Source organism: Schistocerca gregaria, chromosome 3 (genome assembly GCF_023897955.1).
Source record: "Schistocerca gregaria isolate iqSchGreg1 chromosome 3, iqSchGreg1.2, whole genome shotgun sequence".
Lineage (NCBI taxonomy): Eukaryota > Metazoa > Arthropoda > Insecta > Orthoptera > Acrididae > Schistocerca > Schistocerca gregaria.
This window is the reverse complement of record NC_064922.1, coordinates 530,691,950-530,749,698: the sequence shown is the minus strand read 5'-3', so window position 1 is coordinate 530,749,698 and position 57,749 is coordinate 530,691,950. Positions and strand designations below refer to the sequence as shown.

Below are 57,749 nucleotides of genomic sequence, written 5' to 3'. Positions count from 1 at the left end.
GACACAAATATCACACTAGACTGTGAAATAATGCTACCAAAAATTTATCACACAGTGTACTATCAATTAAATGCTGCTCTAATAATGAGCTTTTTCCCTTCCTAGATAATCTTGTTCTATTGCAAACAAGCATACAACACTGCCCCCCCTCCCCCCCCCCCCAAAAAAAACAAATCTTGTTACAAAAGCGCAAAAACAATGTTGACATCTTAAGCTGTATAATGTAATGAACATATTCTAAAGACCAAAGAGGCAATGTGATGGACTATTTTTCTGAAGATATAACAATGTAAAAAATTTGATTACTCTATCACACCAGCAGTCTTTGCAGCAACTGAAAATGTAATTTTGGCAGCAGAAATAAAAATCTGTCAGTATCTACATCTACATCCATACTCCGCAAGCCACCTGACGGTGTGTGGCGGAGGGTACCCTGAGTACCTCTATCGGTTCTCCCTTCTATTCCAGTCTCGTATTGTACGGTATGCTTCTGTGTGGGCTCTAATCTCTCTGATTTTATCCTCATGTTCTCTTCGCGAGATATACGTAGGAGGGAGCAATATACTGCTTGACTCTTCGGTGAAGGTATGTTCTCGAAACTTTAACAAAAGCCCGTACCAAGCTACTGAGCGCCTCTCCTGCAGAGTCTTCCACTGGAGTTTATCATCTCCGTAACGCTTTCGCGATTACTAAATGATCCTGTAATGAAGCGCGCTGCTCTCCGTTGGATCTTCTCTATCTCTTCTATCAACCCTATCTGGTGCGGATCCCACACTGCTGAGCAGTATTCAAGCAGTGGGCGAACAAGCGTACTGTAACCTAGTTCCTTTGTTGTCGGATTGCATTTCCTTAGGATTCTTCCACTGAATCTCAGTCTAGCATCTGCTTTACTGACGATAAACTTTATATGATAATTCCATTTTAAATCACTCCTGATGCGTACTCCCAGATAATTTATGGAATTAACTGCTTCCAGTTGCTGACCTGCTATTTTGTAGCTAAATGATAAGGGACCTATCTTTCTATGTATTCGCATCACATTACACTTGTCTACATTGAGATTCAATTGCCATTCCGTGCACCATGCGTCAATTCGCTTCAGATCCTCCTGCATTTCAGTACAATTTTCCATTGTTGCAACCTCTCGATACACCACAGCATCATCTGCAAAATGCCTCAGTGAACTTCCGATGTCATCCACCAGGTCATTTATGTATATTGTGAATATCAACGGTCCTATGACACTCCCCTGCGGCACACCTGAAATCACTCTTACTTCGGAAGACTTCTCTCCATTGAGAATGACATGCTGCATTCTGTTATCTAGGAACTCCTCAATCCAATCACACAATTGATCTGATAGTCCGTACGCTCTTACTTTGTTCGTTAAACGACTGTGGGGAACTGTGTCAAACGCCTTGCGGAAGTCAAGAAACACGGCATCTACCTGTGAACCCGTGTCTAAGGCCCTCTGAGTCTCGTGGACGAATAGCGCGAGCTGGGTTTCACACGATCGTCTTTTTTGTTACCCATGCTGACTCTACGACAGCAGGGACAGTGGGTGAAGCATGTAACGCCCGGGGTGTACCTTGCGACGCACCAGACTCCCCACTGCCGCTACACTCCGAGGCAGCAGCCTGAAGACGGCTGACCGCGGCCATCAACACGCTCAGCTGTTCGCGAAGAGTGGCCAGCTCCTCCTGCGTCTGTACACAGCAGTCACACATCCTATCCATCCTAAGGAATCAATTTACTGAAGAGACTTAATCAACTTTTAACTAGACTGCTAATTCACTAAAGGCGGCTGATTATTGACTAAACTGTGATTGCTAACCACTTCGTGTAGAAGACAATGAAAATAGCACTACCTGTCCCTGGACTGTATTCAAAACAAACACTAGCACTACTGGCACTATGGCTGACTAAAGGGACTCTCTCTGACTGTATTCAAAACAAACACGAAATCTATGGAATACTATTAATAGCACTCGACAATTAAAGCTTCCTAAAAGCAAAAGCACACGGAAGAAGAAGTGACAAGTAAGAAAAATAAAATTAATACTTAAATTAAGGTAGCTCGCTGCACAGCAGACGTGAAGCAGTCGGCGGTTAGGGCGACACTGACACTACTGGCACTATAGAGAACATTAGATATAACCTCTTACTCCAAATAATACACTGTTAATAACAACAGAGGAGGAAGAAGAAAAAACAGGAATACTCAGAAGGGATCCTCAATTAACACGACACATTTTCAAAAAGGGGAGCTAGGACATCAAGATTTCTTTTGCTGTTTCTGTAACTGAGCACATGTAGTAGAACATCAACATTTAACAAATCATCTCTAAGATATGAAAATAAATCTTCCTAAAGACCAACACCATCAGTGACATTAGTATTCTGACTGTATTATAAAACACTGCTGATTATTCTTCATATAAAAATAATTTATTTTAGTTTATGATACAATTTACATATCACAAGTGTCACAGTTACATTTTAATGTAAAATAAATTAACTAGGATACTTTGTTCTCGTTTTTAAAAAAAAACACCAATATAGAAGAAAAAGGACATTTTTCATCCAAGATTAAGTGTACATACATGGTATTTACACATTTCGACTATTATCATTCTTCTTGCAATGACTGAAGAATCTGTCTGCTACGTTCATAAGAAGTATGGGTCACACCAGCCAATTGTGGGTTTTGTGCTACTATTTCATTTTCAGTCAATCCTTGTTCTTCAAGTTCTATTCTTTTTTCCATTGCGGAAATTATTTCTGATGCTTTTTCTTCAACTAATCTTCTTGCACTCCCTTTTATAGGGACAATATACTGAAGGAATATTTTGAATTTCTTGTCTGGAATCTGTAAGAATAACAGCTGATGGATTACATGGGACAATCAAAAACATAAAAGCCAACAAGCCAACATAATACTTAAAAGAAAATTACAAGCAACATATAAAAAAAGGAATGAAATAACAGAAAGTAACAATGTACATGAATTTCTGTAGTGATTCACCATAGCTATTTGATGATACAGTCTCAACATTGAGAACCTTGGGTTCTTTAGTATTTCTCACATTAGAATCCACAAGATGAGATGGAGAAGAGGTTCCTTGTCTAATGGTGATACCAAGAGTTAGGAAAAGGTGGTAATTTTAGTGATAAAAATTATATTGTTTGGCAATGTAAGTACTTCAACACACAGAGCCAAGCACTTATATACAGGGTCTAGTTGCCCACTGTTAATCGGAAAATTTCAGACTTGACTGAAGGAGACAGGTGCTATCTGCCACTTAAGGCTCTGTTTTGTGCAATAAACGACGTTATTGGAAAATAGCTCCTCATCTGTGCAACAAATCCAGCCACACTACAAAAGGTCCAACTAACTTTTAGAGCTAACAGGGTAATATACAGTGAAACAACACAGAATTCAGTCACTTTTATCTACTGCTAATAAGAGCTTCCTTCTGTGATGATGGCAGCAGAAGCTTCAGTGACAGGTGTTTGTTACTGCCTTTGCTCTGGTACTCTTACTAGTAGTGAGGATTAAGCCACCCCCTTTTATTCTCCATTTCCCACCTTCTCCAGCACAAGGTGACAGAGAGTGAAATTGTATTTTTGTCTGCTTGGCCAACACTACATGCTAGCAAATTTTGTGAGCGATTAGGAATAGCCTTTATTAGGCATTTGTCTATCAATAATTACACTCATTACAGTTTATTAAGTACTACCTTAAGTAGTATTTGTTGTCTCTCTATTATTCACTAAGCTACCCAGCATTCATTGCATTTTATGCTAGTTAGAGAGTGATAATCATTTAAATCTTAGCACTAAATCTGATCAATAGTATCACTGAGAAAAAGCTGAAAATGAACCATACAGTTTAAAACGTGTAAGATTACAATAAGCAAAAATTACTTAACAAATTAAATCGGCTGCACAAAGAATAGCAAAATATTTCTCAACATATCATGAAAGCAGGCAATGTCTGCTTTCGAAAACTGTATTGTTGCCATTCTAAAAAACGAAAGGGAGATGAATAATGTCAATTTACAAAAAAAACTGACTCCACTGGAGGGGGGGAAGAAATAAAATAAGAGAGAATTAAAATTACAACACTAAAACTACTCTCTAGATTACAAGAGGAATTATAAATATGTCAGCCATGGTAGCTGTCACAGGTTGATGACACAGATATTTACTAGGCATGGTCCTTTACAGACGATATGGCTGTGTCTATCTGCACTTGAGCCAGTCAAGAAAACTAGTTATACGAGACCCAAAGCTTAAATGAAATCCAAAACAGAGGTACTTGATTTTTATACATACACTAAGCACTACCTGCGAAGTTAGTCACGCTCAATGCCAGAAACAAAATCCCTTGGAGAAACTCAACATTGCAACCTGGACATGTAGTGTTATCCAGATTAAATTCAGTATGTGTCCATTAATGAACGTAATGAAAACAGTGGCATGGTGGAGTGTAAGTAGGTTGAGGGCTAAGGAAATTTCATCGAATGTTATCCCAATTTCATATTAAAAAGTTCAAATTTAATTTTTGAAATCATACAGCACATAGATAATGTGATTCAACATCTGAAGAATTATAAAGCCCTTGGTATAGATGGTATACCTGCTGCATTCATAGTGTAAAAGAATATGTGGAAACTGGAGAGTGGCCGGATGACTGGTCAAAGTCTCTCTTCATCTCCTTACACAAGAAAGGGTCTATCAGGAACGGCCCCAACTACTGAACTATTGCCCTCATATCTCTCGCAAGTAAAATTTTGCTCTACATCCTAAACCAACGTTTGAAGCTGTACATTCAGCCTCACATATCCACAGAACAAGCAGGTTCTGTTGAAGTGAAAGGAACTCGTGAACAGATCCTCAGCATAAGACAAATAATAGAAAAATTGCAAGGGTTCTGTGTTCCTGTTTTCATCTGCTTCCTTGACTGTGTTGTCTGAAAAAAGTTGTGGTAGACGCTTGCAGAGTTCGGTGTCCCCACCACTTGATAACATTGATCATAAGTCTGTACAATAATCACTTCGCAGTTGTAAAGACAAGTGCTAGCATGTCTGATTCCTTCAGGGTATCAAATGGAGTGAGGCAGGGTTGTGTACTATTTCCACAGATGTACATCACCAATGCAGAACATGTTATTAGGAAAGCTCTTGATGATTGGATCAAAAGCATCTCAATTGGTGGGAGAATTGTCAACAGCCTCCGTTTTGCTGATGACACTGTGCTTTTAGCCAACAGCAAAGATGAACTTGCTGAGCTATTAGCAAGAATAAAGGGCATTAGTCTAGCATATTGATTAGACTTCAACCTCAGCAAGTCCAAAGTCACGATAACCGATTGAGAAGAACAGATCCAGCTCACACGTTGATTAAAGGAACTGGAAGTCGTGCATTCTTTCATCTATCTTGGGTCAACCATCTGCAGTATGGGAAGTTGTGAAGACGAGAGAAGAAGACAGATCACAGTACGGCGAGTGGCTATGAAGAAGCTCATCAAGATCTGGCAGAGCAGAGAAATAACAAATAGCACAAAGATCTGGCTAGTTGAAACACCAGTGTTTTCTGTATTCTTTTATGGTTGCGAAACATAGACACTCAAGGCCAGAGACAAACAGTGTATTGGTGTGTTTGAGCTTTGGTGCTGGCGTAGGATGCTACACATAAAATGGACCAAAAGAAGAATAAATGTGTCCATTTTTGAACAACTCAATATCTCCAGACACCTTTCTTTTCGAGTTACCGAAAAAATTCTTCAGTTCTTTGGCAATACTGTGAGAAAAGATGGAGAAACTCTAGAGAAAATAGTCTTGCACAAGACCAAGAGGAAGAGCATCGAGCAGATGGATAGATCAAATCAAGAAGATCTCCAGTCTACCTCTTCAGCAGGCACTAAGAGAAGCTGGCAACTGTCCGGGATGGAGATGCTTGGTTCACAGGGTCACAACGCTCAGCAATGAGCACAACGACTTATGATGATAGCAAATTGTTCTAGCTACAGCATCATAATTTACTAATACAGCAACCATTACTACTGGGACTTATTACACAGATACTAGTAGTACACCCCTGCTAGAATCACAGGTCCTCAGATCCTCAGAACACAGTCAAGTAGTACTTTTTGTCGCTACACTCATTTTCTCTTTACTCTTACTGGGTTGTATAGATTCTTTACATTTTGTACCAAATGAGCCATACTATACTAACATGACAAAAGTCATGGATTAGCAATATGCAGATGGCAGTAGTATCACAACACAAAGTATAAAAGGGCAGTGCACTGGCAAAGTTGTCATTTGTATTTAGGTGATTCATGTGGAAAAGTTTCAGAAGTGATTACGCCTGCACAGTGGGAATTAAAAGACACTGAACATGGAATGGTAGTGGGACCTAGACGCATGGGACAGTCAATTTCAGAAATCATTAGGGAATTCAATATTCCGACATCCACAGTGTCAAGAGTGTGCCGAGAATGCCAAATTTCAGGGATTACCTCTCACCAGGAGCAACACACTTAGTGACTGAGAGCAGCAGCGATGTTAGTGGTAACGGAGAAGCAACACTGCATGAAATAACTACAGAAATCAATGTGGGCCAAACAATGACTCTATCCATTAAGACAGTGTGGTGAAATACGGCATTAATGAACTATGGCAGTAGATGACTGATAAAAGTGCTTTTGCCACCACAACACCACCTGCAATGCTTCTCCTGAGCTAATGACCATACTGGTTGGACCTGGGACAACTGGCCTTGTCAGATGAGTCCTGATTTCAGTAGTCCTGTGCCAAATTGTTTCAGAAGAATGGAAAACAGGTAGAAACGATGCTCGGGGAAGATCAGTTTTGGTTCTGCAGAAATGCAGATATATGGGAAGCAATGCTGATACAACAACTTATTTTAGAACACAGTGTAATGTAGCAGACTATATATTAAAAACAAAGATTCCAAGACTTACCAAGCGGGAAAGCGCCGGCAGACAGGCACATGAACAAAACACACAAACACACACACAGAATTACGAGCTTTCGCAACTGGCAGTTGCTTCGTCAGGAAAGAGGGAAGGAGAGGGAAAAATGAAAGGATGTTTTGGGGTGTGTGTGTGTGTGTGTGTGTGTGTGTGTGTGTGTGTGTGTGTGTGTGTGTGTGTGTGTGTGTGTGCGCGAGTGTACACCTGTCCTTTTTTTCCCCTAAGGGAAGTCTTTCCGCTCCCGGGATTGGAATGACTCCTTACCCTCTCCCTTAAAACCCACATCCTTTCATTTTTCCCTCTCCTTCCCTCTTTCCTGACGAAGCAACTGCCAGTTGCGAAAGTTCGTAATTCTGTGTGTGTGTTTGTGTGTTTTGTTCATGTGCCTGTCTGCCGGCGCTTTCCCGCTTGGTAAGTCTTGGAATCTTTGTTTTTAATATATTTTTCCCATGTGGAAGTTTCTTTCTGTTTTATATACTCCTGGAAATTGAAATAAGAACACCGTGAATTCATTGTCCCAGGAAGGGGAAACTTTATTGACACATTCCTGGGGTCAGATACATCACATGATCACACTGACACAACCACAGGCACATAGACACAGGCAACAGAGCATGCACAATGTCGGCACTAGTACAGTGTATATCCACCTTTCGCAGCAATGCAGGCTGCTATTCTCCCATGGAGACGATCGTAGAGATGCTGGATGTAGTCCTGTGGAACGGCTTGCCATGCCATTTCCACCTGGCGCCTCAGTTGGACCAGGGTTCGTGCTGGACGTGCAGACCGCGTGAGACGACGCTTCATCCAGTCCCAAACATGCTCAATGGGGGACAGATCCGGAGATCTTGCTGGCCAGGGTAGTTGACTTACACCTTCTAGAGCACGTTGGGTGGCACGGGATACATGCGGACGTGCATTGTCCTGTTGGAACAGCAAGTTCACTTGCCGGTCTAGGAATGGTAGAACGATGGGTTCGATGACGGTTTGGATGTACCGTGCACTATTCAGTGTCCCCTCGACGATCACCAGAGGTGTACAGCCAGTGTAGGAGATCGCTCCCCACACCATGATGCCGGGTGTTGGCCCTGTGTGCCTCGGTCGTATGCAGTCCTGATTGTGGCGCTCACCTGCACAGCACCAAACACGCATACGACCATCATTGGCACCAAGGCAGAAGTGACTCTCATCGCTGAAGATGACACGTCTTCATTCATCCCTCCATTCACGCCTGTCGCGACACCACTGGAGGCAGGCTGCACGATGTTGGGGCGTGAGCGGAAGACGGCCTAATGGTGTGCGGGACCATAGCCCAGCTTCATGGAGACGGTTGCGAATGGTCCTCGCCGATACCCCAGGAGCAACAGTGTCCCTAATTTGCTGGGAAGTGGCGGTGCGGTCCCCTACGGCACTGCGTATGATCCTACGGTCTTGGCGTGCATCCGTGCGTTGCTGCGGTCCGGTCCCAGGTCGATGGGCACGTGCACCTTCCGCCGACCTCTGGCGACAACATCGATGTACTGTGGAGACCTCACGCCCCACGTGTTGAGCAATTCGGCGGTACGTCCACCCGGCCTCCCGCATGCCCACTATACGCCCTCGCTCAAAGTCTGTCAACTGCACATACGGTTCATGTCCACACTGTCGCGGCATGCTACCAGTGTTAAAGACTGCGATGGAGCTCCGTATGCCACGGCAAACTGGCTGACACTGACGGCGGCGGTGCACAAATGCTGCGCAGCTAGCGCCATTCGACGGTCAACACCGCGGTTCCTGGTGTGTCCGCTGTGCCGTGCGTGTGATCATTGCTTGTACAGCCCTCTCGCAGTGTCCGGAGCAAGTATGGTGGGTCTGACACACCGGTGTCAATGTGTTCTTTTTTCCATTTCCAGGAGTGTATTTGTAAAAATGTCGAGTAAATACATAAAGGACTTGTATGGATGTATTAGTTTACAACTGAAACATTATTATAAAGATGTAGGAAAATAAGAGTTTGTATGTATTTTTACCCACATATACAAGACATAAAGCTCATTTCACAGTGATATATATATATATATATATATATGTGTGTGTGTCAGCCAGAATCAAGTGTTCATCATTTCATGAATTAGAGTGCTATAAATTTTGTTCCTCCATGCAAAGTGATTCCAATAGAAATGTAAAGGAGCAAGGCAATATCAACAACAACCACCTCTGTAATAATGGAGAAGTTCGGCAGCATTCTACTATGAATAGTTTCAATATTATGTAATAAAATGCTTCAAAAATCAGTTATTAAATTTTGTATGTCACTTCTATTTTTCATCAATGTACTTAAATATTTTGTTGCTGAATATTACAATAGCATTAGATGATTTAGAGAAAGTTTTGACAATTCTGAATGGAGTACTTTCTTTGAAATTATGAGAATAGCAGGGTCAAAATACAGGGAGTAATAAGTTGTTTGCAACTTTTACAGTAACCGGATTGCAGTTATAAGGGTTGAAGGATATAAAAGGGAAGCTGTTGTTAAGAAGGGAGTAAAGCAGTTTTGTAGGCTTGCCCCCAATGTTATTCAATCTGCATGTTGAGCAAGCTAGGGACAAAACCGAGGAGAAATTTGCAAACACAAAGTCCAGGGAGACGAAATTGAGGTTTGCTGATAACATTACATTGCAAATTGCTTGGGATAGCAGCTGAACAGAATGGACAGTGGTTTGAAGAGGGGTTATAAGATGAACATTGACAATAGTAAAACTAGGGTAAGAGAATGTAGTGAAATTAAATCAAGCATTGCTTAGGGAAATAGTTCACGAAATAAGACACCTAAAGTAAATGAGTTTTCTCATCTGGGCACAAAATAAGTGACAATGATCAAAGTAGACAAGATATGAAATGCAGAGTGACAACAGCGTGAAAATCATTTCAAGGAAAGAGAAATCTATTGACATTAAATATAAATTTTAATATTAAAACATCTTTTCTGAAGATATATGTTTGGCATATACTTTTGCAGAGGAGGAAATCAGTTCTGACAAGAAGAGGACAGAAGCACTTGACATGCAATGCCACAGGAAAATACTGAAAATTGGAAAGATGTATCAAATAACTAATCAGGAAGTAACACATGAAACTGGGTGTATAAAGATATTTATGGCACAATGTGCCAGCAAGGAGGATTTGGCTGATAGGTCATTCTGAGGCATCAAGAAATAGTTAATTTGGTGGGCAAAAATTCGAAAATGATAATCTAGTACACAGGTTCTCATTGCTGAAAGCTGCATTAGTTATGAGAAGGTGGTTTGCACAGGGAAGACTAACATGGAGAGCTTCATCGGGCTGAAGACGACAACAACAGCAGCAGCAGCAGCAGCAGCGACACTTATCTATTGGCATTTCTCATCTTTGCTGTTTTTTTTTTTTATTATTATTATTATTATTATTATTGTAGCTATGTCTTGTTTCTGATACTGCATCGGCTAGAATAGTTAGAATATATTATGCTTCTTTTATTCTAATTAAGCCAGCAAATGGTTCCAGCCCTTACAATCTGCCTAGTGTTCTTGCTGTATCACCTAAGACATTTCCACAAAATATGATCCGGTGTGCACACTTCACCAGTCACAAATGGTCTTTGACCCAATTCAAATCAGATATGTAGGATGTGGTCTTTGTCTGAAGCGGTAGTGGACCAGTTCCTTACTTGGCTCAAAAATCTGATGCTTAAGCCTTAGAACAACTGTAGATGTGCTGCTTGAATGCCATCAATATTTCTCACTGCAGTTGCTTGTTTGTCTGTCAGGCTCCAGCCTTTGTTGGTGACACACGAGAAGAGTAGGAAATTACACATAGCTTTCTCTGTGTGCTGTCATAGTTCAATTATCAAGTTAGTAGTAGGAGGGTGGATAGGACAAGTGCAAGATGTGTGCACACTGCAGTTTGTAAACAACTGAAAATGCTTTTGGCCGTGGTCAGGTGTCCGCAGGCTGCTCCCTTGGGGTGTAGCAGCGCTGGAGAATGTGTTGTCTTGTATGGGACATCCTGGGTGTCACTTGTTCCACCTGTGAACTCTGCTGCTAAGGCACTTCACAGTGTATACCCAACTCTGGGACCTGCTGTGAGAGTGAGTGACAGGTTGTTCAGCTTTCATGTCAATGTGGAGGCTGGCCATCTGGCCTTCCCCATTAACCCTGTGAGTGGACAAGTGGCCGCTTCTTCAACAGTGTCCCAAGCATGCACACATGGGCATGGGTTTGCTGGTTGTTGGGAACTCCAATGTTCGGTGTGTTATGGAGCCCCTTAGGGAAACAGCATCCAGGGCTGGAAAGAAATCCAATGTGTGCACATTACACCTTCCGACTGACCTCATCTTAGACATGGATGTGGCTCTACTTGCAACTATCAAGGGTGCAGCATGCAGTCGCCTGGAAGTTGTGGCTTATATCTGCGCCAATGACGCCTGTAACTCGGGTTCCAAGGCCCTCCTTGGTTTGGACAGGTGGAAATGGTGAAGACTGCTGGTCTAAATAGTGTGGTGTACGCCGAGCTTACAATCTGCATCATAGAGTTGATTGAGGTCCTTTGCTCTGGAGCCAAATGGAGGGTCTCAACCAAAGGCTCCACTGATTCTGCAATGGTCTTGGCTGCAGTTTCTGCGTCTACATTATGGAGTGAAGAAATTCAGGATTCTCTGATAGGTCAGAGGTGTACTACACAAAGGAAGCAGCTACTCGGGTAGCAGAATACTTGTGAAATGTACATGGGTTTTTTAGGCTAGGCAGTATTTTGTGGTCCTCTGATGCAGCAGAAATGCAGAGAGTGAAATCAGTCCATGTGCAGAGTAAAGACACTTCAAGTCTTGACATTTTTTGAAAAAATGTTGAAGTATTTGTAACTACGTTCTCTAATTTACTGCCCACTCAAATTATTCTTGGGAATGAAAGCTAGCAGAAACACGAAGCAAAAAGCTCTGAAAGCTGACTGAAACCTGAAGTAGAAAGTTCTGAAATGCTTAACAAGGTATGGAATGTGCCGAAGGAGGGGAGTGTTCATTACAATCAACAAAAATATTGTCTCTGGATATCGAAATTGAGTCTAACAGTGAAGTTATCAGGATGCACATAACAGGCCTCGGTGAACTCGAAGTTAATTGTTGGATGTTTTTATCAGGCAACAGATTCCACCATAACAGTAGTAGAATCATTCAAAGGATGTCTAATTGTTCAGTACTGTAGGAATACCCAGATCAAGTACTGTGGGAATATGGATTCATTGTTGGTGTTACATAGGTCTCTCTTGTGAAGCAGTTTTGAACATGTTTCTGAAAACATGTCTTGGAAAGCTAGTCTGACAACCCACACACAATGGAAATATTTTAGACCTTGTGGCCACCCACCTACCTAACCCCCCCCCCCCCCCCCAATACACACACACTACAGTCACTTACACTTAAAACAGATACACTTATGCACACAGCTCTCATGCTTCACAAAGGAAAGGTGCCTGTGGGCAGACAGGATGGGGAACACATTTCCAATTATGCAGCTGAACCTGCCCTTCAGTGTCTCCCAGCCATTCATGCCATACTACTTTCTTCTTTTTACTTTTAGAACCTGTAGCTACATACAGGCCTGACCTTATCAACACTGTCAATATAGAGACAAGGTTTAGTGATCATCATATCACAGTGACAATAGTTAACTAAGATAATAAATCCATCAAGAAAGCTAGGAGAGTATTTTTACCAGGAAAAGCAGATAAGCAGTTGTTAGCTGTTATTAGATGAATGGACATCATTTTGTTTCAGTTCAATGGACATAGAGGAATTATGAACAACTGCACTCTGCAGAAGTATGTACTGAGTAAGTGGATTAAGGACAGTAAAAATTCACCATTGTTTAATAACAAATGTCAGAAAATATGAAGGAAGCAGAGAATGTTGCACTGTATGTTCAAGAAAGAACGTAGACATGTCAAAAGTTAATGGAAATTTGTGAGTCTGAAAAAAGACTGATGCGTGTAGCACAGCTTTCACCACAATACCTTACCAAAAGGTCTTGTTGAGAATTGGAGAAAATTCTGGTTGTACATAAACCAGTCTGTGTGACAACAGAAGATCGCAAAATGAAAACTGAAGTTTTAATTTTCGCGTTTAAGAAATCATTCATGGGGGAGGATCATACAAACATACCTTAATATCAGTCTGCTGCTGCACAATATTGAACATGTTCTGAGTTTGAAGATAATAAATTTCCTTGAAACGGAAATGCTCCTGTCCACAAATCAGCATGGATTTAGAAAGCATCACTTGTGCCTAACTCAGCTGGCCCATTTCTCAGGAATATCCTAAAAACCACTTATAGAGGGCAACAGGCAGATTCTGTACTCCTAGATTTCCAGAAATTGTTTGACACAGGGCCCCACAGCAGACAGTTAATGATGGTCTGAGCATAGGCATTAATTTCCCAGATATGTGAGTGGCTCTATGAATTCCTAAGTAATAGAACCCAATGAGTTGCCCTTGACTGCGGGTGTTCATTAGAGAGACAAGGGTACAACAGCAATGCCCCCGGGAATTGTGACAGGACTGCTCTTGTTCTCTATATACAGTAGATAAATGGTATGACAGGGTGGGCAGCGATCTGTGGCTGTTCACTGATGATTGACTGTTGAGTGACTGCAGGAGGATACAAGGTGACTTAGACAGAAGCACTAGTGATGTGATGAATGCTAACTTCTCTAACTGTAGACAGATTTCAGTTTATGCAGATGAGACAGAAAAAAAATTAAATATCTGGGTGTAACATTGCAAAGCAATATGAAATGGACTGAGATGTTTATCATACTTGCAGCAGATGATGGTCATGCCAGAAACTTTGTTGCAAATTTCCATGCGTCATAGAAATTTCGAAATAAGAGACAGGTATTGACAAAAGTAATAATTAAATTAAATTAAAAACAATAGTAATGTGGCAAATTAAGGATTTGTTAGTCCAGGACAAGCTACTGATGGATTTATTTGTATTAGGTCTTACATCAGACTGTGGCATCTTGACAAGGAAATTATTGCACAGTGAAGTTAACTCAGGAAGTTAAGGAAATAATATATGAGAGTGTGCTGAAAAGTAATGCCTCTGAATTTTTTATGTCAAAACTCTTAAAGCTTTTTAAATAAAACAGACCCTGTTAATATTATACACCTGTATTCCTCACATCTACATATCTGCAGCCACCTGCCGGAAGAGGGTTCCAAATTGTAGTGTGAAATGTGGCACTATGTAACATAACTATGTCGGTGCGTGAGGAACAGTATTCTGTAATCGAGTTTCAAATTCGAAGAGTTTGTCTACACATGGACCACCCTCTGCTTAGCTCGACGCTGTCACACATGAGTACTGCCGCATCCACAACAATCCAATGTCTTAGGTTCACTGTCATCTATCATCCTCCATAAAACTGAGAGGCATTACTTGAAGCATGCCCCTGTATATAAACAGCCACTCCACAAACAAGTTCCTGATTTTATTCGAGAGCATTATCAATGAAAATTTTTTAAACACTGATGTTCTTAGGAACATTTGCCCTCAGGTGTTTTAAAGAAAAATACATTGGGAAATTGTCCTAATAACACTGAGCTATAAAAGTAAAATAGAAATGTCAAGTGTCATTTGCTATTAACAACTGTGACTATTTCACGACCAAGAATACTGGTAGTAATTATCCTACAATTGTATAAAAGTATAAATAAATCTGACAACTTTATTACTGTGCTCAGTCGTAGGTAAAGCAATTGGCATTGCTAGAATGCTAATGAAATGCAACCTATCTTAGAATATTGCTCAAGTGTGCGAAACCATACCAAATAATACTAACAGGGCTCATTTCGTTTAAAATCACCCAAAATAGAGCAATGTTGTTGCCCTCGGGTCACAGATGTTTGTGAAAAACTGGTGTAAGAAAGTACATAATGAAAGATGGATAAAATAATTTTCCCAGTTTCTTCTTTTTTTTATCATCAAAACTACAGTTAAAAGAGTATTTTGAAACATGGGTCATTTTCATAAATTGGCATCAGAAAGCTAGATGGGTTAAAAGTTCGTAACCATTACAAATTATTTATTTATGAATCAATTTTATTCAATTTGGTGTCACTGGAAATATAAAAGGACCAACTACAATATAAAATTATTGAAATGTTGGAATTATGCATACAAATAAGTAAGTGAGGAAAGCACTCATCATTGAAAAGATTGTTTTGAACACCACAGTGCCTCACTAGGCATGGGCCTTTTGGAGGTGATATGCCATTGCCTTCTTTCGACCTCTGAATGGACTTACTCAGGCAGTTATAGGGGACCCACAGTTTAATGTGGATTTCAAACCATGGTGTGACTCGGCATTTTTTATGTAAGAAAATATTGACAGAGGTGAGAGAAGTGATACAAATCTATAATTAAAGTAGGTTTTAAAGTTTATTTTTTCAACTTTCAGGAATTTTTTGTTTATATAATGCCTATTGTCATGCTTTTGAACATAAATAAATCAGAAGGGTGTTTGTTCTGTTTAGTGATTTAAAACTGGAAAAAAAAACAGAAATAAATATATGTATATTTTTTTAAATGAACACACTGCCATTTGACCATATTGTTCTTTATTGAATTATGACCCAGGTTGACTTGAGTTTATGTCATTAACACATGTTGCAGGACATCAGGCTCAAAATTGACCATAAATTAAGAAAAATATTCGCTCTCCATCAGAGATAAATAACACACAAAAAAAGAAACCAACACACACATGGCCTGTGTTGTTTGCTTGATTTAAAAGAGGGAGGGGGGGGGGGGGGGGGGGGGGGGAGGAAGGACCAACTGCGAGGTCATCGGTCCCTTGAGCCCAGTAAAGTAATTGCACAACAGAAAGAAGAAAAGAAAGGAGACATACAGAAGAAAGACAGAAGAACAACCAACATTACTATGGACAAAAACAGGAAAAGAAAACCATAGAGGGAAGCAAGAACCAGGTAGAAGGGATAAAAACAAGAGAGCAGATGTCTGGCTGGCTGACCACAAGAATAAACACGAAAAGCCAGCCACTCTGCGACACATTTAAACATCCACCCTAAAAACATTAGAGTGGAGAACACAAAGGGACAAACGACACACGCTAAGACTTATATAAAATGATAAAACCCACCGCCGCATATAAAACGTAAAACTAAATTAGCCGATGAGGCATTGTCAGCTAAAATTAATGGCAACGAGTCCAGTAACTGAAGAATCCGTCCCAGGCCAGCCAAAGAAGGAAAGCTCACCAAGATATGGGCCACTGTCAGCTGGGTGCCGCATCAACACTGAGGTGGGTCATCACAGCGCAGGAGACAGCTGTGTGTCACCCAAGCATGGCCAATGTGGAGCCGACAGAGAACCAGAGTTCCTGCGAGAGGCCCACATGGAGGACTACCACACAATCATAGTCTCCTTAATGGCAAGCAGTTTGCTGTGCATGTTTTCGTCTCCCAAAGCTGCAAAACCTTGCGGCGCAATACTGAACGCAGATCAGTTGCAGAGAAGCCAATCTCCATAAGCAGTTTCCGCGTAGCCTGTTTGGCCAGCCTGCGGGCAAGTTTGTTGCATGGGATTCCAATGTGACCTAGGGTCCAGACAAACACCACTGAACGACCGGACCATTCCAGGGCATAGATGGACTCCTGGATGGTCACTATCAAAGGGTAGCACTGGTCGAGAGCTTGTAGGCTACTCAAGGAATCAGTATACAAAAGAAATGCCTCCCCAGGGCATGAACAGATGTGCTCAAGAGTACAAGATATAGCCACCAGCTCAGCAGTGAAAACACTGCAGCCATTGGACAAGGAATGCTGTTCAATGTGTCCTCCATGGATATACACAAAGCCAATGTGAGTATCAGCCATTGAGTCGACAGTGTAAACCATTTCGTGGCCTCGGTACTTGTCAAGAATCAAGAGGAAATGGCAGCAGAGAGCTGCGGGGTTAACTATGTCCTTAGGGCCACGTGAATGGTCCTGGCAAAGCTGCGGCCTAGGTGTACACTATGGAGGTGTATGTGAATGGAACTCAAGTATAGGTGGTAAAAGCAAGGACTCCAGTTCAGAAAGACGGGATCGGACACGAACTACAATTGAAAGCCCTGACCTGGACCGCTGATGCAGGAGATGAACCGCCTTGAATGAGAAAAGAAGATGGTGATTCGGATGCGCAGGAGAACTACGAATGTGTGTTACGTAACTGGCCAGCAGTTGTGCATTCCTAACGTGCAATGGAGGCACTCCGGCTTCCACAAGGACGCTAGTCACCAGACTCGTCCTAAAAGCTATTGTCGCTAGGCAAACACCACAGTGGAGCACAGGGTCGAGTAAACGCAACACTGAGGGTGGCGCTGAACCATAAACCAGACTCCCATAGTCAATGCGGGATTGAACAAGGGCTCTGTAGAGAGCTGAAGCAGCATAGAACGATCTGCACTCAGTTGCTGTTGCTCAGGCAGCGAAGGGTATCGAGGCGCTGCCAGCACTTCTGCTTCAGCTGACGATGGTGAGGAAGCCAAGTCGATCAGGCATCAAAAACCACTTCTAAGAATTGATATGTCTCCACTACAGTGAGTGGATTTTCATTACGGTAAAGTTCTGGTTCTGGATGAATGGTACGACACCAACAGAAGTGCATAATGCACAACTTTGCGGCCGAAAACTGGAAACCATGGGCCCATGACTGCACCTTGCGGATGGCTCCCTGTAGGTACCTCTCAGCACCACCAGTACTGATGGAGCAGTATGAAATGCAGAAGTCATCTGCATACAGAAAAGGTGAGACAGACAGCCCTACAGCCTGCTGCTAGACCATTAATGGCCACTAAAAATAGAGAGACAGTCAATACAGAGCCCTGCAGGACCTCAAGCTCCTGGATATGGGGGGGGGGACTATGGGAGGCACAAACTAGGACATGAAAAGTAAGAAGCAGCAGGAAATTCTGGATAAAAATCAGGAGTAGGCCTCGGAGACCCCACTTGTATAATGTGGCAAGGATATGATGTCGCCAGGTTGTGCCGTATGCTTTTCGTAAATCAAAAAAGACGGCAACCAGGTGTTGGTGTCTGGAAAATGTTTTTCGGATGGCAGAATCTAGGGAAACAAGATTATCAATGGTAGAGCGACTCTGGCAGAAGCCGCCCTGACATGGAGGCAGTAGGTCACGTGACTCCAAGACCCAACCCAACCGCCGACACACCGTAATTTCCAACAGCTTCCAAAGAACGTTGGTGAGACTGATGGGCCGATAGCTATCCACATCAAGTGGGTTTTCACCAGGTTTGAATGATGGTGCTCTCCCGCTACTGTGGTGGAAAGACACCATTGCACCAGATCTGGTTGAAGATGACGAGGAGATGTCGCTTGTAGTTAGATGAAAGATGTTTAATCATCTGACTGTGGAACCAATCTGGTCCAGGAGCTGTGTCGAGGAAATGAGAAAGGGCACTGGGGAGCTCCCACTCTGTAAATGGGGTGTTATAGGATTCATTGTGGTGTGTAGTGAACGAGAAGACTTTCCCTTCCAGCTGCTGTTAGAGTGCAAAAGGCTTGGGGTGGGGGGGTGGGGGGTAATTCTCCAATGCAGAAGCTCGAGCATAGTGCTCAGCAAAGTGCTCGGCAATCACGTTTGCGTCGGTAGATAACATGCCATTTATGTTAACACAGGGAACACCTGTTGGGGGTCTGGTACCCGAAGACACATTTGATCTTTACCCAGACTTGGGAAGGTGACGTATGGCACCCAATGGTCGAGACATCTCTCTCCCAACACTCCTACTTCCATTGTTTGATAAGTTAGCGAACGTAAGCACAGAGCTGTTTAAAGGCTATGAAGTGCTCCAGGGAAAGGTGCCGCTTATGCCGCAGTAGAGCTCGCCAATGCTCCTTAATTGCTTCAGCGACTTCCGGCGACCACCAAGGGACTGTCTTTTGCCAGGGGCCCCTAAAGAGCGAAGGATCGTGTTTTCTGCCACAGAAACGACTATTGTGGTCACCTGCTCAACCATCACATCGATGTTCCAGTGTGGAGGAAATTCAGTGGTGACAGCAGAGGTGAAAGTTACCCAGTCTGCCTTGTTTAAAGCCCATCTGGGCAGGCGTCTGTGAGCTTGATGAAGGGGCAGTGACAGGAAGATGGGGAAGTGGTCACTACCACACAGGTCATCATGTGCTCCCCAGTGGATAGATGGGAGAAGTCTTAGCTGCAAATTGATAAATCAATGGCCGAGTAACTACGTCGAGCCACACTGAAATGTGTGGCAGCGCTAGTATTAAAGAGGCAGAGGTCAGTATTAAAGAGGCAGAGGTCAGTATTAAAGAGGCAGAGGTCAGTATTAAAGAGGCAGAGGTCAGTATTAAAGAGGCAGATGTCAGTATTAAAGAGGCAGATGTCAGTATTAAAGAGGCAGATGTCAGTATTAAAGAGGCAGAGGTCAAACTGAGACAGTGAAGTTTCGACATTTCTGCCTTGGCCAGTAAGCATGGTGCCACCCCACAAGGGATTATGGGTGTTAAAATCTCCCAAAAGTAGGAAAGGTTTAGGGAATTGATCAATCAGAGCTGTTAATACATTCAGAGATACTACACCATCTGGAGGAAGATATTCATTGCAGACAGTTATTTCCATTGTCGTCCTTATTCTGACATCCACAGCTTCAAGAGGGGTTTGAAGAGGCACAGGTTCACTACAGACTGAGTTTAGGACATAAACACAAACTCCAGCTGACACTCAATTACAGTTGCCACGGTTCCTGCAGTATCCCTTATAGCTGTGGAGGGCAGGGATACGCATTGCTGGGAACCAGGTTTCCTGGAGGGCAATGCAGAAAGCAGGTGTAAAGCTCAATAGTTGCCATAGCTCTGCCCGGCGGTGGAAAAAACCGCCGCAATTCCACTGGAGGATGATCTCATCATGAGACTGGGAAGGCATGGAACATTCAATGAGGCACTTTACATCTCAGGGTCACTACTGACACCAACTTTTTGCCTGAGCAGTCTATATCCATTTTGTCTGAGGGTCCAGCGAGATCTAGCTCCTCTGTGGACGCCAGAATCTCCACCTCATCCGAAGATGCAAAGCTTGGAGGTAGTGGTGGTGTGGATGCCACTGCACCCTTGGTCTTGGGGAGCTTCTTTTTGATTTCTCTTGCTGTTCCTTGGGTTTCCCTGGGTTGGAGGACTTCTCTGATTCAGTCTCTGGGACTGAGGATGAGCGTGAAGCACTGCGACCAGCTGCTTTTGGTCTCTTCAGCCACTGGCGGTTGTCATCTTTCCCACTAGCAGAAACCTGGGAAAGGAATGACCCAAGGGACCCCTTCCTAGCGAGAACAGCCAAAGAAGTTGGACGCTGCTCTGCCTTAGAAGTGGGGACGGGGGTCCCCGATGGTTGAGGGGTGTTACTCCTGAAGTAGGTGGTGCATGAGTAAGTGCCCCCACCATCAAGGGGGCAGGTGTATTCTTGTGGCTCTGAGAGGTGATTGGGGTTGGCGGAACTGATGGGGCTAGAACTGTTGTAGCAGCGATGTAAGACGATATCATGCATACAAGATGTAGGTGTTCAAATTTCCTCTTAGCCTCAGTGTAGATCAGTCGGTCCAGGGTCTTGTACTTCATGATTTTCCTTACTTTCTGGAGAATCCTGCAGTCTGGTGAGCAAGGCGAATGGTGCTCTCCAAAGCTGACACAGATGAGAGGCGAGGCACATGGAGTATTGGGATATGACGGGTGTCCGCAATCTCGACATGTAATGCTGGAAGTACAGCAGGAAGACATATGACCGAACTTCCAGCATTTAAAGCACCGCATTGGGGGAGGAATATAAGGTTTTACATCACAGCGGTAGACCTTCACCTTGACCTTCTTGGGTAATGTATCACCCTCGAAGGCCAAGATGAAGGCACTGGTGACAACCTGATTATCCCTAGGACCCTACTTGAGAAAAGAGGAGCAAGAGCTAGTAAACTACTGTTTCTGTTGCGTGTTCATATATGCCACACACCAGTCAGCTATTGGTACGTGGTTGCCTTCTCTTTAGTTTGCAGATTCTTAGAACTGAGCATTACAACTTTCCTACCAGAAACCCCCCTCCATTTTTTCCCCAATAACCACCACAAGATGCTAAGAGTTATTATTTTATTATTCTGCAACTAATTTCAACCTTGATGTGATCATATGACAGAACAAGGTGATATAAACAGCAAGAAGCTATCAGTCTTATAAAATCTAAATTATGTGAGGCAAATTTAATCTGGATTTGTCACTGGATTTTTAGTTAGGATCTGACAGTAGTGATTAGGCAACTGGTGTGGAATTATTGTATATCACATGCGTTCACTTATAGCAATGAGACATCTATGTTTTAACATATTTGACTAGTGAAAGTGAGACATCTACTTGTAATGTGAAAACCACTCAAAACCTGTGGGAGAAACACTGTTAGTAGGAGTCGTGAACAATGGCAGTTGAGTTTAGGTTTGTCCTGCGCATCTACATCACGCATTCTCTGGCAACCAGTATGCGTTCAGTAACGTTTTCAGTGCTCTGCAGTGAATGTCGTAACTAACACGAGAATTAAACATGATCGTAGCAGTTGTTTACTGAATTTTTATTCCATTTGTTGCGAGTTATCACTACTGATGGTCGTGGTAAGTGGCAATTCTATACAAGCAAGCAAGAGACAAAATTTAAAATATATACGCATTCTTCAAATGGACTTGTATGGAATTACTGCTAACGTCACTTGGAACTGACAACAATGCCATCCCCGTCCATGTCTCGAGCTGGGCGACTTGCCATCATTCATGGGTCAGACAATAGGGAAGGTACGGAGGGGAGGATCAGGAATCAGAATGGAGTGTAAGAAGTAATTATAATTGTAATGAAAACTGAATGGAGGTTGGTGAGATATGAAACCTGGTGACATAACAGATGGGCCAAATAAGTTCATGCAGCATCCTGAGAGATTGGAAAAGACTTGTTCAATGATTTAATTAGATAGATAAAAAATCTATTCACCAAGCAGTGGCAGGAGAGTACACACACAAAAAAAGGTTTTACTTCTGCAAGATTTCAGAGCCAGTGGCTTCCTATTCTGGTGGCAGGGTTGAAGTGGAAGGAAGAGGGATGAAAGGAAAGGAGCTGAGGAGAGGTTTAGGAAAAAGGGGTTCCGTTTGGAAAAAGTCATGCAGAACCCCAGATCAGGGGAGACTTACCAGATGGGACGAGAAGGAAAGACAGATCGTTGGGGACTGCACCGGACAAGATTTGAAAACCTGAGAGGATGAAGCAGGGTAATATGCAACACATAGATTATTGCTAAAATGTTATGCACAAGTTAATAAAAGTGAAAAGCTAAGTGCATTGTATATAACAGAGATGGGAGGGGGACGGCAAAAACCAACATGTCAGAAAATGAAAGATGTATAAAACTAATACAGAGTGGAGAAAGGAGTAGTTACTGCAAAGAAATGCTGGGACAGAAATTAACGTGAATTATGGCCAGGAGGGTGGCGAGAACAAAGAACATTTAATACCACTAGCTCCCACGTGCCAAGTTCTGAGGAACTGGCACCAAGGTCACGAATGTCATGTTACAGAGGTTGCTTCACAACAGGATATCGTGTCTTGCCAGTATGTGCCCTCTGTCTACGCCCATTCATCCTAACTGACAACTTGGCGGCAGTTCTGCTGATGTAAAAGGCTGAAAAGTGTTACATAACAGCTGGTATATGACAACATGCATTGTTTCACAGGTGGCTCGCCCTTCAAAAGTACGTGTTTTGCCAATTACAGGGTTGATATAGGTGATCGTAGGGAGGTGTATAGGGCAAGTCTTTCAGCAGGTACAATCACAAGAGTACGAGCCATAGGATAGGAAGATGAGGCAGAAGGAGCATATGGTTTGACAAGCATACTGTGGAGATCAAGAGGGTGACGAAAAACTATTCTAGGTGCTGTGGGTAAAATGTCAGACAGAATGGATCTCATTTCAGGGCATGTTTTTAAGAAGTCATGACCTTGTCGAACTAGCTTATTAATACATTCAAAATCAGGATAATACTGAGTGGCTACCGGTGTGCTCCAAAGTTGCTTTTTGGAGGGATCTGATTTGGATATGATGACCATGGAAATTTGCTTCTGAACTCGGCTGGTGGGGTAATTACATCCAGTGAAGGCTCAGGTAAGAATGGTGGTGTGTTGCTGTAAAGAGTCTTCATATGAACAAATACAATTGCCTCTAATGCCAAGGATGTATGGGAGGTAATGCTTGACACAGAAAGGATGGCAATTGTCAAAATATAAGTACTGTTGTTTGTTAGTAGGTTTAATGTGGGCAGAAGTGTGCAGCTAGGCTTCAGTGAGGGTGAGATATATATCAAGGGAATGGGCATGGGATTCAGATTACAACAATGTAAAATTTAATTGGGGGAAAGTGCATAGAGATTCCATGAATTTTAACAGGTCAGTCTCACCATGACCCCATACGGCAAAGATGTCATCAATGTATCTGAAACAAACCGGAGGCTGACGGCTTATGGATCTCTGGAATGCTCCCTCCAAGCAACTCATGAAAAGTGTGGCATAGGAAGAAGCCATCCTGGTTCCCACAGCAATACCCCTAATCTGTTTGTACGTGCTGCAAGTAAAAATCTAGAAGAGACATTCACCCAGCAATGGATGTCAAATGACTGATGATGACTAATATTTAATAATTGTCTGAAAAGGAACAAAAATAGTTTTCAAATTAAGTTACACTGAGGTACATGTACACTACTGACAGCCATAGCTTTCTTAATAAGGCACACAATGTGAATGAAAATTTTGAGAAGGGAATTTGTAGGAATCAGGGAAAAAAAGGTGAACAACCAATAAAAAAACAATGTGAGGCATAAATTAATGGCTACGGTTCAGTGATAATGGACAATATATCCAGAGGTAAATTCATGTCATTATTCCAAAGCATTCATAATCTGAAGTGGCCTTCAATCTACTAATGGATGTCCATCCTAAGAGGATTTGTTCAAGGATTCAAATCACTGGAACTATAAAGGTAGGCTGACAGACTAGACTAGACCAGATATTTCAACAGCAAATCCATGTTATCATACCATGGTGTAAGGCAAAGCAAGTAAGATGGTGTATCAGGCTGTGAAGGCATGGTCAGTGCCAAGTTGCCAAGAAGTTTATATACAGTAGCAGTGTGTCACTCATGACAAACACTAGTTGTACTAGTGTTGTTGTTGTTGTGGTCTTCAGTCCTCAGACTGATTTGATGCAGCTCTCCATGCTACTCTATCCTGTGCAAGCTTTTTCATCTCCCAGTACTTACTGCAACCTACATCCTTCTGAATCTGCTTAGTGTGTTCATCTCTTGGTCTTCCTCTACGATTTTTACCCTTCACGCTGCCCTCCAATGCTAAATTTGTGATCCCTTGATGCCTCAAAATATGTCCTATCAACCAGTCCCTTCTTTTTGTCAAGTTGTGCCACAAACTCCTCTTCTCCCCAATTCTATTCAATACCTCCTCATTAGTTGTGTGATCTACCCATCTAATCATCAGCATTCTTCTGTAGCACCACATTTCAAAAGCTTCCATTCTCTTCCTGTCCAAACTATTTATCGTCCATGTTTCACTTCCATACATGGCTACACTCCATACAAATACATTCGCAAATGACTTCCTGACACTTAAGTCAATACTCGATGTTAACAAATTTCTCTTCTTCAGAAACGCTTTCCTTGCCATTGCCAGTCTACATTTTATATCCTCTCTACTTCGACCATCATCAGTTATTTTACTCCCTAAATAGCAAAACTCCTTTACTACTTTAAGTGTCTCATTTACTAATCCAATTCCATCATCATCACCTGATTTAATTTGACTACATTCCATTATCCTCGTTTTGCTTTTGTTGATGTTCATCTTATATCCTCCTTTCAAGACACTGTCCATTCCGTTCAACTGCTCTTCCAAGTCCTTTGCTGTCTCTGACAGAATTACAATGTCATCAGCGAACCTCAAAGTTTTTACTTCTTCTCCATGAATTTTAATACCTACTCCAAATTTTTCTTTTGTTTCCTTTACTGCTTGCTCAATATACAGATTGAATAACATCAGGGAGAGGCTACAACCCTGTCTCACTCCTTTCCCAACCACTGCTTCCCTTTCATGCCCCTCGACTCTCATAACTGCTATCTGGTTTCTGTACAAAGTGTAAATAGCCTTTCGCTCCCTGTATTTTACCCCTGCCACCTTTAGAATTTGAAAAAGAGTATTCCAGTCAACATTGTCAAAAGCTTTCTCTAAGTCCACAAATGCTACAAACGTAGGTTTGCCTTTCTTCTAAGATAAGAAGTAAGGTCAGTATTGCCTCACGTGTTCCAACATTTCTACGGAATCCAAACTGATCCTTCCTGAGGTCCGCATCTACCAGTTTTTCCATTCATCTGTAAAGAATTCGCGTTAGTATTTTGCAGCTGTGACTTATTAAACTGATAGTTCAGTAATTTTCACATCTGTCAGCACCTGCTTTCTTTGTGATTGGAATTATTATATTCTTCTTGAAGTCTGAGGGTATTTCGCCTGTCTCATACATCTTGCTCACCAGCTGGTAGAGTTTTGTCAGGACTGGCTCTCCCAAGGCCGTCAGTAGTTGTAATGATATGTTGTCTACTCCTGGGGCCTTGTTTCGACTCAGGTCTTTCAGTGCTCTGTCAAACTCTTCCCGCAGTATCGTATCTCCCATTTCATCTTCATCTGCATCCTCTTCCATTTCCAGTACATCGACCTTGTATAAATCTTCTATATACTCCTTCCACCTTTCCGCCTTCCCTTCTTTGCTTAGAACTGGGTTTCCATCTGAGCTCTTGATATTCATACAAGTGGCTCTCTTTTCTCCAAAGGTCTCTTTAATTTTTCTGTAGGCAATATTTATCTTACCCCTAGTGAGATAAGCCTCTACATCCTTACATTTGTCCTCTAGCCATCCCTGCTTAGCCGTTTTGCACTTCCTGTCGATCTCATTTTTGAGACATTTGTATTCCTGTTTGTCAGCTTCATTTACTGCATTTTTATATTTTCTCCTTTCATCAATTAAATTCAATATTTCTTCTGTTACCCACGGATTTCTATTAGCACTCGTCTTTTTACCTACTTGATCTTCTGCTGCCTTCACTACTTCATCCCTCAAAGCTACCCATTCTTCTTCTACTGTATTTCTTTCCTCCATTCCTGTCAATTGTTCCCTTATGCTCTCCCTGAAACTCTCTACAACCTCTGGTTCTTTCCGTTTATCCAGGTCCCATCTCCTTAAATTACCACCTTTTTGTAGTTTCTTCAGTTTTAATCTACAGTTCATAACCAATAGATTGTGGTCAGAGTCCACATCTGCCCCTGGAAATGTCTGATTCCTAAATCTCTGTCTTACCATTATATAATCTATCTGATACCTTTTAGTATCTCCAGGATTCTTCCATGTATACAACCTTCTTTTATGATTCTTGAACCAAGTATTAGCTATAATTAAGTTATGCTCTGTGCAAAATTCTACCAGACGGCTTCCTCTTTCATTTCTTCCCCCCAATCCATATTCACCTACTATGTTTCCTTCTCTCCCTTTTCCTACTGACGAATTCCAGTCACCCATGACTATTAAATTTTCGTCTCCCTTCACTACCTGAATAATTTCTTTTATCTCATCATAGATTTCCTCAATTTCTTCATCATCTGCAGAGCTAGTTGGCATATAAACTTGTACTACTGTAGTAGGCATGTGCTTTGTGTCTATCTTGGCCACAATAATGTGTTCACTATGCTGTTTGTATTAGCTTACCCGCACTCCTATTTTTTTTATTCATCATTAAACCTACTCCTGCATTACCCCTACTTGATTTTGTATTTATAACCCTGTATTCACCTGACCAAAAGCCTTGTTCCACCTGCCACCGAACTTCACTAATTACATTTATTGTTACCTAATTTAGTGCAGCATTACTGTAATTCCATTCACTGCTTAGAGAACGCAGATTCAACTTCGGGTTGATCTGGCAAAATTGTGCCTAAGGTCTATATAGACTACAGATAATTTTCAGCAGCACTGCCTCTACATGGTTTCCAGAGCTATTGATTAGCAGTTCTTGCTGCCTCTTTGGACAATGTGATTCTTTTTTGAGCTAGTTTCTGAGCTGATCTGCAGAGATGGTCTTAGGTATTCATATATATAACTACTGATAAGACTTTCTGGCTGTTAATTGACGTAAAACTCTTTGTGTGTACAGATTATTTAGGCTCCAATTACACCACTGTATGCACCAAGGGTTCTCTGAATTGAAATTCACAACATTCCTGATCAGAACCACATGTTGATCTAAAGATACATTACCTAACAGGGCCAGAAGTTTCCCCACGGCATCTGAGAGTGAAAACACAAAAACACACACACTTATTGGCAATAACTGCAAACTAATGCTCATGTTCTGAATTCTATTAACCAGAATCTTGAAAGTAGGGAGACACTTTCCGTTTCCCAGATTATTACTAATAGACTATCATACCTTGCTTGCATCGAACATGTTTTGGATAAGCCATATCTGCTTCAATTTCTCAAATTTCCAGTTTCCACGATCTCGATGCCACTGCTTCAAATATGTAAGTGCCTTTTTCTGCACTAATACTTCATCTCTTGTTTTTGGTTCTGCTTTTAGTTTCTTGATTTTCTCTTTCTTCCGTTTTATCCCCTTCTTGCCTTCCCTGTAACAAACAGAAAAGATAACTGAAACCTGTTTGTTGCTAAGTGCGTATAGAAATACAAGGTATTTGGGGGAAGAAAAAACCCACCCTAGTTTTACATCAATGAGTACATATCATGACAGAGAACTCCTTCAAGTTTTGTTTAATCTTAGTAGATATCAATGTGGGATCCATTTGTTGCCCTGCACATGTCAAGCTGATATTCCACTTCTCGCCACGTATTCACCAACATTTTAGGTTTAACTGTCCCAACTGCTGTGATGATTCTTCCCCTTAAATGATTGATTGATATCTCTGATCTCTTCACTGTACACAACATTTTTTATATAGCCCCAAAAGAAAAAGTCCGATCGGGTAAAGTCCAGACTTTGAGGTGTCCAAGTTATTGGGCCAGCCCTGCGTATCCACCTTCCTGGAAAAAGAGTGTCAAGAGCTGCATGTACATGGTTACTGTAATGAGGTGAAGCGCCATCTTGTTGGAAAAACACAAGCCCCTTTTCCGCCTCAATATTGTCCATCTTCCATCAAACTGCACCTGATTACCTTTGGGAGAGTCACAATGATGCTGAAGAACTTCGCGTGGATGCTCTGCCCCCCAAATTCTGCAGTTATGATGATCAACTGTTCCACTGACATGAAATGTAGCCTCACCAGAAAAGAGAATCTTTTTTACAAAATATTGACATCAGTAATTCTGTGTAGAAAGTTAACAGCAAACTCATACCTTTTGATTTTATCAGCAGGTTTTATTTCACATAACTGTTGCTATTTTTAGGCACACTACCTAAGTCTTTTACACACATCATCATACATAGTACCTTTAGGCACTCCTAACTGAAGACTACGTCTGGCCAATGACTTCTTCGGGCTCCGAGCACACGAAACATGGATCTGTTCAACACCATCTTCAGAAGTTCTCAGTCTACCTAGCTGGTGATATTGCTTTTAAAACTCTAGCAGTTTCCTTGAAAGACTTTAGCCAATGACACATAGTTTTTGCTGTAGGTGGTTCACCACCATACTGACGTCTAAAATTATGTTGCACTGTTATAACTGACTCAGTTTTCACAAACCAAATTACACACTGCACTGCACACATGCCTGGACTGAAACTAGAGAACAGAGGGAAAAAACAGCACTGGTGCTGTCTCAAGGTCAAGCAGATCTGCCAACTGCAGGGGAGCCAAACTTTGAGAGTTAATGAGTCAAACACCATAAACTAGACTAGTGTATGTCACTTGGTACAGGTTCTAGGATGCATTAAAACCAGGGAGTTCCTTTTCAAACAGACTGCATTGAACTAAGTGATAACTCCTGTCCACTTGAAGCAATCTAGCATTTTTATAACATGCTTGAACAATCACTATAATACACTAAATACCTCTAATAATGAATATACAGCCAACTGGCAATCACAGCAACCTAGAACTGAATATGGAATACGGTATTTTAATTCTAAATATCAAAGAACAGAAAGAGGAATTTCAAGAAAGAATTGAGAGAAAATTAAAATACTGTGAAGGAGAAGCAGTAACAAAGATACTTATCACAACAGCTGAGGAAGTGGGTGGCTTGCGCAAATCTCAAAACCAACTGAAGACATGACAAATAAAATGATAAATTTGCTGGACAAGAGAAGAAAAATAAAAGAAAAAACAGACAATATACAGAACTGTGCAAGGCTCTGAGAATGAGGATGAAAGATGACACCAAGAAGTAGGAATAAGATACGCTAAAAACATCTCAGTAATAAACCTAGTTTAAAGATAGCCAAGCGGAAGCTTATGACTGGAATGAATCAGCTAACAACTTTACACACAGACCAACATCGAATTATAGAAGGGAAAAAAATACTCAAACATACTGAAAATTTTTATAGTAACCTGTACAGTAAAGTCGATGATATCTTAATCCTAAATGAATCGGATGCCTCTATTTCCCAAATACCAGAAATATTCCTTTCAGAAGTCAAACATGCTACAGAAAAGGGCTGCTCCAGGTAGTGATGACCTCCAATCGATATTTGCAAGCTGTTGGGTAATGACTCAATAAAGCATTTAGCTCAAATATTTTCAGAAAGTTTGCACAGTGGAAAACTACCAAGAGATTGGAATACAGCCAAAATAATCCTAACATACGAGATTGGTAGAACAAAATATATAAACAACTATCAGCCTTCTGTCCATACTGTACAAAGTTTTTACTAGAACCTTAACCACCAAACTGAGCACTACACCTAACCTGACCCAACCCATTGAGCAAGCTAGGTTCAGCACAGAGTTTAGTACAACTAATCATATCCTCACTCTACATGAAAAAATTAGTAGAACACGTGAGTACCATCTACCTCTTTGCCTTTCATTCATAGACTCTGAAAAGGTGTTTGATTCGAACAGGCCCCCAGCGGTGTTTGCGGCTCTAACGCAGCAAGGAATAGAACAGGCCTATAATAAAGTTTTATACAACGTATACAAAACCTCCACAGCCTTTACAAATATAGTTGAAGAACCCCATCAAGTTTCCATCAAAAAGGGCACAAAGCAATATGACTCTATATCTCCAAAACTGTTCTCAGCATTCCTTGAAAAATAGATGTCTCAATTAGATTGGAAAACAAAGGGGAATCTAAATTCTGGGAAAGAGATTAAACAATCTAAGGCTCCACTTGCTTCGTAAATAAAAATCACTTTTCCTTGCTGCATTGCATTTTATACCTCCCAGGTGCATTTCGCCTTGTTCACTTTAAGGGCCCATTATTGGTATAGTTCTTTGCGATTTTGGTTGTTATTTATAAAGCAAATATTTCTATGCTTGTTGCACAGGGTGGCCATGTAAGCCATGGAAAGCCATCGAGCAAAACAAAAGTGATTTCTGGCGCTCCCCAAGGTAGTGTTATAGCCCCTTTGCTGTTCTTTATCTATATAAATGATTTGGGAGACAATCCGAGCACGCGTCTTAGATTGTTTGCAGATGACACAGTCGTTTTTTTCTTTCTTTTTTTTTTTTTACTAGTAAAGTCATCAGAAGATCAAAACAAATTGCAAAATGATTTAGAAAAGTTACCTGTATGGTGCAAAAATTGGCAATTGACACTAAATAACAAAAAGTGTGAGGTCATCCACATGATTGCCAAAAGGAATCTGTGAAACTTTAGTTACACAACAAATCAGTCAAATCTAAAGTAAATTCAACAAAATACCTAGGAATTATAATTACAAAACAATTTAAATTGGAAATAACACACAGAAAATGTTATAGGAGAGGCCAACCAAAGACTGTGTTTTATTAGCAGGATGCTTAGAAACTGTAACAGATCTGCTAAAGAGACTGCCTACAGTATGCTTGTCTGTCCTCTTTCAGAATACTCCTGTGCCATGTGGGATCCTTAACAGAAAGGATTGACAGAGTACATTGAAAAAGTTCAAAGAAGGGCAGCATGTTTTGTATTATCACGAAATATGGAGACAATGTTACTGAAATGATACAGGACTTGGGGTGGACATCACTGAAACAAAGGTGTTTTTCGCTGCGGAGAATCTTCTCATGAAATTTCAATTACCAACTTTCTCCTACAAATGCAAAAATATTTTGTTGACGCCGACCTACAGAGAGAGAAATGACCAGCATAACAAAGTAAGAGAAATCAGAGCTCGCACAGAAAGATATAGGTGTCCACTTTTTCCGCACGATATGCGAGATTGGAATAAAAGAGAATTGTGAAGGTGGTTTGATGAACCCTCTGCCAGGCACTTAAATATGATTTACAGAGAATCCACATAGACACAGATGGTCAAAACAGGTACTCAATTGGAGCCCAATATACCAAAAAAAGACAAGGGGGCAAGACCTCTGGATAGATGGGACAGAGACTTAAAGAAGACTGCCAGACGGAACTGGCAACGGGAAGCTCAAGACTGGCAGAAACAGAAGAATCTACAGGAAACCTACGTTGTACGCAGGCTCAAAGAGGGCTCATCACCAAGTGACTGAACTGGCTGATGTTGATTCTAAGTCCATACAGGTTGTACCAGCAAGAATGGTCAATATTCTGGGATATGACAGGAATGATCATTTGAAGCAAAAAGTGTAGTAAACATGGTCTATACAATGCATGCATTTAGTGCTATGAGCACAACCACATCTTCAATACAATGAAACAAATCTCTCCTACTGAAAGCTCTTCACTTTCCATATTTTGAAAGGGGAAATATGGACCAAAAGAAGAACAAACTGTTTAATGAACATGGGGTTTAATATGCACATGCCTATCTCAAGAGCTACAAACACTTACTCAGCAGGAGAGGTATGTTTCACAGTAGCAAAGATAAAGATGTGCTCATAGCTCCTAAGATTTAGATTTTAAACCGGTGTTCATCATACTTTTTTTGCTCCAAATTGACTTTTCCTGTTATATCCCTGAATATTGACCGTTCCTCCTGGGATACCCTGCATAATAATGATGGTTTTTTTACAGGAAACAACTCAAGGGCCAGACATCTCCAGATCCTGTTTTGCCTATAAAAGACTGCAGCAGAAGACAGACATGGAATCTCCAAAACTGTAAATTACAGGGCATCAGTAAAGACGAAACTTAAGACTGACCTGACATATCATACCAACTAAACAGAAGCAGGGTAAGGAACTGAACAACATATTGAACAACTTGTAAACCAATCTATTATTCAAGCAACAATTGAGTGAATTTAAATTCATACAAACCGCTTGAAAATATTCATTGCTTTCTTCTGGCAAATGAAATAACTGTCAGTGTTATACAAATGTTGAGGGAAGAACAACATTGTCTTGAGAGAACAACTGATATCTCATAAACAGAGAGATATATTGACCCAAGTAATTCCCTTGCCATAACTTCCATAGTAACCGTCCTCAGATGTATGAAGTTAGCATTTGAGTTATTCACAGACATGTGTGCTTAGTTTGACTGAGAAAAACAGCTAGGGAAGCTGTCAAAATGTGCTATCACTATGCTAACAAATCTTGAAACAACAGAAGGTGGAAATACTTTTGAAGGAAATAGTCGTTTCTAAATGCCACTGAAAGGTTAACTGAATGACAGAGTTCAACTGAATATGCACACCACGTCATACTGCAAAACTTCCTATTTTGTATTCATACTCATTCACAAGAGTTACATTTACATTAGCAGTATTCCATGGATGATGCCAAGGGCATAATCCATATCACTTCAGGCAGGGGGATTACCTTCATAGGCTGGGATGTTATTGAATTTAGCATGTGTTATAAGTCAGGAGTAAGTAAGAAACACATTTTTTTTTTGCTTTCTTCAAAACAAAAAATTTGCACCAAGCGTTCAAAGATGACACTGCACACCAGTCTGAAGATGCAAATTTTGGAAAAAAATTTTAAATGCTGTATCTCTGTAACAGTTCTAGATATTTTGTTAGAGTTTTTTTATTTGAAAGATAATTGCTTTATGATTACAATGGTATCCTCCGTTTGGACATATCTGTCAAAGTTCTTTTACTGTTGACTTTGAATATTTATTTATAATTTACATTTTTTTTTCAAAAATGCCACACCAGAAAAACTTTGATTTTTTTTCTGTTGATCAGTACCATGTAGTACTATATTCTCTGTCAATAAGAGCTTCCACTTTTAAGTTGAACAGGATGTATTTAAAAATTTATTTATTTTTTACTTTTTCGCTTTCTTTATTGCAGTTATTTCTTCTCAGTCATTGTTGCAGATATTTTGTTGTAGTTTCTTGTCAGTTTCTTTGTCTTGGTTATTCATTGCAGTTTTCTGTCCTGTAGTTGTTCAGTACGAATTTGTTTACTGAAGAGGCTCCTAAGAAATCTGAGACCATCCAGTGAGTTCTGTTTTTTTTCATGAGGAATTTGCCACTTGACACAGTTGCAGTGTGTTTTGTGAAAAAGGACTGCTTGAAATGTCTTCTAACTAGGGCCACAGGAGAGTGAAGTGTGCTGACTATTTGCATACCCATTAGAGAGTGATATATAAGACAAACAAACAAAAAAAAATGGACTTTGTTCAGGTTGGGAATAAGTGTTCTCATTTGAAGACTGTTTCAAAGTGAAGACGTTTCCAGTGACGACTTTTTGTGTTCTAAATGTTTGTCAGCATAACACCAATGATAGTATCTGAACAAGCTGAAGCCTCCCATGGTGCAGATCATGCAGATTTTGCATCAGTAGAGAAAGAATTAAATACCCTGAATCAGTCAACTATAGTTGGTGTTAGTCTTATTAAGAAACTGTGGTCAGTTAAGTTGAGTCATAAGATCTATGCACCAAGAAAGTGCAGGGAAATTACTGGAGCTATGGGTGAATATACTACAGCAAATCTGCCCACACTCTTCAAAGTAGAAATTCCATCTTCAGAAGAAAATGAAGCAAAGCACTCTTGCCAGAAATTTTTCACACATATCAATTGAACTGTTGAAATACTTGGCAGACAAATCAAGAAATGTTAGGCCTGTAAAAGGAGTCTTTGGAAGACCAGATCCCTATTATGGTCCTCCTGTAGAAGCAGCTCAAGTTCAAATAGTGCAGTCATTTTATCCGGAAAATAAATGGGAGTGTTCTCGCCAGAGTGCCAACAAAAAAGAAACCATAGCTGTAACAGATGGTCATAAAGTTGTGAAAGTGAAGAGATACATGACTCGCAATATTAAAGAAACTTTTGCAATTTATAAGAGCAAAGTTTATAAAAGCACCTATACAACTTCACATACTGGAAGATCAAAATTTTATGCACTACAACCTAAGTGGGTAGTTCTACACCCACCTAGAGATGTCTGTTTGTGTGTGTACTGCGCAAATTTTGAACTTTGTGTGGTAAATTTGAAGATCTTACTGGAGCACGTGACATATGACACCTTGGTTGGGCGTGTGAAGTCATTAGTAGTCTGTGATGTAAAGCAAAAGACTTGTTTGTTTCAAGAATGTGGTGACTGCCCTGGAAAGGAAAGACTGTCTTTACAGACACTTGGCCTGGCAGACAAAGCAGATAACTCTGCAGAAATTACATATGCGACATGGGAGGAAAATAAACGAATTAAGAAAACTGTTGCCTTTGACAGTTTCATTGACAAATTTGATAAATGGTCAGTGAAACTAGCAACACACCAGCATCTGAAGAAAATGCTACAAGAACACATTGCAGATGTGAAAGGGTGTGTACAGGCTGAAGAACTATGTTTAGTGCTTCACTGTCATATGGCTGAGAACTGGTCTGTAATTCTCCCACAAGAAGTTCAAGGGTATCATTGGAGTAATGACCTGGTTTTGATTTTTACAGGAGTGACATATTTTCAAAACAAGACCACACGTGTTGCAGTTATAAGTGATGACACAGGACATGGCTCAGCACATACTTTGCCAGGAATGCGAAAAATTCTTCCACTGGAAAGAGGGGCACATAATATCATCATTATTTCTGATGGTGCTCCTAGTCATTTTAAAAATCATTACATGCTGTTTGAATTGAGTAAGTCGCTTGTGCCAACTGACTGGATATACAGTGCTACTGATCATGGGAAGGAGGCTTGTGATGCTACAAAACAATCTTTCCAGACCAAATACACCTGTGATTCAGAATGCTAAAGATTTTACGAGAATCGTGAAATCTTACACATCCACAGCCCTCATTCTTTTGTCAAAAGAGGAAATCGAAGAATTCTGTGAACAGAAAAAGAAGAATGGTCCAAATGAAACTACTCATGTGAAGGGAATTTAAAAAGACACATTTTTGGACTCAAAATGATGGGCGAACTCATACTGCATGCACTTTAAAGAGCACGAAAGAAGAAATTTCATTCATTTGGCCAACACCTCAGAAACAGTAGGATAATATTCAGATTCACAACCTGAGGAGGAGAATGTTTGTGGCGTGTGTGTATGACTGTGACTGGTGGATTGCAGAGATTATAGACTTCTGTTATGAGTTAAACAAAATTGTAGTGAACTTTATGCTACCACATTGACCAGCTGCCGGAAGGACAGTAGCAATGCCATCAGTGGTCACTTCCTGTTCACAATGTTTAGAAGGTTGTAAGTGCTCCAGTTCCTATTGGTTCAACAGGAAGGCATTACTCTATATCAAAGGAAGATACTGAAGCAGTGGAGCACATTTTTAGTTCATTGACTGGCTAATTTCAGTATAAAACAATGGCTAATTTCAGTATAAAACAAAGTCCACATAAGTTGTATAAATTGAAACCTTTATATCTTTGGACCTTTCACATACATTCAGGAACCATTTAAAATGCTTGAAAAATGAGTATCTTACTCATCTTTCAAAACTAAAATTATGTTTTGATTTTTATGGGCCTGTTATGTGATAATGTGGTACTAAAACAGGTTTTATGTATGGCAAAAATTTCAGTTGTTTATAAAACCTGTTCAACCTAAAAGTGAAAGCTCTCATTTTCAGGGAATTTAGAACTATATGGTACTAAACAACAGGAAAAAATAAACATTTTATAGATTGGCATAATGGAAAAAAAATTCCATAAATTATTAAAAAAGTTCAGAATGCTATAGTAAAAGAACTTTGACAGTAAGTCCAAAAGGAGGATTTCTTCGTAATCATAAAGCAATTATCTTTCAAATAAAAAAACCAACAAAATATGTAGAACTGTTCCAGAGATACGGCATTCTAAATTTTATTCCAAAATTCACATCCTCAAAATGGTATGTGCAGTGTCATCTTTGGAGGGCTGTATCTCGGAGCAGTTTCTTTTTTTTTTTTTTTTTTTTTTTTTACCATGAAGGTAAGATTTTTTCCTAGCATGCCTGAATTGATATGGACTTTGCCCAAAGAGAGTTGTCTCTGGGCTGTAGAAATCCGTCCAAGATGCACATTTTAATTAAGTGCAAATCAGCAAAATGACGCTTCATTGCTTTACAGTGCTAATTCAAATTAGGAATTAAGTTAAAACATTAAATTTAGAAGATTCTATGAAGTTACTCTCCAGTGGAGCAGGACTTGCCAAAGAGAAATTCCTTTAACTCAGTGTTAAAGTAGCCTACTTCATATTATCTATAAGGAGCAGTCAATAAAAATGAGACGTGTGAACTGTTTATTGTTTCAAAAGCAATTGCCACAACTGTTAACTATTTATCCAAGTGTGAGACACAGTGGTCAGTTCCTTCATGGGGAAAAAAAAACAAAAAAACCTGATTGTATCCAGGCACGTATATCTCCCTTCCAGGGAAATGTATGGCCACAAACGTCTTTCTTTAGGGCTCCAAAAATATGGATCATACGGGGAGAGATAGGGACTGTATGGAGGATGTGTAAGGGCTTTCTAGTGAAACTTCTGCAGTGCAGATGAAATAAACTTGGGTCCCATAAATGATATCCCCAGACAGAAGAATCTCCTCTGCTTACACTGGTTGAATTACTAAATATAACTAGATGTATTCTTTTCGCTAGACATGACATTATCCACCGGTTCGCTAAGATATTACCAATTCCTCAGTTTATTTAGGAGAATATAGTGCTTAGAGATTATTTTGGAGAATGTAGTGAGCAACACAGTCAAATGCATTGGACAGGTCACCAAAAATACCAATCGGTGCTATTTTGTTATTTAATGCTTGAAAATTTTGTGAGTGAATGTGAAAATGGCTTCATTAGTTGAACAACTCTTCCAATATCAATACTGTCATATACTGGTATACTATTGTTGCTTGGGTGAGATACTATTTTAACTTACATCACTTTCTCAAAGATTTTAGAAAATTATCTCAGTAGTGAAATAGATGAGCAGTTAACGACATCTCTCCTATTACCTTTCTTGCAGAAGGCTCTGACAATGGCATTTCTCGATCTCTCTTTCAGAAGTGCCCTGAGTTAGTGGTGTGTGACACATTAAAAATACGGCAGGGCTTCTTATAAGGGAGCAAATCTTTTGTGCAGTTTTAGAGACCATCAAATCCAGATGAGCTTTCATTTCTGAGATAGTATATAATTTTCTTAATTTCAGAAGGAAAAGCTGGTGATGCATTCACATGACCTAAATTTGTGAGATTTGCGTTTTGAACGTAGCACAGCTTTTCTGAATTTATCTCACAGTTTTAGTTATTACACCTATTAATAAAAAGTACTTTTCAGATAATGTTGCATAGACCTTGGAGTATGCTACTAATCAACCATCTACATCTACACAATCTGTGAACTACTGTAAAGCGCATGACAGTGGGTAAATCCCATTGTAGGAGTTAATAGGGTTTCTCCCTTTCCATTCATGAATGCAGTGTAGGAAGAATAATTTATTCAACACACCTGTGCATACTGAAATTAATCTAATCTTGCTCTAATTCCTTTGGGATCAATATGTAGATAATTGTAGTATATTCCTAGAGTAATCATTTAAGGCCAGTTCTTGAAACGTTGTTAGTAGACTTTCTCTGGGTGGTTTACACCTTCAAGAGTCTCCAGTTCAGTTTCTTCAGCCCCTCTCACATCGATCAAACAAGCTTAAGTCTGCTTTCAAATAGCTGTCTACAACGGTAACCCAGGAGTACGTCCCCAATTTAATTCTCACACCACTGAAGAAGATGAGTGAAACAGAAACTGCCGTGCGGAGTGACTGCACGGTTAGTCCTATTTGGTAAGGGTCCCACATGCTTCAGCAATATTCTGGGTGGGTCGCACAAGTGATCTACAAGCAATCTCCTTTGTAGACTGATTCCAGTTCCCCATATTCTACCAACAAACCGAAGTCTACAACCTGATTTATCCAAGCAGAGCCTATGTAAGCATTTAATTTTTATATCCCTACAATGTGTTACACCCAAGTATTTGCATGAGTTAAATGAATGTAACTGCACCTCAGTGATACTAACATCATAGAATACTATGTTATTTCATTTTGTGAAGTGCACACTTTTATGTTTATCAATACTTGAAGCAAGTGCCAGTTTTAGAACCACTTTAAAACCTAATGAAGATCGGACTTAATATTTATGCATGCTTTTTCAGACAACATTTCATTAAAGACAACTGCATCCTCTGCAAAAAGTCTGAGGTTACTTATATGCGATTGCAGTCTTTCTCGGCGTATTCCATTGATGAAATCTTCTCGGGTTATCAGCCGAGTGGTGGCGTCGTCTTGTCGCAACGTTTCGATGAGTTTCGTACCCATCATCTTCTGGCGAGGTTGCTATTAATATTTTTAGTGAGGTTGGGTTTCATATGAATATGTTTTCAAAATACATGATGGTTGACATGGAGGAGGGCGTTCTGCTTGAGATACCTCATTATGTTGGAGTTCGGATTAAGTTCTCAGATTCTGCAAGAAATGGATGTCAAGGATACTGCATGGTAGTTTTGTGAATCGCTTCTGCTACACTTCGTGTAGATAGGTATGACCTGTTCTTTCTTCCACCTACTGGGCAAAGCATTTTGTTCAAGGGATCTATGACAGATTATAGTTAACAGGTAGTCTAACTCAGCTGTAAATTCAGGAAAGGGGATTCCATTAGGCCCTAGGGCTTTGTTCAATTTTAACAGTTTCAGATATTTTAATACTCTGTTTGAAAAATGTGTGTGAATTCCTAAGGGACCAAACTGCTGAGGTCATCACATCCCAGACTCAGGCACTACTTACTAACACATGCACCCATGCCTGAGTGAGGACTTGGACCTCCAACAAGGGGGGCCACGCAATATGCGACATGGCGTCTCAAACCGTGCAGCCATTCCACGAGGTTAATTTCTGTTTCACTCATCTTCTTCAGTGGGGTGATATTAAACTGGGGACATACTCCAGAGTTTCCTTTGTAGACGACTATTTGAAAGCAGAATTAAGCATTTCTCCTTTGCTAGTCTCAACCAGATTAACTATGTGTTTTGTGAAAGATCCTCCGACAATATTCTGCTATGGCTTACCTGGTGTCGCTCTAATTATCGAGTGAGCCAGTTCAAATAATTGTAGTGGAAGAATTTTTCACGGCCAGTATTTTGATGGCACAGGCAGGTAGGTGTAATGTTATATTGTTGAAGGCAATCCATCCTTGGGGACGTAAAGCTTGGCGGCAACCTTGGTGCTGTTCGCGAGGACTAGGCTATATACCCGTACCGGATTTTACCATCTTCCATCATATAATAATAACACAACACAAATATTAGACACACACATAGTGTAACAAATATTGTAATCGATCAAGCTGCAAATATACTAACAAAAGAAAAATTGTCTGCTAAGACAAGTCACTGAAGCCTTCGCCATTGCTCTCTTGACTTGCGAACGTTTCACTCAGCATCTCCCTATCTACAGCATTATGCTTTGTTTCTATACTGGCCTCACATTCGTTGGCCTCGTCATCTTTCAACACGACTGTTACCGTCCAACGTCCCCTAGACTTATGACACCCTACAAATCATTCCTCTCACCACGCTCAAGATTTCGAAGAGAGAAGTGTTATTTTCCAACCAGAATCCACATTCCGCCGAATGAGAGCAGTGTGGGTTTCAACAATCGAACATCTACGAACTAAGAACACAAAAAACATAAATACTGTTGATGCCCTTATTCCACATACCCAGTAGCTGACATCAAACCACACCACGCTCCTTTCCGCACAGTTCAAAACACAATACAAGGTTACATGCAGAAGCACGTGTGTTTACGACAACAAATCAAAGATCGCATGAAACTAACACACTTCTTTTACGACTTGAGTTCAATACCGATTTCAGTGGCACGGCCAGTTCACGATCTGTCTGCACAAGAAGTCTGTCCACACCAATTATATGCAGTCAGATCGTAGCGTGTGGACAGGAGATTTCCTAGCGGAAACCTGGAAGTTGGAGAATTGAGCAAAGCTGCTCAAATCTGTGAGCGGAAATCACATCATCGCAAACAAGGCTGGGCAAGTGGGGAGGACATCGCCACTAATACGGTACGCAAAACATATTAGTGTCCTTTGTCTGTTTAGTATTTTTTTATTTGTCTTTGTGCACACCGTGAATTCTAAAAAATGTTGACACACATCAGAGCTAAAGGGGGCTCTTTACTGAATTTATGGAAATATACAGGAGTTTATTCCTTTATTTATTTATATCCCATAAATCCAATACTGCGAGGCATTCGCTTGGACGTAAGACGTGTCAGAATTATTCCCAATAATTCAAAAGGAATAACATAAAAGTACCTCTTGCAAGAGGATATCTGGTATAAGACAAAATACCCATTGATAGGTATAGAAAAAATTACATTTAAAAAATGGTAGATCTTAATAGCTAAATGAAAGACACAGTAATGTTAACAGTGATTGTGAGTATCGTAATGCACAATAGCACATCAAATTAGTAAATGAAAAATCAATTACAGTTAACTCTACTGAAATATTCTTCCAACGAATAGAAAGAATTATCTAATAAATACTGTTTGTTGTTTAAATTTGGGAAGCTTGTGGATAAGTAATTTCAGTGATTCTGGGAGGGCATTGAACACCTTGCAGCTCATGTAATGGACTCCTTTTTGTAAAATAGTAAGGCTTTTTGATTCATAATGGAGGTCCATCTTTCTCCTGGTATTGTAGGTATGGTATGAATCATTGGTTTTGTATTATTGTCAATTTTTACCAATGAAATATAACAGGGAGTAGATATATTGGCATGCAGTTGTCAGTATCCCTAATTTTCTGAAAAGGTTCCTACAAGAATGTCTAGGCTGGACTCCGCTCATTATCCTAATAACTCTCTTTTGGGCAATGAATATTTTTTGGATAATTGCTGGTTACCCCAGATAACTATGCCATACAGCAGTAGTGCATGGGAATAACTAAAATAAGCAGTTTTTGTGGTGTCTTCGGTCACATACAGTGGAAATAATACGAACAGCGAATGTTACTGAGCTGAGTTTTTTTGTGGAGGTGCAAAATATGTTCAGACCATCTTAGACTGTTGTCAATGTGTACACCCAGAAACTTGGTTGACTCAACTTGTAGTAACTCACTGCCATTCAATGTAATACTTAATTGATCCTCAACTATTTTCCTTACTTGGAAATGTACAAACTGGGTCTTATAAACATTTAGTGATAACCCATTATTTACAAACCAATTACATACTTCACTAAGACAATATTGGCCGATTCCTCAAGATTGAGGTTGAGAGTTTTCTTGATGAGGATAGAGGTGTCATCAGCAAAAAGAGTAAAGTGAGTTTTAAAGCTAGTATGCAAGGGGAGGTCATTGATAAAGATGAGGAAGAGAAGGGGGCCAAGTACAGAGCCCTGAGGAACACCACAGCAAATAGAGCCCGAGCTAGATGATACAGAGTACTCCTCAGAGCCGTTCAACATGACCTTCTGCTTTCTTCCAGATAGGTAGGATTTAACCCATGAGCCAACTGAGCCACGTATACCGTAATATTCAGCCTTTGCTAAGAGGATTTCATGATTAACACTGTTAAAGGCCTTGGAAAGGTCACAGAAGATATCAACAGGAGATAATTTATTATTAAAAGAATCTAAGATTTGTTAGGTAAAGGAAAAAATAGCTTGTTCTGTTGATACACCCTGTTGAAATCCGAACTGGCTACTGTTTAACACCTTATAATGCTTGAGGTGTTCAATAAGTCTTTTTTGAACCAATTTCTCAAGAATTTTAGAGAAGGTTGTTAAAAGGGAGATAGGCCGATAGTTGGTAACGTCGACTTTATCGCCTTTTTTAAAGAGAGGTTTGACAATAGCAAACTTTAGTCTCTCAGGAACAATCCTGTGCTGGATGGATTCATTGAATATGTGGCACAGTATTTTGCTTATCGACTTATAGCACACCTTCAGTAATCTTGAAGAGATACCATCTATGCCAACAGAATTCTTGCTCTTCATCTCTCTAATTATATTCTCAATTTCATGTACTGTGATAGGAGACACTGTAATCTGCTTGTTTTTTTTATTAATAACTTTTTAAGGGATAACATGGCTTCATTAACAGAACATGATTTTCCAGTTTGTATTGCTGACGCCAGAAAGCGGTTGTTAAAAATGGCGGTGATTATTTCAACATTGTCATGAATGGTATCATTTGTTTAAATTTCTATTGTGTCTTCTGCAGCAGGGATTTTACCTATTTCCCTTTTTATTGTGCCTCATGTAGTTTTAATTTTGTTGTTAAAGACATCAATTTCTGATTTTATAGAAATACTCTTTGCACTTCTTAGCACTTTTTTAAGGATAGAGCAGTATAGTTTGCAATGTTTTTCTTTTCTACACTATAACTGGATTTGAGTGAGGCATATAGATTCCTTTCCTCCTGTTAGACGTTTTCCCGCAGTATTAGCCAGTTTTATTAGAGTAGGTTTTGCATTTGGATTTGACAGTCCTTTTAAGAAAGGCCGCTTCGAATAGGCAGATAAATTCATTTAGAAAAGCATTGTACTTGTCATTAACATTGTCAAAGAGGTCAATCAGGTCCCAGTCTACTTCTTGTAGGAAATTACAGAAGCTATTGATAGACAGTGTGTTAATCACTCTGAAAGTTTTACTGCAGCAGCTGTTTCTTACAAAGAGCACTAACATTATCAATTGAAAGTAGTTGACCGTCATGGTCTGACAGCCCATTCAACGTACGTTTTACAGTTATGTTTTGAATTCTACTGCTGTCTAAGAAGATGTAGTCAATTTGACTGGTAGAATTAGCTGTGACTCTAGTGGGAAAATCCACCAGTGCTGTTAAGTTAAAAGAGTTCATTAAATGTGATAAATCATTTCTTCCCATGTTATCTGTAAGAAAGTCAACATTAAAATCATATTCAATTATAATATCTTTTGTTTTTGCAAAGAGATGAGTTAACAGTGTTTCTAAACGTTTTAGAAATATACAAATTTTTCCTGCAAGAGCCCTCTAAAATGAAAGGACAGTAATTTCAGAGAAATCAGTACAGATTACAACTCCACAAACCTCACAATGTTGATCAATACAGTATTGACTCAAGTCTAAAGATCTGTAAGCTATTTTGTTCTTAACGTAAATCACCACCCACCCTTATCTAAAGAATGTCTACAGTAAAGAGCTGCTAGGTTATAGTTATTCAGCTGCAGTGTGTCACAACCAAGTTTCATGAAGTGTACACTAAAACAGATTACATCAGCATTATTAATAAAGTCCTTATCTAGAATGTTAATGGATAGCTCATCTAGTTTATTTAATAAGCCTTGAATGTTCTGATGGTAAACAGCAAGTTTATTAGCACTGGCTGGAGATTTGGGGTGGTTGATTGGGTTAGTCTCTCTTAAAGTATTAACATTAAGCTTCCTTGGAGGTGTAGTTGTGACACAATTTTCCTTTCCTTGTGATGATACCATAAAAATTCTCACTACGAACTGCAGCTTTTTTGGACCTGTGGCTCCTCCTCCTTGCAGGTGGCACTTCTCCTGTGTTGCTGAAGATTTCTTGTCTGTTAGATGCTCTGATGGTTCTGCAACAGCTGCAAGTGATCTCTGGGTGCTGATGATGCTTCATCTTTTGGTTCTGGAACTATTCTTGATGCCAGTATATCTTGCTGAGGTGGTGCTGAGAAAGCCTCTTCTGCTTGTGGGAGTGATGATATCCCCTCTTCTTCTTCTTCTGAAATTGTTGGAAGGTCTATTCCGGATTCTGAAAACATTTCTTGAATGACCATAGGAGCAACATTATTTACTGATGCAACCACTTTTCATGAGGGTGATTTTCCTTCAGTTGATTCAGGTTTTGCTGCCCTTGGTGAAGTCTCTGTTGTGTCAGCAATTAATCCTGGTAGTGTTGCCACAGGTGTTGGCGCTCTTGAATTCGCTGATGATGATGAATTTGCTAATGCTATTAATAGTGGGTCCACTGTTGGAAGTTGAGTTGTTGCAGTAATTTTGGAAAGTTGAGCTGCTGCATATAGTGTTGTTTGCTGAGGTACTGTAGGTTGAACTGTTCTAGGCGAGTAATTTTTTTTTTTGGTACTTACAGGCAGCATTTCCATAATTTTACTGCAGAGAAGTTTCTTGCCCTTTCTGTTAAGGTGCAACCCATGTCTCGTGAAGCTGTCTCTAAATAGGAAGTCGACAGGCAGAAACTGATTATTTAGATACAGTATACACACATTTTCGAACTGTTCATTAGCCTTGGTTATTTTTTTGTTCACACATGATTCAAATGTAAGGTCATGTCTATGTGGAATTCCCATGACTATAATTGCTTTACTATTATTAGAATCGAGTATCCTCTTCAAGTTTTGTCAGCACTCAACAATTCATTTTTATATACGTCGTTGGCTCCTCCCACTATTACTGCATATTCATTTATATTTGTTGGAGACCCGTCTTTTATGTTTCTTCCGAAGCCATACAAGGATGCTCCTAGTTTCACATAACTGCAAACTTTAACATCGTGATATTCACACAGATTCATTTGGTTTTCGACGAGTGAACTTTTTAGGCCTATTAAACTCAGCACAACTTTTATTTGGCGATGTATTTGCACTGTTCAGTGACTGAAGATACACTCCTGGAAATGGAAAAAAGAACACATTGACACCGGTGTGTCAGACCCACCATACTTGCTCCGGACACTGCGAGAGGGCTGTACAAGCAATGATCACACGCACGGCACAGCGGACACACCAGGAACCGCGGTGTTGACCGTCGAATGGCGCTAGCTGCGCAGCATTTCTGCACCGCCGCCGTCAGTGTCAGCCAGTTTGCCGTGGCATACGGAGCTCCATCGCAGTCTTTAACACTGGTAGCATGCCGCGACAGCGTGGACGTGAACCGTATGTGCAGTTGACGGACTTTGAGCGAGGGCGTATAGTGGGCATGCGGGAGGCCGGGTGGACGTACCGCCGAAATGCTCAACACGTGGGGCGTCAGGTCTCCACAGTACATCGATGTTGTCGCCAGTGGTCGGCGGAAGGTGCACGTGCCCGTCGACCTGGGACCGGACCGCAGCGACGCACGGATGCACGCCAAGACCGTAGGATCCTACGCAGTGCCGTAGGGGACCGCACCGCCACTTCCCAGCAAATTAGAGACACTGTTGTTCCTGGGGTATCTGTGAGGACCATTCACAACCGTCTCCATGAAGCTGGGCTACGGTCCCGCACACTGTTAGGCCGTCTTCCACTCACGCCCCAACATCGTGCAGCCCGCCTCCAGTGGTGTCGCGACAGGCGTGAATGGAGGGACGAATGGAGACATCTCGTCTTCAGCGATGAGAGTCGCTTCTGCCTTGGTGCCAATGATGGTCGTATGCGTGTTTGGCGCCGTGCAGGTGAGCGCCACAATCAGGACTGCATACGATCGAGGCACACAGGGCCAACACCCGGCATCATGGTGTGGAGAGCGATCTCCTACACTGGCCGTACACCTCTGGTGATCGTCGAGCGGACACTGAATAGTGCACGGTACATCCAAACCGTCATCGAACCCATCGTTCTACCATTCCTAGACCGACAAGGGAACTTGCTGTTCCAACCGGACAATGCACGTCCGCATGTATCCCGTGCCACCCAACGTGCTCTAGAAGGTGTAAGTCAACTACCTTGGCCCGCAAGATCTCCGGATCTGTCCCCCATTGAGCATGTTTGGGACTGGATGAAGCGTCGTCTCACGCGGTCTGCACGTCCAGCACGAACGCTGGTCCAACTGAGGCGCCAGGTGGAAATGGCATGGCAAGCCGTTCCACAGGACTTTATCCAGCATCTCTACGATCGTCTCCATGGGAGAATAGCAGCCTGCATTGCTGCGAAAGGAGGATATACACTGTACTAGTGCCGACATTGTGCATGCTGTGTTGCCTGTGTCTATGTTCCTGTGGTTCTGTCAGTGTGATCATGTGATGTATCTGACCCCAGGAATGTGTCAATGAAGTTTCCCCTTCCTGGGACAATTAATTCACGGTGTTCTTATTTCAATTTCCAGGAGTGTATATCAAGTCCTGTTTTAGCGTTACTATGTCGTCACACAGGATGTCAATGATTTTTTTCTTTTGTTGCTAATTCACACAGAATATCGCGAAATTTTGTTGCATGTGTTTGTGGAGAATTAAGGTATACAGCGATTGAGATGAGAAGGCAAGTTTTTATAATAATTTAATAGAGGAGATAAGAGCAGCTCACCCTATGGCTAACAAAGAATCTGTAATTCAAGAAAAATCGTTTCTGACTTAATCAAAATTCCCTGTTTCGTCTGCTCTGCACTTAAAAATCTCTGTCATTACGTTGTCCATGACACTTTCATTCAGTACTTTCCTAAACCATAATCTTTTGTGGCAGTGTAATTAAAATAAAATATTTATTCTACAGGAGAGTGGAGTCAGAATATTTTTCTTTAAGTTCATAAAGGAACATCCTGCAGCAGTGCATAAGAGACGTGCGGATTCCTACATTTCTGTGTCAAAACATTTGCTCCCTGTTATAGTAAGGGGTACATAACACGAGTGAATTAAAGGTAAACAGTACACTTTACTGCCACCACATTAAAAGTAAAACTTCCAGAGTGGTAGAATAGCACAGAGAGGTAACACAGAAACCAGAGTGAAGTAAACTGAACTACGCTGCACAACATTTGGTGCAGGAAAAATAAAGGGGTGTGGTAAGTGATTGTGTGCAATGAAATTATTACCTCCATAGAAATTACGAAATAAATGTCACCTGTTAGCGTTTGCCAATTATAGCCATAAACTGTATATCCTTTGAGCATAGCTCACAAACACTTTATGTACACCTTCTCTAGAGTGCAGAATGCCTCCACAAAACATGGCGGCTAATAGTACAGAGTGGAGTTCTAAATACCATGCTGAAGTGTCAGTAAGTATTTTCTTGCTCTTTGGAAACTTCCCATATAGAACATGAATCCCTATCTTCAATGCAGAGTGCCGTCTTATACAGGGTGGTTACAATTAAACTTCCAAACTGCTGTAGAAATAATACACTGATCAGAATGGCGTCAAATTGCAATGGATTATTATCAGAGAATGGGGAAAGGGTATGGTAGAAGAAAAATAGTTAAAAAATGTAGCAATACATGGGGCTGTAAGTCTCATAATTTAATAATGGCCCACTACAAATGACAAATGAATCATACATCAATGACTAAGATGTACATCTGATGTTAAACAAACTGTACTACTCAATGTGTGTGGATATACAGGTGTGATACTGTTAGTTTCGTAAGCCCATCCACCAAGGCAATGTCATATCACATCAGATGGGAAAAATCGGTTTTTAATTGTCCTGAGGCCAAAAACCAATAAAAAGCATCAATCAAAATTAAATCGGATTAATAATTTCCGCGTGACTTGCAGAAAACATGTTCAGTATGCTGTTTACCCTTTTCTGAAAGTTGTAATCGAGAAACAGCATGTTCTACAACTGATCGAAGTGTTTCTGGGGTCACGTTCAGAAGGTGTTGCGCCTTCAGTGCATCTAAGTTTGCAATTGGAACACTGAACACAACATCTTTCAGATAGCCCCACAGCCAGAAGTCATACAGATTAAGATCAGGTGATAGGGGTGGCGAGGCTGTAGGAGAATGGTGGCTGATAATTCTAGAATCTCCGAAATGGCGCTTCAGCAGCTGCTTAACTGGATTTGCAATGTGCAGAGGTGCGCCATCTTGCATAAAAATTATCCCATCCACACATCCACGCTGTTGGAGAACTGAAATGGCGTGGTTGCGCAATAGACACTTATAGTGCTTATCGGTGACAGTACAGGTACAGGACCAGAAACACCTGTCTCTTCGAAAAAATACGGCCCTGTGATAAATGATGCCGTAGATCCACACCACACAGTGACCTTTTCAGGTTTCAGTGGTGCTGGTTAATTTGCATGTAGATTTTCCATTGCCCATATCCAACAGTTCTGTGTATTGACATATCCTGTCAGATGGAAGTGGGCTTTGTCTGTCCACTAAATCTTTCAAGGCTAATCATTGTCGCCTTACATGCGAGCAAGAAATTCTAAAGCGAAGGTCTCTCTTGCTGACAGGTCGACAGGAAGCAACTCATGCACATGGGTTATATTGAACTGATAACAAAGAAGGATGCTTCATGGAATTTTTAGCACCATCCTCACAGGTATGTCTAATGTTTTGGAAATTCTCTCTGCACTACATGTTTACACACGATCACTCACCTCCTCCTGCGATTTGGGTGATGGAGGCAGTGAAGAAGGCTCTGTAAGAGCTACTGCTTCCACCGATGTCGAATCAATTCTTTTCCTCCCCCTACCAGGTTTCACACCAAAAGAACCCACCTTCTCGAATATCTGATTCATTTTTTCCAGACCCATGGCAGTCATCGGACCAATGCCTTTTTTTAAACCCTTCAGCATCAGGAACTTCTGCAGAGTGACTTGTGCACAGTCATCATTCTTCTGATGCAGCTTTACAAGCAGAGCGCGATGCTGCACTGAGACAGTCATGGCGAATGTTGCACATGCGAGAGGAGGAAAAGCCATGTACCTGGCATGTTTATACCAACTTCAATGGGTCATGAACATGAAGGTGTTTTCATTTACGTATTCTGACACATACAGCACCGTCTATTGATCAATTTTCACACTATATTTTTCTTCTGCCATACGTTTTACCTCTTCTCCGTTAATATTCTGAGGCAATTTGACCTCATTCTGACCAGTGGTGTTACTTCTACAGCGTTTCGGAAGTTTAACTTTAATTACAATCACCCCCCATATTCTGATGCAAATATTCGTTACAGGTTGCTGATAGACCTTAGACAGGGAACTGAAAATACCAAGATACTCAGAAGCAAAGTAAAAGAAACCTCACAGCCAGTTCTACAACTTATTAGAGTATGTGGAGTTCAAGAGAAATCTAAAATGCAAAAAATATGTCTATAACTCATCACAATTGATGTCTTACATAATGGAGATACAAAAATGCAAACGAATTTCTCATTTTCCATGACGATACAAGGACTCACACAAGGCTGCACACGCGAGAGAAGCTCATAAAACTTCATTGATTGGTTTCCTTCTCGTCCACCCAATAGCCAGGATCTTGCACCTTCTGACTTCCACCTTTTTGGCCCAACAGAGGATGCCCCCTGCGTGAGCAGTGCGTAGATGATGAGGGGCTTATTGATGTAGAAAGACGTTAGCTCCGACATATACCAGTAGAGTGATATCACACAAGCATACATGACCTATCAGTAAGGTGGTGTAAAGTCGTTGCATTGAACTGAGATTATATTGGAAAATGGATTTTGTAACCAAAAGAGTGGGTAATAATGTCGTGTATTGGACTCCTGAATAAAACCAGCCTGCTTTCGAAAAAAAAATGTGTAGCTTAACTTATTGAACTCCCCTTGAATAAATTTTGAGCAAATTCATAAACTGGCAGCAAAAGCCTGTGGTATTTCCAAGTCGACTGCAGGCCATAGCAGAAAATCAGTAACATCGGCAGAATCTTCAAACGTGAACATGGGTTTCGATACTCCAAGAAAGGATTATAAACGAGAATGGAAACCTACAGAATTTGAGATATCGGCAAGAGCTTGTGTCTCGAATTGTATTTGGTCATTACGACAGAGTATCCAAAAGCTAAAACAATATACGGTGATTTCCATAAAAATATTAATTATTCTTGCTCAGATACCTCTATCCTTCGTCTTCTCCACTCCTTTGGTTTCCGATCCATGTAGAGATATTGCAGCAGCAAGAACGAAGTTTTGAATAAAATGCACTTATTACGCGCTGAGGGCAATATTCTTAAAGTATACTTCAATAGAACTTGGGCTTCACAAAACCATACGCACAAATCTACGAGTTTGTGCCTTGACTTCAGGGGAAATATAGGCCTAAATCGGCGATTTGGGTGATGGATGCAATGAAGAAGGCTCTGTAAGAGCAGCAAATATATTATATTTGAGAGGTAGGGAATATTCACGGTTGTATTAAGGTGAGCCGTCGGAATTAAAATTCTGATGGCGGCATGCAAGTACCTGCGTGCTGTCGCGTATGGCGTTTCTCATACGTAAAATGCGGTCATAAGTGACGCGATGTAATAATCATGTCTCAGATGTTACCAATATTAATTCTACAGTTATCTTAAACATTTTCTCGCTGAAAGTTTCTACAGGGTCCAACGCAAATTCATCACCGACCACATTTTTCGTAACAAAGGCAGGACAGTTTCACACCTCTTACGGTATTTTAGTTTTTATCTCAGAATATTTTTATGTTCTCGCAGTGAAATATGTACCACATGCATCCATAAACTTTGAGAACATTTATATACTTATTTCAGACAAGATACATCAATGGTTCTGTTTTTTAGGTAGGTTGAAGCAAAAAATTATTTGTCTCCAAAATTTCTTGTAGCGTAATTTTTTCTTTTTTTCCTTAGCATCTTGCAAAAAATTTCGTTTGACAAGTACTGCATCATATTGTAGACTAAAAATAGAGATATCTAATATTCTTTTCGGAATTTTTAAATGGTGAGATAAACTTGATGGCCTATTTTCGTGATGGCCACTGTAGTACAACTTCTATGCCTAAAATCAGTGAAATAATGTTTTTGTTCATTCGTTAGGGTCTTTATTTTCTTGTGAAAGTAATGCAACTAAACTAGAGAATGTTGTTTCTGTTACAGAATCTATTTTCCCATTACCCCACTAAACAGACAATGTCTGCTGACTTTCTTAGGCAGATTTAGGAAACAAATTGAGAACCTAAACTGTAATATCCAGCGGAGAATTTAAACTGTTATCTTCCAGATGTTTGTTTAGTGTTCTTATAACTAAACCATTTTGTTTGTTAACAAAAATAGAGCTTCAACCATTAATTCTGTCATTAAAGACCAGAAATTAAATATACAGGGTGGTCCATTGATAATGACTGGGCCAAACATCTCACGACACGAAAAAACTACAAAGAACTAATCTCGTCTAGCTTGAAGGGGGAAACCAGATAGGGTTATGATTTGCCCACTAGATGGCGCTGCCATAGGTCAAACGTGTTTCAACTGCGTTTTTCAAATAGGAACCCCCATTTTTATTACATATTCGTGTAGTACGTAAAGAAATATGAATGTTTTAGTTGGACCACTTTTTTCGCTTTGCGATAGATGGCGCCGTAATAATCACAAACGTATAAATACATGGTATCACGTAACATTCTGCCAGTGTGGACGGTATTTGCTTCGTAATACATTACCCGTGTTAAAATGGACCGTTTACCAATTGCGGAAAAGGCCGATATCGTGTTGATGTATGGCTGTTGTGATCAAAATGCCCAACGGGCGTGTGCTATGTATGCTGCTCCGTATCCTGGACGACATCATCCAAGAGTCCGGACCGTTCGCCAGATAGTTACATTATTTAAGGAAATAGGAAGTGTTCAGCCACATGTGAAACAAATGATGATGCCCAAGTACGTGTTTTAGCTGCTGTAGCGGCTAATCCGCACATCAGTAGCAGCCAAATTGCGCGAGAATCGGGAATCTCAAAAACGTCGGTGTTCAGAATGCTACATCAACATCGACTGCACCCGTACCATATTTCTATGCACCAGGAATTGCATGGCGATGACTCTGAACGTCGTGCACAGTTCTGCCACTGGGCACAGGAGAAATTACGGGACGATGACACATTTTTTGCACGCGTTCTATTTAGCGACAAAGCATCATTCACTAATAGCAGTAACTTAAACCGGCATAATATGCACTATTTGGCAACGGAAAATCCTCGATGGCTGCGACAAGTGGAACATCAGCGACCTTGGCTAGTTAATCTATGGTGCGGCATTATGGGAGGAAGGATAATTGGCCTCCTTTTTATCGATGGCAGTCTAAATGGTGCAATGTATGCTGATTTCGTACGTTATGTTTTACCAATGTCACTAAAAGATGTTTCACTGCATAACAGAATGGTAATGTACTTCCAACATAATGGATGTGCGACACATAGCTCGCATGTGGTTGGAATGGTATTGAATAGCATTTTTGATGACAGGTGGCTAGGTCGTCGAAGCACCTTACCATGGCCCACACATTCACTGGATCTGACGTTCCTGGATTTCTTTGTGTGGGGAAAGTTGAAGGATATTTGCTATCATGATCCACCGACAACGCCTGACAACATGCGTCAGCGCATTATCAATGCGTGTGCGGACATTACGGAAGGCGAACTACTCGCTGTTGAGAGGAATGTCGTTACACGTATTGCCAAATGCATTGAGGTTGACGGACATCATTTTGAGCATTTATTGTATTAATGTGGTATTTACAGGTAATCACACTGTCCAGCATGTGTTCTCAGAAATGATAAGTTCACAAAGGTACAGGTATCACATTGGAACAACCGAAATAAAATGTTCAAATGTACCTACGTTCTGTATTTTAATTTAAAAAACCTACCTGTTACCAACTGTTTGTCTAAAATTGTGAGCCATATGTTTGTGACTATTACAGCACCATCTATCACAAAGTGAAAAAAGTGGTTCAACTAAAACATTTTTTTTCTTTACGTACTACACGAATATGTAATAAAAATGGGGGTTCCTGTTTAAAAAACGCAGTTGATATCCATTTGACCTATGGCAGCGCCAACTGGTTTCCCCCTTCAAGCTAGACGAGATTCGTTCTTTGTAGTTTTTTCGTTTGACGCATATTTCGTGAGATATTTGGCGCAGTCACGATCAATGGCCCACCCTGTATACAGTTGTCTGCAATGTCCTAGTGAGTAAACCATGTGATTCCAATTTTCTGTTTTTTTTGTGAATTTACATTCACATTTTCCTGCCATTATTAGAATCTGAATACACTGTGGTAGTTAATCATGGGTCATTGCTAACTGAAGCTCTGTCATTCCCTCCATTTTAGAAATTAACTGAGCCATTGTGAAATATACTTGTTTACCTACTATGTAATTTATGTAGGCTGCATGCACACTCAATTTTAGCAATGCAAAGATAATGTTACCCTTACCCATTTACGGGGCAGAACTTTCTTTTTAAAAGGAAGTATTGAAATATAATTCCTTAGTTTACTTAAGATATCTAGACATATAAAAATATTTAAGATCTCAACAGTCTTGTAGTACTAATTATTATAAAATTTTATGCCTGACGAACTCTCAACAATACAATCTTTGGAAGTGCTATTTCCGTGGTGAAAAATTTCACTATTTTGTGAAAATGAAGCCTTTTATTAAACAGCAATAAACAGAAGAAAGCAAATCTTTATTTGTTGTTATCTTTAGTTATATACTTACATAAAATACTTACAAAACATTCATATATAAAATTACCAATTGTAAGCCAGATAATTTTTGTTGCTTAGTTCTTCTGATGGAAAGATCCACAGCTTTGTCCACATAAAACTCATTGCATGTAGCACATGCTAACTTACTATGTCTAGTTTTGCTTTGTGTCCTGCAAAATGCACATTTACTTCATGGGCCTACTGTAGTCATATGCTCAGTCATACCACTGAACTGCATCCTCTGGAATCCCATTGTGATTTCCTAAAATTTTGACAAACTAATTGCTATTTTGGGCTGGGATTGGTCACATTTTTGATTTCGAGTAAAAATTTCCAATTAGCTCGTTGATCAGAATAATTGTAAATTTTAAATAAAGCAGAGGTTTAACAGTTCCAGCAAGAAAGCTACATTCCTAATAAAGTAGATATGAATCTACTGTTGGTGCATCAATGAGGTAATAGAAAATTTACATCCATCCATGCATTGTCTTCCAAGAAATAAAGTATGATGTATGATGTCACATTTATTCACCCTTCCCACGTAGCTATTGTATTCTGCAACTGATATTGGACGAGAAACACTTTCCTTTTTCCCTTCCCATTTGTGTACACATACATATGTTGTTTCCCTTGGATTGTACATATTTCTACAAACTATAACACGCTTCTTCTTCTGTCTCTCAACCTGAATATAGACAAGTTACCTGCTACTGGAAAATCTTACTGTTGTTGTTGTGGTCTTCAGTCCTGAGACTGGTTTGATGCAGCTCTCCGTGCTACACTATCCTGTCCAAGCTTCTTCATCTCCCAGTACTTATTGCAACCTACATCCTTTTAATCTGCCTAGTGTATTCATCTCTTGGTCTCCCTCTACGATTTTTACCGTCCACGCTGCCCTCCAATACTAAATTGGTGATCCCCTGATGCCTCAGAACGTGTCCTACCAACCAGTCCCTTCTTCTTGTCAAGTTGTGCCACAAACTCCTCCCCAATTCTGTTCAATACCTCATCATTAATTATGTGATCCACCCATCTAATCTTCAGCATTCTTCTGTAGCACCACATTTCGAAAGCTTCTATTCTCTTCTTGTCCAAACTATTTACCGTCGGGGGACTGATGACCTTAGCTGTTTAGTCCCCCTTAAACATCCCAACAACCACCACCTATTTACCGTCCATATTTCACTTCCATACATGGCTACACTCCATACAAATACTTTCAGAAACGACTCGATGTTAACAAATTTCTCTTCTTCAGAAACGCTTTCCTTGCCATTGCCAGTCTACATTTTATATCCTCTCTACTTCGACCATCATCAGTTATTTTGCTCCCCAAATAGCAAAACTCCTTTACTACTTTAAGTGTCTCATTTCCTAACCTACTTCCCTCAGCATCACCCGACTTAATTCGACTACATTCCATTATCCTCGTTTAGCTTTTGTTGATGTTCATCTTATATCCTCCTTTCAAGACACTGTCCATTCCGTTCAACTGCTCTTCCAAGTCCTTTGCTGTCTCTGACAGAATTACAATGTCATCGGCAAACCTCAAAGTTTTTATTTCTTCTTCATGGATTTTGATACCTTCTCCGAATTTTTCTTTTGTTTCCTTTACTGCTTGCTCAATATACAGATTGAATAACATCGGGGAGAGGCTACAACTCTGTCTCACTCCCTTCTGATACCATCCTCTACGCAGATGACTCAACAGCAGTAGTATGCTGCAAAACTGATAAAGACTTAATCCATCGTATTGAGCAAACACTTGGGGAAGTGGAGAAATGGGTCAAAAATAACAGCTTGAAATTAAATCTTACAAAAACAGAAATTGTTCATTTCACCACAAAACAATCGGCTCAATGTATAAATGAAATAACATACAAAGACAAAAAATTGGACACTGCAAACTGTGTCAAATTCCTTGGGGTACTAGTGAATAAGAATATGCTGTGGGGTTACCATGTAGACAGCATACTAAGTCGACTGAACAGTCTCGTATATGCCATGAATGTCCTATATAGCATTACTGATTTAGCTGTAAAGAAAACTGTATATTATGCATATTTTGTATCAGTCATAAGCTATAGTATAATTTTTTGGGGGTCTGAGAAAACAAACCTGCTCAAAGCCTTTAGGCTACAAAAAAAGATAATCTGAGCCATGGTAGGAGCAAAAAGGAGACAACACTGCAAACCTATATTTGAGAAACTAGATCTAATGTCCATACCTAGCTTATATATATATGAGCTTCTCATATTCACAAAAAGAAACTCACAACTTTTTGAAGGCAACTGCTTCTTGCATCAGTATGAGACCAGGCATAGAGCAAGTTACATGTTACCTACCCATAGACTAACACTATATGAAAAAACTCGACATTATATGGGCATTAAATTTACAAATACTATCTGGAAGGGGAAATGTGACCCACCTCTAAAATATACTGAAGGAGACATGGAAACATATCTAAAAAATAAATGCTACTATACGGTAGAAGAATTCTTGAATGATAACCATGTAAAAATAATTGTATAGATCACCACAATATGTATTATGACAAATGTGTAAAATACTTTATTATGACAAATGTGTAAAATACCTGTATAGCAACACATGTATTATAACCTAATATTAAGTTTATTAGTCTGTATGTAGTATAAAAACTGACAAGTCACCTATGTCGCAATCCTTGATTGTATAAGGCATGTTACGTGATAATAAAATTTGATTGATTGATTGATTGATTCCCAACCGCTGCTTCCCTTTCATGTCCCTCGACTATTATAACTGCCATCTGGTTTCTTTAAAAATTGTAAATAGTCTTTCGCTCCCTTTATTGTACCCCTGCCACCTTCAGAATTTGAAAGAGAGTATTCCAGTGAACATTGCCAAAAGCTTTCTCTAAGTCTACAAATGCTAGAAACGTAGGTTTGCTTTTTCTTAATCTAGCTTCTAAGATAAGTTGTAGGGTCAGTATTGCCTCACGTGTTCCTATATTTCTACGGAATCCAAACTGATCTTCCCCAAGGTTGGGTTCTACTAGTTTTTCCATTTGTCTGTAAAGAATTCGCGTTAGTATTTTGCAGCTGTGACTTATTAAACTGATAGTTTGGTAATTTTCACATTTGTCAAAACCTGCCTTTTTTGGGATTGGAATTATTATATTCTTCTTTAAGTCTGAGGGTATTTCGCCTGTCTCATACATATTGCTCACTAGATGATAGAGTTTTGTCAGGACTGGCTCTCCCAAGACCGTCAGTAGTTGTAATGGTATGTTGTCTACTCCTGGGGCCTTGTTTCGACTCAGGTCTTTCAGTGCTCTGTCAAACTCTTCCCGCAGTATCGTATCTCCCATTTCATCTTCATCTGCATCCTCTTCCATTTCCAGTACATCGCCCTTGTATAAACCTTCTATATACTCCTTCCACCTTTCCGCCTTCCCTTCTTTGCTTAGAACTGGGTTTCCATCTGAGCTCTTGATATTCATACAAGTGGCTCTCTTTTCTCCAAAGGTCTCTTTAATTTTTCTGTAGGCAATATCTATCTTACCCCTAGTGAGATAAGCCTCTACATCCTTACATTTGTCCTCTAGCCATCCCTGCTTAGCCATTTTGCACTTCCTGTCAATCTCATTTTTGAGACGTTTGTATTCCTTTTTGCCTCCTTCACTTACTGCATTTTTATGTTTTCTCCTTTAATCAATTAAATTCAATATTTCTTCTGTTACACAAGGATTTCTAC

At 40.3% G+C, this 57,749-nt stretch overlaps 1 protein-coding gene across 1 annotated transcript; it reads right to left on the bottom strand.

Moving 5' to 3' along the window:
- Nucleotides 1-2,426: 2,426 nt before the first annotated feature.
- LOC126355085 (uncharacterized protein C7orf50) lies at nt 2,427-40,468 on the bottom strand. The gene is made up of 3 exons (XM_050005276.1): nt 40,351-40,468; nt 27,601-27,796; nt 2,427-2,869 (listed from the first exon to the last, which is right to left on the bottom strand). The coding sequence occupies exons 1-3, from the start codon at nt 40,362-40,364 to the stop codon at nt 2,630-2,632; spliced, it is 450 nt and encodes a 149-aa protein (XP_049861233.1). The 5' UTR covers nt 40,365-40,468; the 3' UTR covers nt 2,427-2,629.
- Nucleotides 40,469-57,749: the final 17,281 nt, after the last annotated feature.

What these genes read in the sequence shown, in the direction of transcription:
- LOC126355085 (XM_050005276.1), bottom strand. An exon ending in ACATGTTCGATGCAAGCAAG is followed by an intron (nt 2,870 to 27,600) that starts GTATGATAGTCT and finishes TTATTCTTACAG; the next exon opens with ATTCCAGACAAGAAATTCAA.